The sequence below is a fragment of the Vipera berus genome (genome assembly GCF_964194415.1).
Source record: "Vipera berus genome assembly, chromosome: 1".
Classification (NCBI taxonomy): domain Eukaryota; kingdom Metazoa; phylum Chordata; class Lepidosauria; order Squamata; family Viperidae; genus Vipera; species Vipera berus.
The window spans coordinates 213,639,882-213,702,621 of NC_138202.1; the positions used below are offsets into that span (position 1 = coordinate 213,639,882).

Here is a 62,740-nt window from a genome sequence, read left to right on the forward strand (position 1 = left end):
CTGAAACTAAAACTCAAATACTTTGGCCACCTAATGAGAAGGAAGGACTCACTGGAGAACAGCCTAATGCTGGGAAGGATTGAGGGCAATAGAAGAAGGGGATGACAGAGAATGAGGTGGCTGGATGGAGTCACAGAAGCAGTAGGCGTGAGCTTAAATGGACTACAGAAGATGGTAGAGGAAGGCTTGGAGGAACGTTGTCCATAGGATCGCGATGGGTCGGACACGACTTCGCAGCTAACAACAACAACAGGACCATTAAATAATAGGAAAGATTAAGTAACTGGGACTACTAGTCCCAAAATCAATTTTGCATCTACTCTCAGCCACATGCGGAAGTGTACATAGCAATAAATTTTAGCAAAAGACATTGCATTGGGATTGAAACACCATCCAGCATGGATGCTCAATCCTATCATAATTCAACTGTGTAGAACATGATCGAGTAGCTTCCACAAGTAATATGCCAACAAAGATGTAGGCAAACCAAGGACAACTAATTTGTCTTTTTTAAAAATAAAAATGTGTAAAACTATTATTATGGAAATTTTAATAAACTAATGAAGAACAAAATATCACCAGATATTTTATGGTGTTTTGTGGTTTTATTTTTTTTTTATATAATTTGAGGTTCTACTGTTGTTGTGAGCTACCCAGCGTTGTGTTTTAAAATGGGCAGCCATCCAAATCTTTAAACCTCTTTAACCTCTTTCCACCATTCAATATGAACCTAATGTTTAACAGCTATAACTCTTTCTCAAGAATGATTCTAAAGTCACGAGTAACAATGCATCTCCGTCCCCAAATACTTCAATGGCAATAAAAATATTTACTATCAAGTGGATTCTAACCCAATCAGCAGCAATTTCACCCAAGGAGACCTGCAATACAGTTTCACGCCTATACTGGTAGCAAAGGAAGATTCTCCAGGTTGCAAAATACTACACACAAAATATATATATAAAAAACTAGCTGATTTCTAAGCAATATAAGAAAAAGACATACATCTAACTCCATCAAAGGAACTCTCAGTTATGGAGGATATTCTATCACCAACTGTCGCAGAATCTCCAGCTAGACTGGAGGGAGGTGTTAAGAAGGTACCGAGCTTAGAGACCTTGCATTGCAGAACACGGGACAGGCCTTATCTTCCCCCAGAATCCCTGAAGCCTTATCTGAACATTTCCAAGGGAATTAGTGAATTTGGTGAGATTCCTGTAACATAGGTGACTAACAATAAAGCTTATACTTGAGACTATTCACAAGTGGTGGCTCTTATTGCTATAAAATAAAATAAAATAAATAACTCTAAGGTGGCCATCTTCAGCTAAAGTACTAAATGGACCATTCAAGTTTAAATTGTCTAAATGGATCGTGGAATGGTTGAGTTGGCATTCTTCAAGAGGTTTTCTGCTCTCATCCTGAAGACCATGGCCAAAGATTCTAAAAACACGAAGTTTTAATAACTTGGAGTAATGACTTGGGAGTTAGAATAAAAAGATTACAGCATACTTGCTTAACCCATGTGGCACTTTCCTTACCTTCTTGAAATGTTTCTCTTCCCTCAACCCCACAATCCTGCAAGCTAACCCTAACCCCACCCAACCTCTTTGCCTCACACCTGCCAGCAGGTGTTTTTTTCCTACTGTTTCAACCTCAGAACAACTCTACAGCAGGTTTGTGTGTGAACCAGATGCATGTGTTCTAAATCCATGCATAAACAAGCATGCTGCAATCCATGCTTGGCTGTCCAGTTTGGACATGAGCAGTTCTGGGCACAGTACATTTTGCAAATACCTATTCCTTCCTTTAACCCCCATTTTCTCTGCTCTCATTCTGGATCTCAGGTTGAAACTAACACATTTCCTACTAGCTGTGATCCCGAAGCTATGTTACTTGTTTTCCCTTTCATCTTATTACTTTAGGAGCATTGCTCAGCTATTTAGATGATGGGTCAACATCTTTGCCTCTCTGAAATTCTGGCAGGTGCCATCATCCCTATTTCTGTCAATCAGCCAAATTCTGAAACATCCAGAAGGCCAGACTTCGCAATTCCCACATGTGAGAACATTAGAGTGGAAGAATACAGTACCACTCTAACAAGCATTTACAAGTCACAATCACAAAGCATTGTATTAAAATCAGTTTTAGAGGAAAAAACAAAGCAAAAGGAAGGTGGTTTGGGAAAGTGGCAGTGCCAAAATGAATCCTTGAGTAGACTGATTTCTAGGTTCGCCATTGGTTTAAAAGTATTCTTCTTCCAATTTAGAATTTTTTTCATTGTTACCCAAGAATAACAATTTATTCAGCCCTGTGAGCAAAACGTGCAAAATGTCTCCTTTTCAAATATGAGCATCAATTTTTCTTTTAAAAAGGAAGAAAAACACATTTTACATTTACTTCAACCTGTTTTATTACCCCGTTCTACAAAATCAAACAGAGAACACTGAATGTTATTTGCTTAAGAAATTTCCATATTTATAGCAATACAACAAGGAGATCATTTGTACAGGTTTAATCCTGCCGGGCTGGAGAAAACATTCTTGCAGCTGCAGTTTGGCACAGACCATTGAAATTGCTGAAAAAACATATAGCCAAAGCAAACAAACCCATCTAGGGGGAAGCCTAAACGGTATCAATCCCTCTACACAGTGCTTTTTTTGTAAAAGAAAAAGGTGCCGGAACTCACACGTGTCATACAACCCGCCATGCCTACCCTACCAGGTTCCATCCAAAAAAGGTGCCAGAACTCCGTTCTGAGCGTTCTATGAGGAAAAAAAGCCCTGCCTCTACAGATGCAGTGCAGCCAAAGAGCAATTGAAAATACATGTAAGCTTTGGTAATAGTCCTTTCTAGTCTGGCTACTCAGTGATTTGATATTGGCTGATGGGTGATGTTATGCAGGCAGCTTCATCCAGCCTTTCTGACTCAGTGGAACCCACACGTTACAGGCTGGAGGAAGAGGGGCAATCCTTGGTAGGGGGAAGTCTTTGTCAGAGAAAAGGTAGAATGTCTAAGGCAGCCCTGTTTTCACTTTGGAGTCCTGCGAGGACTTCTTGCAAAGCCATTACTGTATATCATCAGTCACCCAGCTAATCCTCCAGATCACTGCAGTGAGACTCTCTTTGAGCAAAGTGATTCAGCAAAAGCTGAATTGGAGCCAAAAGCTTTCACATGATTACACTTCCCAGGTGACATTGATTTTGGCCATTATGATTTTTTTCACTGCTCTGGGAGATTGTATTAAATAATTAGGATTACCCTGAGGGCCAAATGCCAATTATTCATTCAGCGCCCCTCCCCCCCCATTTTCCTCAACTGGGCCATGCTGGCTTATGTTTCCAAATGTGATTGTGGGAATGTTTCTCTGTTAGAAAGTGGTGTGTCTCAGGGGGGGTCAATATAGGGCAAAAACTGACGTGTCCTCTGTACTTTTGTCTCTCAAGAATTATTCAAATCAGATGTTCCCATCTTTTCTAAAGGTCACCTTCTATTTATAAGAGAAATCCTGGTTTTACAAGCCATTAGCATTCTTGTTATTACTACAGATTTCAAATTGTTATACAGTGAAAAGTACTGTAAATAATACAAGGTCAGAAGGGAATCCTTGAAACATCTCTACCAGTATATTATATATACAGTAGGACTATAGCATTATATTATTTTTCATTTCATTTTAAGAAATAATTCCAGCCTACCATTACAGACACTTTCTGGATGTTGTTAAATCACTTACACATTTTGGGGGATGTTCAATGTCTGGGTTTTTTAAAAAAATAGTAAATGTATACTTAAAGTTGGATACATGTTGTATCCAAACATGTGCATGAAGCAAACCTAAGTATTCAGTCAGAAGGGGCTGAGATTATTCTTGGCTTCTCACTGCTTCTACATACAATGAAATTACACAACAAAAGAACTTGGCATTTGTTTGGGGCCCACTTGTCACCCGTACTCCCCCAGGGGTAGGCAACCTTGGCTCTTTTATGACTCGTGGACTTCAACTCCCAGAATTCCTGAGCCAGCACGAGTCATAAAAGAGCCAAGGTTGCCTACCCCTGCCCTAGACTCTAAAGCAGAGGTCTTCAAACTTGGCCCTTTTATGACTTGTGGACTTCAACTCTCAGAATTCCTCAGCCAGCCTGGTTGAGGAATCCTGGGAGTTGAAGTCCACAAGTCATAAAAGGGCCAAGTTTGAAGACCCCTGCTCTAAAGAAAATACACTTAATTCTGCATACTCTGGAAAGAGCCAATTAAATATTTATTTTCTGAAGTGAAGTATAAGTTTCTTAATTTCAACTGCAGTGTAAGTGAAAATGTTTTCACTTGCATTAAGGTACATTCACACATTTAAATAACAATAGTGCCCCGTAAACCTGCATAAACAACACATCTACATTTCACTCTTTAAACTCATCTACTATTAGACTTAAGCTATGTATGACTGAATCCTGAGTCTTAAATTTATATGTAGTGCTCTAGAAGTAAACCCAAAGGTATACAACTGGAATTACTGAATTCCTTTGTAGAGAATAAAGGACTCAAGTTAGTTCTGGGGTGGGGGGAAGTAGAATAGAATCCTGGTTCAATGTATATCAAAAAATGCATTCTGTAGCCTAATGTAAACAATCCATTTTCAATTTTTTTTACGAAGGTAAAAAGGAATGTCTCATTGCAAAGTTTGGTCATTTCTGGATCCTTGATCCAAAGGTTAGCAGGTTGCATAACTCTGCAGATGAGCTTGCAAAAATTTCTCAGCCTGTCATCACTGGTCACAAAGCAAGTTCAGCAAGACAGCCTGCAATAAGCCATCTTATGCAGCTACCTGTAAAGTCAATTTTCCATGACAAATTCTGCAATAAGGGTAAAGACTTTATGTCACCCACTAAAACTTCAGGCGCATGTTAAAAACTCACAAAAATTACTGCTGGCCATTTGGGAATTTCTAAAAGACCCAAACTTTGACTTTTAGCCTCATACTGGACAGTGAAACCAGTCCCAGATGCTGGGCAAAACTATAACTCAACATCTGTAAAGGAAGAAGGGGGGGGGCGTCCAGCTTGATCTTTCTTATCCAAAAGGAGCCAGCGTATAAGAATGGGCAAGAGCCCAAACTAGGACCACAGTGTGATGAGAACAAATTTTATTTGTCCCTCCTGTGTTCTTTTCCCATAAAATGCCCTTTGATAATGTTTTTGGCTACAATATTGCTTCAGATTCCTCATGAATACATGCACGTCACAACTGCTCTTTTTAAGAACTGGCAAAGCACAACAATATACTACTACTGTAATAAGGCATATGGCCCTTAGAAATCCCTTCCAATTCTACTGCACTTGAGTTCTACCAATAAAGCATATAAGTTGCAGTTTAATTATTCTGCTTTTAAATGGGCATATAAAGCATCTGCAGTAATAAAAACATAAGCTACCCAGGTACAAATCCACAGCAGTCATCAATCCAGCTCTTACCCCCCCCCCCTTGTTCCTTCTCTTGCTAAAATGAATTGGAAATATATTTCTGTACTCTTATAATTAATGACTTTCCACTTTTGCTGACAAACTGGACTAAGATTCAGCACAGCAAGGCAGAAGAAGAGTCAATATTTGCAGAAACAAGATACTGCAATTTCTTACTGATAGAAATATAAATTGTACAGCAAGCTCATCCCATAGTCCATAATTAATGCATCTGAATTTTCCGCCTGCTTTGCTCCTTTGCTTCTGGAAATTTGCTCCCATACTTCTCTTTGCGTGAGACTTTGCCCATTGGCATGTTTATTGCTGATTAACTCTCCTTCCATCTTCTGGGAAGAACTATAAAAAACATTAAATGCTTTCAAACACACTTTTAAAATTCAAGTAAGATGTTCTAAAAAGCAAAGAAATTCTTGATCTGAAAAGGATATTCTGGTTCTAAGGTTCCAATACTGTACTATTACATCCAACAGGCTAAGGAGCAGTGCATGGTTGCAGTTGTAAACAATGCTTTAAAGGAAATCAATCTAAACTCGTATTAAAAATATATTTTGGAAAAACACAATAGATCTCCACAGTGTGACTTCTTCTCTTGGAAATAACAGACCTGTCAGGAGCTATAATAGCAGAAGGAACCACCAGACTCTTGCTGGAAATCCTAAACATTTCTCTCTACAAAGCACAGTCAGAATAGGAACAGTCCAATATGTCAGATATGTCGCTGGCTAGAGCGGTTTCAAGTCAGAAGGTAAATATCTTGCAAGGAACAGGATCGCCACTGTTCAAAGTAAAAGAAACATTTTCTTAGATTGCCTCTACACACACACACACACACACACACACACAAATTTCTTTATTGCCATTCTATCGAGCCTGTACGGTACTTGTCCATCTCAAACTCGCACTCCTCCCCTCCGGCGCCGCCTTTTAATCCTGCTTCAAGATACGAATAACTTAGCTAAAATGCAGCCTTGGGAAGAACCCACGAAGTTTAGAGTACGCTACCCTGCAGCCCGCTCTTTCTCTAGTAAGCCAACGCGCACTTTTCAACGCAAGGGGCTAAGTCCCAACCAAATCCAGGCCGTCAGAGCGAAGCTTTCAGACCCCCAGTCGTAGATGCTCCGTCCTGGCAGGGCTCCGCTCTCTAGCTAGCTAGCACGGTATAAACCCCGCCGGACGCTGCTTTCCTTTCCTCCTCCGTCGGCATAGATGCCGTTTGATGACAGGGTTAAAAAGAAGGATGTCCCAAACCGAGAAAAATCACACCCACACCCACACACCCGGTCTCTACCGCTGGCCGATTGCCGGGAAAACTTGGAAGCACCAGAAGCCGCGAAGAAGGGCGCCGAGCTGCAGCGCGCCGAGCGAAGTTTCCTTTGGCCCGGGACGATAGGAGAGAAGGGATGGGGGGGGGGAGGGAGGGAGGGAGGGGGCGAAGTGGGGAAGAGGGACGATTGAAGCGGCGGTCTGGAAACCTGGGCGTTATCTATCACCTTGGCAATGTTTAGACGGCTGGACTTCATCTCCCAGAATTCCCCAGCCAGCATGGCTGGCTGGGGAATTCTGGGAGTTGAAGTCCAGTTGTCTTAACATTGCCAAGGTTGGGAAACTCTGAATTCTATCTATCGCCTGGGTTGGGCTTGCGGAAAGCCCAGCAGCCAGAGAACGGAAGGCTGGGGGGGGGAGGGAGGGGGAGAGCGAGCGCGCACCTCTCCGGCCGACGTTGGGGGGGAAAGAGAGGGTCGCAAAATACCTGCAGAGCGCCGCGGGATCGAGCGGAGAGCGGGAGGCTCAGCGGGCGCCGCAGCGGATTAGCTTTGCAAGACGTCCCGGTGCAGCACTGGAGGTGGTGGGGGGGGGAGGAGCGCCAGGCAGGGAAAAGGGCCGGGCTTGAGGAACGCGGGGCCTCCTCCCTCCCGCCGTCGTGTGGCGTTCCCCACCACCACCACCACCGTCGTCGTCGTCGTCCCTGCGGGAAGCGCACCCGAGCAGCTCCCGGAGCTCAGGTGAGAAGTCCCTTCCCGGGCGGTGTTTGCAACGCCACGGCGGGAGGGGAGCGCTGCTCGGTGGCGAGCGGGCGGCTGAACAAGTTGGCGGGCCGGGAATGATGGGAGTTGAAGTCCAGCGCGTGGGACTTTTGGTGGGAAGGCTGCTAGATATTAAAATGGTGCCTGGTAACTTACTTTATTTTTTTAAATTCCATTTATATCCCGCCCTTCTCCGAAGACTCAGGGCGGCTTACAAGCTTAGCAGTAGCCTTCATTCTGTGTATATGCCTGCTTATTAGGGCTTTCATACACACACACCCCAAGCGGCATTATTACAAAGTCAGCTTAATTGCCCCCAACAATCTGGGTCCTCATTTTACCTCTTCCCTCCACCCCCGACTCCCAATATAATAAAGGAAATAAAACTAACGGGAAAGGTGAAATAAAAGATGCAAATAACGAGAAAGGTGGAAATGAAAGATGCAACAAAAGGCAGGGCTTGCGAACGATACAAAAAGGAACGCCGTGCTAGGGGAATGCCCATTGGGAGCTCCCACCGTAGTAGCTCAGTGGAAGAAGATGGGGTTGCGCGTAGAATGGGTCAAAGTCCTCCCCAACCATCTGCAAGTAGGGCTGAGAAAGGCTTTTCTCCAACCTGAGGCAACAGTGCCCAACTTTGTAAATGGCTTTGGGTTTAGGGCACATTGGGAGGGACCCAGTGGCCTTTCCCATCATATGGCACCTGTAGAAAAACGCTTTAAGGTGCTGTACTTAGTTTTGTTTTGAACAATAGGAGTATGTGGACTTATGCCTCGGCATTTGTTTTTCACCATCGGATTAAAAATATTAATATTGCTTTAAAAATGTTCAGGTTGCCAAACGAATCAGATTGTACAAGTAGATTCCAACCAGCTTTTCCCCGCACTTCCTGAAATTTGTTCCACTCTTCCTTAACTTGGCAGCCTCCCTCCATGTGCTTCAACTTCTTTCATCTCATTATCCCTAAGCTGTGGAATTGGAAACTTACCCAACAGTTCTGGAGGGCGTGAGGTCAGGAGAGCTGCTTTGTACAGCCGACACTGAAATACGTCGCCCGTCGGAGCTCATTTCTCTTTTGCTTTAGAGCAGGTGTTTCCCCCCCCCCGCCCCACCCTCGGCTCGCGGGACGGGCCGCGCAAGCCAGTAAAGCCCCGTCCGCGCACGCGCGGGATGCAGGCAGCGCGCGAAAAAAGCCCCCCCCCCCCGCTCCCCGGCCCGGTACCGCTCCGCGGAAAAACCGTTCTCCACGGAAGCGGTTCCTGGCGCCAAAAAAGTTGGAGGCTGGTGCTTTAGAGCCAACAGTCTTCAGAAAGACTATTCCGTCTATTGCAATTTTTATGGTGGTTGTGCGGTGCTCCAGGTTCACAACAGCAAGACCCGGACTGAAGTCTGCAGGTTAGAACACTCCCAAGTTTAAGAAGATGAAAGTCTGGGATTCATTTTTCCGCGTTCTACAAAGTAGTGCGGATTGGGGAGAGTCTGAAGTGTTTGGATCCTAGATTACTTAGTGGATTTGCTAGTCTCTAATAAATGACGGAAGTTTCTGTTTCCCCCTATTTTCTTCTTATCTAGGAGAAAGAGGCAGAGAGTGAGCCACACAAGGTCACTCAGTTGTACTATATAGTCTATTTCCCTGGACAGAGATGCAGAAGTTAGACTACTACGTGTTTCTCCTGTTCAGGGTCATGGCATAGGCTGGAGAGTTACAAGCTACTTTGTAGTGTCAGCTGTGTGTATGGATTTATGAAATGAAAAACCAAGCATCAGCTTGCAAGGAGGAACCTTGAAAAAAAAGATAAAACAAAACTTTTAACTCCTAGGAGTAGCTATGGCAGTTCCATATCTGGACAACCAGTAGAGTTCAAGTTGTTTTTTTTAATCCCATTTATATCCCGCCCTTCTCCGAAGACTCAGGGTGGCTTACAATCTAAGCACAAATCAATGTGCTTAGCAATAGCCTTCATTCTATGTACGGTATATGCCTGCTTATTAGGGCTTTCACACACACCCCAAGCGGCATTATTACAAAGTCAGCTTATTGCCCCCAACAATCTGGGTCCTCATTTTACCTACCTCAGAAGGATGGAAGGCTTGATGGAAGTCCCACCTTGAGCCTGGTGGGACTCGAACCTGCACTAATTGCAGTTTTATTATTATTATTTAGTAGTCATTTGGCTATTGCAGACAGAGTAGCCCCAACTGTGGTAAATAGATCCAAATTTATATAGGTAGTCCTTGACTTATGACCACAATTGAGCCCAAAATTTTCTGTTGCTAAGCAAGGTAGTTGTTCTACAACCTTTCTTGCCACAGTTGTTAAGTGTATAATTGCATTTGTTAAATTAGTAACACGGTTGTTAAGTGAATCTGGCTTCCCCATTTCCTTGGCTTGTCAGAAGGTCGCAAAGGATGATCACATGACCTGGGGACACTGCCTAAATATGAAGCAGTTGTCAAGCACTTCTGATGTGAGCACGGGGATGCTGTAATGGTTGTAAGTGTGAAAATTGGTCATAGGTCACTTTTCAGTGCCAAACAGTCACCAGACAAATGGTTGGAACTCGAGGACTATCTGTACTTCAGTGTTTTTTAAAATTTTTATACATATTTTTACTTATATCCAGCCTTTATTGTTATAAACAAGGCAGCAAAGATATCCAATCCTCTTTCCTCCTATTTTCCCCAAAACAACAACCCTGTGAGGTGAGTTGAACTGATAGACCCGCCCAAAGTCAATCAACTGGCATGGCTTTCAATTTCAATTCTGTTCCTATCTCTTCCCAATTTTTTTTTAAAAAAATCTTCCAGGTTCTTCCTTTTGGTTGTTGTTTATCATGGATGTTATCAATATAATGCCTTTATAAGTCTTAATAAGAATGTTTTTAACTGATACAACTCAAATCTGAAACATCTGTTTTTAGAAGAATTAATAGCTTGCACAAATGTGTAGTTGTAGAGGGCAATTTGGATAATGTTATAATAGCTTGCAATTAGAAGTACGTACAGGGTTATTTGGATCACAGTAGGGGAAAAAGAGCCAGCATCCTAGACATCTGAGTCAATTTATTTCTCCTTTATTTCCTGTTTAAAAAGATCCTAAAGATATAGATGATACCCTTTGTAGTTTCATTCTGTACTGAAATAAATTCTGGATGGATTGATACAATTTCTTTAAGTTTTATGGACTAAACTTCAACTGGCTGGGGTCATAGAAGACCCTGAGCCATAAATCATGATTTGCAAACAACACTTGATTCACATAGTACATTCAGCCAAAACCAAACAAACCACATTATGGCTTATGTGCAAACCAAGCTGTTGTGGTAGTAAATTCCAAGTTACGGCTTTGTAACCTGTGAGAACCAGACAATTGAGACTTCTTCAACAAAGATATATATGAAACAAACCATGATTTAGTATTTTATATGAACCAGCCACAGTCACAATTTAGCGTCCCAAACCAATGAGTATAGACCCATGGTGGAGATCTCATCCCATCCATTGAAGGAATTGCTCGTTTGGAAATAATCTTTATTGACAGGTTTTGTGCAGAATATCTCCTGAGCCAACAAGGAGAATGCACAAAAGAAGTGGTACTGAGTTTGCACAGCAACCACACTGATACACTGAAGCATGTAAAAAAAGGAAAAAACTTTACTTTTAGGAGTAGCATAAGTCAAGAATAAACAGTCCAGGTCATACACGGGTACAGAGAAGATATCAACAGTTCAAGAGTTATCCAATACAAAGTCGTCTTACCAGTCCAAAAGTCAAAAACACAGTTCTTCGGGTTTAGCAAACAGTAGTAAAACCACAATCAACAATCATCAGCAAACTAACACAGAGAGAGAAGCTATGTCTCTAGCTCCCTCTTATGGCCGTTGAATGAACACAGCGTTGGCCAATCATTACACATTTGAAGGGATACAATACATTACAAATCATGGCTTATATATTGCCAACCCAACCAGTTAGGCTGTAATCATATAACATTTATTTACATGTTTTTGTATGCTACAATGACACACTAGAAGCTTGACTGTTAACATCAGAAAATGTAATAAAGCAAAAATAGATTTTTAAAAAAAAACGTATAAAAGGCAATAGAAACTGAACTTACCAAAATCAAAAAAGCATCTACTCCATTATTCTCTGAAAACTCCCTGAACATTTCTTCACCAGTTTTCAGAATATACTCAACTACTGGCCATTGAAGGGAGGTTGTCCCATAGAGCAAATGCAGTCACCACAGCTGCATCCTGACATTCAAGGAACACCAAGAATCATTTGCATATTTTGGACTTTCTATCAAATGTCACACTGAGCCAGATTTTCCCTATCTAGTGTCTTGCAGATGTATCTAGATGCTATTCCTGGGCAGTTCTGAGGGTCATGAGGAGAACGAAAATGGCGCCCGCTATATTATATGTGAAAAGAATAAACCCAGTAATCACAGGTTGTCTACTTGGATTTAAATTGCTATCACCCTCATTCTGGAGTAACAGGAATTGTAGTTTAATGCATCTGAACACAAAGGGGATTTTAATCCATATATTAACCTCCAATAAAATCAAACATTTATTTTATGCTTAGTTAGAAAGACACAAACAATAAGTTATAGCATTATAAAGAAGGGTATGAGGCTGCAAAACAACATTCATTCAATCCTAGAAGCAGGAGGCTAGCAACGAAAATCAGGCCAAACCACAAAAGCTTTAATGCTCTGTAATAATTAAAATGAAATGTGCAGAGATTCAGCCCTATTTTGATGCCCTCATTCTGTCTAAAGAGGTTGCAACTGTGGGTAATTAACTCTGTGAACTTGCATACAATCGAGATACATGCCTACATTGGGAATATAAATCATTTATACATTAAAAATGTATAGAATGGGCCATGTTACTCTTTTGTGCGTACAAGATGAACCTTATGCGTGATTTCCTGACTTTGAGACTTTGGTGAGAAGATGGATATGCAATCTATACACACACACACACACACACACACACATGTATGTATGTATATGTGTGTGTGTGTAAATTTTTTTTGGGGGGGATAAGATTTGTCCCGTGTTTGGGGCCTAGCAAGGTATTCTAAATATTTAACATTTAACATATATACATATACTGTATACCATACACACACACACACATATACATGCATGCATACATATATATATATATATATATATATATATATATATATATATATATATATATATATATATATGTGGATCCTTGGTTTTTCGGGTTTTTCCCCGCGTAGAACTAAAGGTGTAGGCGCAACGTTTCGACGGAATCCCATCCGTCATCATCAGGCTGGTGGCTTTAGCTTCCTTCTTCTGGGAGAAGCATGTGGCTGTTTGTTCCACTTTTTAAACTGCCAGAGGGGGTGTGTTCTTTGGATGTGTGCTCTGATTGGGTAGGGGACCAAGTGTGTTCTGATTGGGTGGGAGTGTGTTTTGAACTCCCACCCAATCAGAACACACTTGGTCCCCTACCCAATCAGAGCACACCTCCACAGAACACACCCCCTCTGGCAGTTTAAAAAGAGGAACAAACAGCCACATGCTTCTCCCAGAAGAAGGAAGCTAAAGCCACCAGCCTGATGATGACGGATGGGATTCCGTCGAAACGTTGCGCCTACACCTTTAGTTCTACGCGGGGAAAAACCCGAAAAACCAAGGATCCACATACAGGCACCCGCGAAAACCTCAGAAAACCTATATATATATATATATATATATATATATATATATATATATATATATATATATATATATATATATATATATATATATATATATATAATCAATGAACTAATTAATCCTTATCAGAACCACTTTTTTAATTTGACAGCATGCACTGCTTTGTACAATAGAAGAGAGATGAACCACCCTAACCAGTCTGATGCCCTCAAGAATTATGGAGGATTCTGTTCCATTGCCAGTATGGAATTGAGATTCAGTAGTCAATCTGGTTTGGTGCCACCAAATATGACATTGAGGAAAGCATCTTGCTCTTTGCCTCAAGCAACATTATTATTTACAAAAACTTCTCCATACCTATATACACCCATATGAGTCACATTATTCCCTTTTAAGATAAGTATTATTATGCAAAGGGGAGAAAACATATATTCCAAAGCCAATGGTAAAATAAAACATAATCACAACAATAAACAAACTCAGTACAAAAATAAACACATACTGAAAGTTACACTAAAATAAATCACATTTCCCACTGAAACATTCTGAACAGTAAGACTCATCCAGGAAAAAAGCATATAAGTAAAAGAATGGCTCTTAAAAATTGGCAGTCTTACATTCTTTAATTAAAACTAAACTGCAACTGCATTTAGTATTACATAATTAATTCCCAGCAACATGGTATCATAATACCTTGCACTGTGGTGGTTATAGCTGAAGCTTTATGTTCCTGGTTCCATGTTCCAAGGCTTGATGTGTTACTCTTGTACCAATATTCTAGAAATTTGAAGAAGGGGAGGAACAATTAAGGAATACTAAGTTTATCTTTATGCTTTTAAATAATATCATAAACAGAGGAAAGTAGCAAAGTAGAGCAAAGTAGCAAACCAACACAGAGAAGAAATTGCCAACAGATATTTTGTTTTTTATTCTATCTATCTATCTATCTATCTATCTATCTATCTATCTATCTATCTATCTATCTATCTATATCTTGTATTTATATGACTGCCTATCTCATAAGAGTGACAAATAATGTGCAGGATATATTGTGACTGAATTCAAGATCACAAGCTATAGTGATAGTCACCTGCTGGAATGGTTAAACAGCTTAGTCAACAGCTTTAAAGAGAACTTATTTTTGTTCCACCTTTCTCCTAGAAATTAAAGAAACTTATATGGGACTCTCCTTCAGTATAGCCTTACAACAACAACATTTCTGAAAGGGAGATTGGGCAAAGAGAGTGATTGGTCTGACTAATCAACTGAGTTGCAGAGGATTAATTTGAATTGGCATCTCCCAATCCTACAGTAGTCCAAGATCTCAACCACCGCATCATACAAGCTCTCAAGAACCAGATACTGTTCATAGTAATAGCATTTAGACTTATAGACCGCTTCATAGTACTTTACAGCCCTCTCTAAATAGTTTACAGAGTCAGCATACTGCCCCCAACAATCTGAGTCCTCATTTTACTGACCTCAGAAGGAGGGAAGACTGAGTCAACCTTGAGCCAGTCAGGATCGAACTGCTGGCAAGCGGGCAGAGTTAGTCTGCAATACTTCATTCTAACCACTGAGCCACCATATGCCATGAAGATAAGCCTATCCATGATTACTGCAGTATTCCCAAGTGCTCTACATTAGTTTCAGGCCTGGATTGCCGAGGAGGCTGAAAAATAAGAACTGCAGAAGATGATACCTTATTTAGGATCTTCCCAGAGACACCTGGTTGAGTGCACAGGTTGAATGCTGGACCCTATGACCTTTGATCCAACCCCAGCAGCGCTCTTCTCATGTTTGGCACTCAGTTCCTGTGCTTGCCACAAAACAAAACACTCGGGAGATACCCGGAGATTAACCCCTCCAACACCTGCTAGATTTACTTCTGTTTCAGTCATAATTGTGCACTGATGAACGATGGTTCAGTGAACCTCGGCATGCTGTAGCACGGAATGGAAGGGAGAATGATGAGCTCATGCTGAAGAGAATAGCCTTGAAAGTATAGAAAGGATTCAAGAAGAAAATCAATCTGGTTGCTATCTCTCATCTTTCCCCCAATTCCCTCACCACCACCCCCGCCCCACCCCACCCCAGCCAAAGATATCCCTGCCATAATAAGTTCTAAAAAGACTCCTGCCGAATTGCAAAGAGGGTTCTTTGTAACTGCTGGATTCATGTCATCTCACAACTGTTATTGAGAGCAGCCTGGGACTATTGTGGCAGTGCTCGGCATCAATCTGGAATACACAATGAGCTTTAAGTGCTGTACCCTTAGTTGAGAGACCAATTATGATCTATTGCTATCACTGAGTAAAGCAATCACGAATGAAAACTTGGATTTCTCTCATGTAGCATAGATAGCATTCTTTTAGAAATATGCTACATTTCAGGGTTGCAGGAAAGGATTTTCCTCTTGTATCTTTGCTATAATAGGCACTGCACAGTTCAAGAACTGGATGCTGGGTTGTTGTAAGAGTTCAGAAAAGGCCCTCACTGTGATTTTTTCTGAACTCTTCAAAAACAAAAGAGTATGGAAAATTGAAAAGATTTTCTGGTCAATTTTAGCTGTATTTTCCACATACTATCTATCTTTCAAACTTGACATGCTATTTAGTTTCACACATGTCTTTGGGGGGGATGCAGTCCCATCACTTAATATTGATTCACTATTAAGCCTGCTTTTCCTTTAGAAGCTAAAAGCATTATATGTAGCATTCTGTGCTCCAATTTTTCTTCACAGCAACTTGTGAAGATGGATTGTGCTGAAGGAGAGAATGACTGGCCCAAAATCACCAAATAAAGGCTTTCAGTTTTTGTCTTCTTCTCAATGTCAGTCCACTAGCCAGTTTGGTCTAGTGTAGGGGTAGGCAACCTCGGCTCTTTTATGACTCGTGGACTTCAACTCCCAGAATTCCTGAGCCAGCATGGCTGGCTCAGGAATTCTGGGAGTTGAAGTCCACGAGTCATAAAAGAGCCGAGGTTGCCTACCCCTGGTCTAGTGGTTAAGGCACCACCCAAAAAGCAGGAGACTGTAAGTTCAAGTGCTGTCGTAGCCATGAAAGTGAGCTTTGTGGCTTTTGGCCAATCTCTCTCTCTCTCTCAAGCCAATCTACCTCATAAGGTTGTTGTTGTGGGGAAAATAGGAGGAGGAAAGTGTGCTGGATACGTTTGCTGCTTGTGTTATTTTTTTTAAAAAAAACTAATAGAGGCAGGATACAAATAAATAAATTCAAGCATTATACCACACACTTAATGCCCATTTGAGTCTCCCATAGGAGGTTTACATATTCTCTTGCTTCTTAGAGGATAAGTAAGCAAGCGGTGATAGTAAGCAATCTTTTAGGGATAGGAGCACATTCAAAATGTGGGCATTTAGTGTAAAATGGCTGCCCTGTAAGAGTTATCTGTTAATAAAATTACTGCCTTCCTTGGCTACTGACACAAAGTACTAGTAGGTGAATTAGCCCTCCAAAAATGTTACCTGCTATCCATGAGGTTCAAAAACATTTTTGAAAATAAGATGCTAAGGGACTGTATTTTGCTTTGCTGTGCACTAGCTTCTTGTTTATGTAGTTACCTTTATTAAAGGGAGGTTTAGATGGGACCAGGAACTTGGTGCACATCAGTGTTATATGCATAGCAGTGCCTGGAAGTGGCATATTGTTGATCCTTGACTTAATGTGTAGCCTGAAGCATTGTTGCATTTTGTTGTCATTCTGGAATTAAACTTGGATATGAAGGTGCATCCAAGTATAATGTTAGGAATCCAAATAATAGGAAATGGTAACATTTACTAAGGGTGTTCAAGAAACTTAAAACTCAGGTGTTATAAGTATTATAACACATTATTATGTTATCACCATCCAGATAAAATGTTGATATTTATTTTATCTAGAGAGTGTTGATATTCAAAGCATTGACTTCAGCACATTCTTATATTTTGTTCAGTCATTAAGTACTATACAACATTCTAGTTGGAACCAAAATCTTTTGGTAGCTCATGTCTCCACTGTATAGATCATTGAAGTGGGCATCTTTTAACTATAGAACCACTATCATATCACTTTTTATGTCCATCTTTTGTCAAGTAATATTTTAATATAACCAATTAATACTGTTAACACTGTATAACATAAATATCAATTAATATTGATTGTACAATGTTAATTCACTCATGAATCTGTTACGAATATAGTTATCTTGCCAGTCAGAAGAACTGCAATAAACTGCCAATAAACATCTCCTCTTTCAGACTGCAGACTTTTTATCTTCGTCTTTTGAAAATAAGGTTTGGTCTTGTTTAGTCCTGGTATTGATTGGTTTAGGTTTCAAAGAGGGGGAAATGGGCTGAAATCTTTAATCACTGCTTATAAGCCATGCAGCCAGAGAATGCAATATAAAATTATTTCAACTTCTACAAAGATAAGGTAATGTAACATAGGATAGGATAGGTTAGGATAAACTTTGTCATTTTTTACAGTGGGTACACTGGCACACATTAAAAATGAAACTGTTGCTCTCAAAAGCGTACACATACATAACACACATATAAACATGCTACATACACACATATATATGTGTGTGTGTGTGTGTGTGTGTGTTTTCTGAGGTTTTCGCGGGTGTTTGTATGTGGATCTTTGGTTATTTGGGTTTTTCCCCGCGTGGAACTAAAGGTGTAGGCGCAACGTTTCGACGGAATCCCATCCGTCATCATCAGTGTGGTGGCTTTAGCTTCCTTCTGGGAGAAGCATGTGGCTGTTTGTTCCTCTTTTTTAAACTGCCAGAGGGTGTGTGTTCTGTGGGTGGAGGTGTGCTCTGATTGGGTGGGGGACCAAGTGTGTTCTGATTGGGTGGGAGTGTGTTTTGAATGGTGGGTGTGTTCTGATTGGGTGGGGGTGTGTTCTGAGTGGATGGGCTGGTCTCAGCTGCCAGCCCCAGACCTGAGCTGGTGAGTTGTGCTGCTTTTGTTCGGCTTCGTGTTTGTGGTGGTGCCATGTTTTTATAGTGGGTGTCAGTTTGCTTATTGTGTGGTTTGGAGGGGTTTAAAGTGGCTGATGTTGCAGCTGTAGTTAGGTTTAGGTTTTGTAGTTAGGCACAACCACAAAACAGAAACCTAACTACAGCTGCAACATTTATTGTCATAAAGAACAATATGAGGGAGTCCTACCTCTCACATTCTGGGGTTAGGGAGAAGATGCTGTTGAACTAGGTCAGGGGTGTCAAACACAATTTCACTGAGGGCCGCATCAGCATTGCGGTTGCCCTCAGGGGGCCGGGTGGGTATGGCCAGGGTGGGCGTGGCCTACTGGGTGGGCATGGCCAGAGTGCGTATGGCCTACTGGGTGGGCGTGGCCAGCTCTACATCGTTTGCATCAAGGGTGCCTATGGGGGCCTGGGCAGGAGTGGGACAGATCTGAGGGTCTCTGGCAGGAGGAGGGTCTCTGGGCCAGGGCCAAGGCAGTGGGGGCTGTTCCTTCACTGTTTCCAGGATGGCTTCACGGGCCACATGAAACCACTTCATGGGCCAGATCCGGCCCCCGGGCTTTGTGTTTGACATGTCTGAACTAGGCCTTTAGAAGAGGTAGTGGGAACTATCAAACTGCTACCGCAAAGCAGGAGATGAAGCCAGGGAGTGAAATTCTTGAGAACTTCCTGGCTGCTTGGAGATCTCCAGCCCTCCGCTCCATGGGCTCAGCAGTTTTGCTACAAAACCCATATTTAATTCCTGGGTGTCTGTATACATTTATAATTACAGTATGCTTTGCCTTTCATTTTAAAACTGAGTGACTTCCAAAAAAAGCTGATGATATGCCTATAATTTATAAAAGTATAGTTCATTTCAGTAAAATTAGGTGATGAGAAATGCCACCTTGAGTTTTTGTTCTTTCAGATATTCAAACAAATGGGGGGGGGGGAACCAGCAACACATATGCTGCCTTTAACCTTACCTTAAACTTAACTTAAACTTCTTTTTTCGTTTATTCTTTTCTGATCTATGTTTTGTTCTCCAACTTTCAATTTTTTAATTGTTTCAACTTGTGGGTTTTGTTTTTAATCTGTTGGCTGGCTAGAATCACTGTAACTTTAGAAATTAATTAACAAAAACAGTTTTGAGAAATGAGAGGATTTAGAACTCTGTGCTAAGTTTTAAATTTATATTGTTACATTGTTATTTGTAAATTTTGCAACAGAATCCAATGATGTACGGTAATAAGTCATCATGCATCATTAATAAACATATATAGAGACCCTATTACACTCAGGTTTTGGGGGGGTGGGACAGATTAACATGGGGCCCATTTTTCAAACTTTATCAGTCACTTCACTGATATCTTCCAGGTATGTTGGACTACAATTAGCAACATCTTCCAGCCAGAATATTTTTTTGGATATCAAGCTGGAGAAGGAAGCTGTTTGCAAGAACATCACTATCTTTTCATTCTGTAGTATTACAAAAGGAACCACTATAAATTATCATATCTTCCTTTTTTAATCTGCAGTGTTTCATTCCTGGAAATATTGGCCTAAGTGCTATAAAATTCTCTTTTCTTGCCACTCATTGAAGACTGAAATCTGTATAAAACAATCTATACATGGGGGATATTCTGAAAACAGAGCCATGGAGCACCAGCAGCATCTATCCCCGCAGTGCGTGTCAGTGGACAAACCTACAATTTAGGGATGAGTGGGGGGGGGGGGGAAGTATGGAGAAAATCATCTTATTGATTTTGTCTAATCATCATTGGCTAGGAAGCCTCCATGTGATATTTCATTGAGTCTCATTGGAGGAGATTGTAAACTAATTCAGAGAAAATGAGATAGAATATTTTGGGTGATAAAGAGTTCTTCTGCTTGCACCTTGCAATTAAGCAGACACTTGTAAAAAATCCCAGCTGGCATCATTATTTTCATTGTTGTACAATTGGTCATTATACTGCTACAGATGGTTTCTCAGCCAGAGAAGTTTTGCAACCAGCAGAGCTCCTGATACTGCAGTCAGTGTGCGTGTGTGTGTGTGTCCATGCACATGGATGTATATAAAACCATTCTTCAAATCATTCTTGGTAATTAGACTAGCCCCTGTAACTTTCTTGGCAAAATTTTCAGAAATGGTTTGCCTTCTTCCAAGGGCTGAGACAAAGTGACTGGCCTGAGGTCACCCAGCTGGTTTCATGATTAAGGTAGAAATCGAACTCACAGCCTCCTGGTTTCTAGCCTGGTGCCTTTGCCATTATACCAAATTGGTTTTCATATAATTTATTGCTGAGATTTATATTCTATTCCTTCAAAAAGGCTCTCTATTGTAAGTTCACGTTAGGTATTTGTATCTACAGTTGCCACCGTAACATCTATATCAGTTTCTATCTGTTAATGAATGGAGGAATATTTCAATTATGGCCACTGACCAGAATTGTAAAAAAACATTAAAAAAATAAATAAAAACAAAGCAAGATAAAGTGTTACAACTGATGGTGAGTTCATCAGTGAATAATAAAGTGCTTAATTTTACAGGCAGTATAACAAAATTTAGCTTCAAAATTTAAAGATACTGAATCACACTGATAACTGATAACAGCTGTACATTAAAAAGATTAGAATTTTCCTGATGTTTTACCAGGTAAGGAGATATAGTACTTAAGTCCTTATAGAGGTCCTTGGGTCCTTATAGAGGATACACTTTAAAAGGACATGAGATGCAGTTTAAACAATCCCTTGTCCACAGGGCACAAACTTAACTTATAAGGGACTTTTTTTGTATTGGCTCTCTAAATACAAAAGCTAAAGCTGGTGTTCTTTGGAATTTGGAAACAGTGTGTTAAGTATCTTGCTGGTTTGTAAAAGGGGCTTGACTGGTAAGAAAGACGTTCTTAGATAGAGCATGCTGGTCCTTTTTCGACTTCTGGGTCTTGGATATGTTGTATAAATGTTCATATAACCAGGGTTTTTTTTGTCATAGAATGCCCAGAACGGAGTTCCAGCACCTTTTTTGGATGGAACCTTGTGGGGTAGGCAAGGCGGGTTGTATGACATGTGTGAGTTCCGGCACCTTTTTCTTTTACAAAAAAAGCACTGCATATAACCCGTCATTAGGAACACCTTTCTGGAGATGCCGAGATGTTGCCGTTTGTAACTGTCCTCAACAAGGAAAGAAATCAAACCTGTGGGAACTATCAGTACTGTAACTTTAATCAATGTGCTATGAAGCAGGTTTATGGATCTGCTTCTACTTTAATACCTCAATACTACATTTGGAACACGAATGTAACATAGCCCTTAGGAATTTAAAATAAGTGTAAGGTCCTAGCTGGATAACTGACAAGCAGCTGTGTAGAAAAACAGCATTTTGTAAAAGGAAACATTATTGTCAGACAATCTTAAATGAAAACCATCTTTGGAAATTTGACTTTAAATGTAAGGTGCAAGGAAAAATGAGAGGGAAAGAATAGAAAAAAAGACAGAATACAGTAAAAGAAATACATAAAGAAGTTATTTCCAACTTTCATCACAAGTATTAAAAAGTGTAGTGATTTTTCATTCCTTCAATGATTATGAACGATTATCTCTTCATCCCATATCCTACCTCTTCTTTATAGACAGATCCCTAAAGCATCATTTTAAACTGCCTTCCCCAATTGGGAGGGATATGGGGCTCCCCCTAGAGGGCACCTTCAGTAATTTCAGCCAAAGGTACCAGTGGCTTCCTTTCCCCACTTCCCTTTCTGTGGTTGAGGGAAGGGGGAAGAGATGCCATTTCTGTTTTTCTTTTGAAAGTGTTTTTAAAGGGACAGTTGTTCATTTTAGTACAGTATAGTACAAGGGTAGAAATTCAGATCATTTCACTTTGCCCAGCCTGTGGCCTTCCAGATCTGTTGGACTATACATCCCGTCTTCCCCAGCCAGCCCAAAAACATGTCTGGAAAGCACCAGAGAAGGGAGTGAAAAGATGGGGTTCAAACTGATGGCAAGCCTTCTCTCTGATTACTTTTTCTTATTTGAGCTTTTAGAAAGAAAGAAAAAAATCGGAGAGACAACTTGCCTCTTGAGGGGTCCTTTCAGATAGACAGCCAGGCTCACTTTCAGATTAATCCGACCTTCCCCCCAAAAAAGGGGATACATCACTCCTTCCCACTTTGACTTTTCCATTTCATATGGGATTTTTCCTCAGGGTATTAGTAAGTGTAGGTTATTATGATGTGCCACAAAATAAACTTGAAGGACACTTTTCTAAGGCACACATAACAAAAACTACAAGTAAGGAATTGCATCCGCCAGTGGAACTTCTCTCCATAGAACCCAAATCTGCCTTTTGGGGTGGGGTGTGTGTGTGTTGTGGTTCATGCAGAGGAGCAAAGGGCTAAGCAGGGGGATCAAATCCGCTGTTTTGTCAATTGTCACTCCTCCCCTCCCACCTAGCAACATGGAGCATGCTTCATCCTCCTTGAAATGTTTATTAAATCAAGGAAGTTATCTTGAAGGGTTTTTTTCATTCTTTCTTCATTCCCCTCTTCCCAACTTTGCAGATTTGGGGTGTTTTGTAATATTTTGATACTCACCTGCTGACTTCCAGCAGCCTTTTTGTAGCTATACAGCCACTGTAATGCCATCTGAGCCTCAAAGTTAGTTTAGTTTTAACAAGCGGAAACTTTAACAAATTTGCAGCATGGATTCTTTCTTCTCCTTCCTCCTCCTCCTCCTCTTTTCATCTTCCTCTTTCTCCTTCTCTTCCTCCTCTTCCTTCTCCTCTTCATTTTCTTCTTCTCCTTCTCCTCCTCTTTCTCCTCATGCTCCATCCCTTCCTTCTCCTCCTTCTGGACAATTCTTTTCTCCTTCCATACCTTCCCCCCAGTTCCCTTCCACCCAAAAAGACAGTTTCTCTAGGTTGCCCATCCACTGCCCCCCTCCCCATCCTCCTTGGGCTGTTTTGAGATCCTTGTACCTATTTGTTTTCTTTTGTTGCCTGAACTCATACTCAGTGTGCTACAGTGTAGTTTGGTCATTATTAACCTGTCCTGTTTATTATTATTATTTGTAATTTGATATTAAGTATTGTAGTTTAGGTGTGTGCGTTGTTTTAATTCTTGACATTTGCATTGTTTTATTATTGTATTCTTCCCTACAGAATTACTTTTTAATATATAAAATACAAACTAGAATGTTATAAATAAATCAATATTACTTCCCCCCCCCCTCCTGCAACCTTTGCTGAAATCTGGGCCAAATCCAACATTATTCCAAATACTTAGTACTATAGGACTGGAAGGGACCTTAGAGGTCTTCTAGTCCAACCCTCTGCCCAAAGTAGGACTCCTTATACTATCCCGGACAAATGGTTGTCCAATCTTTTCTTGTAAACCCCCAAAGATGGAGCACCCATAACTTGGTGAGGCAAGCTATTCCATTGACTAATCATTCTTGCTGTCAGGAAATTCCTCCTTATTTCCAGGTTCAATCTTTTTGGATGAGTTTTCACCCATCAGGATGGTGAATAAATCAACTCCCTCTTCCCTGTGACAGTCCTTCAAGTATTGGAAGACTGCTGTCATGTCTCCCTTGAGCCTTCTCTTCATTAGTCTAAACATACCTAGTTCCCTTAACTATTCATCCTATGTTTTAGACTCAAGACCCCCTTTCATTATCTTTGTATCTTTCTTTGCACTTTCTAGGACTGCAGCATCTTTGTGTGTGTGTTTGTTTGTGTGTGTGTGTGTGTGTGTGTGTGTGTATCTCCTGTAGCTCCCCATGCTTAGCCCTTCATTCCTCTGCATGACCCACAATACCCCGCTCAAAAGCAGATTTGGATTCTTTGCAGAGAAGTTCCACTGGTGGATACAGTTCCTTAGTTATAGTCAAAAAAATGTTGTGTGCGCCTTAGAAAAGCATCCTTCAAGTTTATTTCTTGGTACATCATAATAACCTATACTTACTAATATTCTGAGGAAAAAACGCCATATGCAATGAAAAAGTCAGAGTGGGGAAGAATGACTGTAGCTCCCTTTCTTTAAACCCATTTTTTAAAAGATGTTTGTAATTAACATATAAAAGGAGAAAACACATAAATATGCCCATTATACCTATATTTAAAAAAAGTAAAAGGAAAGTGAAATAACCCAAACTGTTGATCATGCCATTGGATGTGCCAGTAGTGTAAATCAGACACTGGAAAACCTATCCCTCTGTATTATTATTTCTAATCATTCTTTTTTCATCTCACATCGTGGACTGTATAATGTGGGACTACTGTTTCTCTGTTCCAGGAAAAGGAAAAGGTGAACTTGCTTTCTTTTATTTTTCAGTTTCCATCTGCATTGCAGCAGCACACCAGTTCTTCTTTCTCCTCTGTTTTGGTTGCTATGAGAAGGTGGAAGGAGAGAAGGGGAGGTCAAATGCAATCTATTTTCAATCAAAATTGATAATGTACATTTTCTTTTTTTCTTTTTCCCTTGTGATGTACAGTATGTAGCCTCTGACACTGATTTCCTGAATGTTATGTTGAGTTAAGACTGTCACTCCGCTCCTAAAGCAGGGAAACGCAACTCTCCCTCCATGAGATGGAACAACACACAGCTTTTCCAAAAAGAAAACAGCCTTTGCTAAGGGCATGATTTTGGAAATGAAAGCTGGCTGTTAGGCTAGAGAGAATTTCTGCATTGTAATGACGGGTTTTAGGCCATGGCAGAGCTTTGCTATCACTTGAAATCATTTATCAAGACTAAGAGATTATATGATGTTTTATTTAAGAAGACAAAACCTTTCTGTTCTTTCTTTTATTCTCTCCAGCTGATTATGCTCGTCCCCAAAGCTCTGAGATGCTTTTGAAATATACATGAATAAAACATGATTTGTGAGTATGCAAATCTACTTTCCTCTCCTTCATTTGTAATACTGTAGAAAACCTGCCAGCATGTTCTCTGGAAAAATAACAATTACATTCAGAGGGGAACCAAAAGACCGGAGTTAGATACACTATACTTTAAATGCAGTAGCACAGATCTCAGCATCTCCTGATATCTACACCAGATGGCTAAGGGGAAAATGGCTTATTTGAATCATGCTGAAAGTTTGTTATCTTTCAAAGTGAGATGTGTGCAATGAACTCCCCTAGGCAATGAGCTGCTGCCAGATCAGCTGGACTGATAACTCTCCATCAAGGGAGTCCTGGTCACTCAGCAATGGCCAGATTGAACTTGAGCAGGACAACCACTGATTGGCATTTAACACGTGCATTTGCAGTCTAACATATCCTCAGGCACACAGAAAATATACTGAATACATGCCTTACAACTAATAAAGCACCAGTCAAATTACCAAGATGGGCTGCTTCAGATTTGATAATGCTCCTGTTCAAAGGGTGTTTTCATCTAAGAACGGTCTGCAATCAATGTGTCAGTGCCCATGAGGTCCAACTGTGCATGGCATATGTAGCCTTGCATAAGGAACCACAATTTGTCTGCACATGAGCTGAAATCACATATATTGATTTGGATTTCACAGTTTCCCCTACAGAAGCATATCAGATGAATTTATATGACTTCTGTCATGCTAAGAAACATCAAGGGTGTTATAACCAGCTATTGGGCAAACACTAACATTTATAGAGAAATGTGTAGGAAAAAAATAAATAGTTGTAGATAATTTCCATTGAAGTCAGTGAATTTTTTTACAGTCATGATTAAGTTCATTGCTTTCATTGGGATTAATCTTAGCTGGACTGTATTCAATTTAGGACACTGAAAGTATATCCCTTATATGGGTTATTTATATTTATTTTAAAAAAAACTCACCCCACCCACAACTTACTTTCCCCTGGTTCTGATAATTGAGAGATTGAGCAACCCCCAATTATCAATTTAAAAATAGTTCTATATTTACAAAAACAGTAAATGCATCTACATTAAAACTGACCTCCACGTTATGAAGACAACTATTTGGGGCCAGATTGATGATGTCCCATACTAAAAAACACAGTGATTATTACTTGACCAAAAATGCAATTTACATCTATGTAAACTCAACTCAATTACGCCAGGCTTGTAACACAAATAGCTCCAATCAGAATCACCTTTTTATACATTTTAGGACTTTCTCATTGAAATTACTGAAAAATACCATAATGTATGTTAAGCATAAACATATTCTTCCTGCTAATATAAAGCGCCTATCAAACAATAGACAAAACCAAAAAAATATGTAGGGATTTGAGAAGTATTTTTCTTTTAAGAAATCCATTGGTTGCCATTTCAAGGCATACCCAATTAGATGAAATTTGGCACATTAACAATAATTGCAGTTTTTTTAAAGAAAGTCTCATCAGCACCTATGTTTGATTCAATGCCTGTCCAACGTGAGCCTTTTGTGCAGCATCCCCAAATACCACAAACCCTTGTCATTTAGCTACCCCTTAGAATAAGGGATTGTCTTTTCAACAATTGTCTTTTGAACAATAATTGTCATACTCTCTGGGCAACTGGTAATAGCTGACCCATCTTGGAAGCTAAGTAGGAATCGCACTTGGAGGGGAGACCATGAGGAAATTCCAGGACTGCAGATCAAAAAGTCCATGAAAAAGACACATCCCAGAACAAAGCAATGGGCAAACCACTTCTGTACCCGCACGACTGCGTCCTCCACTGGAAAGGGGTTTGACCACATTTGTTCGTAAAAATGTCACTTTTAAAAAATAGACCCGAAGCCTGTCAAGTGGAGCGCGGGGTGTGTGTGTGTGTGTGTGTGTGTGGAATCTGATAGATAGGTTGCCTTCCAGAGAGGGCAAAGCTCCCCAAAGCCTTCAAGGCATTTGCCCTTGCTTGACGGTGTTCAGCAAATCCGTGAGTTCGCCGATGTACTTGATAGTGCATTTCAGCGTCTGTATCTTGGTGAGCGGCTGGCCCCGCTGGGTGTACATGGGCGGGAGGTAATTGCGCAGCGTGTGCAAGGCTTCCGCCAGCGTCCTCATCCGCAGCTTCTCCCTTTCGCTGGCCTTTCGCCTGCGCTGCACCGACATCCGCCCTTTGGGCCCCTTCTGACCTTGGCCCTGCCCGGGCCGCGAGAGATAGACGGAGGGAAACTCCTCTAGCGGGTATCCCCTCAGGCTGCTCCCGCCCTCGTTCCCGCCGCCGGCGCCGCAGGGTACGTCCACCAGCAGGGGATAAGGCGAAGAGGCGTACGAGTCGAAGGACGGCGACGGCGACAGGCTTTGCGCGGGCGAGTTCTGGCCCAGCTCCAAAGCCCCAACGCCGCCGCCGCCGCCGCCGCCGCCGGCCTTCCAGTCCCAGGAAGAGGAGGAGGAGGAGGAGGAGAAGAAAGGAGGGGGCTCGGCGTCCATGCTCTCCGTCGGCCCTTCCTGAGGCAGAGGCTTAGGGGACACGGCGTCCTGCCCGCGGCCGCATGCAAGCCACGTCGGGGGTCCTGGCCTCGGGAGAGGCTTTTATGGGAGCGGGAGGGGGGGGGGCTTGGTGACCAAAGGGGACAGCGGGTGCCAAGGGAGTGGCGGGCATTCAAATGAAGAGCGGGGAGACCCAAATGAACTCCCCGGCCGGCGTCTTCTCCGTTTCGCTAGGATAATTAGCGCCCTTCGGCTAAAGGCCATTTCGGCTCAGTGGCGGGCGAGGGCGAAAAAGAGGAGGGGGCGGCCCAGGCTGGGAGCAGGAGCAGCGCCTGGCAAAGGCCATCGGCCTAGGCTGCTTGATATGTTAACCGGGCCACCTGGGGGATTTGGCGGGGGAAACGCATCGCACAAAACATCCCGTGTGGGATTGTTTCAAGTCAGAAAGAAAGAGGGTCTCTCTCCTTTTTCCTAGCGGCCCCTCGCCTAAATGCATCTCACTTTCCTAGCACATGAGAAGCTGACGGTCTTGAATTCGGCACGTTTCGTGAACATTTTTTTTTTTAAAAAAGAGAGCAAAGAATCAAAGCACATGATGAAGCACATAAAAAGGGGGCTTTGGGTATTATTTATTCTACCTGTGCTCTAGTAAAGCACTTTTTAGTTGATATCAAAGTTATTTCATTAAAATGTGTATCGTACTGGTGTCTCATCTTGTTTTTTTTTTCCAGGAGGTCAAGTTTGCATACGTAGGGCTCTCGCCACTCATTTTTCCCCACAAAAGCATCCTGCAGTGTAAGTTGGCCCAAATCTAGAATAGAGTAGAGTAGAGTAGAGTAGAGCTGAAAGGGACCTTGGAGGTCTTCTAGTCCAGCCCCTGCTTGAGCAGAACCTATATCGTATCAGACAGGTGGATGTCCAGTCTCTTCTTAAAAATCTCCAGTGATGAAGCGCCCACAATTTCTGAGGCTAAGCTGTTCCACTGGTTGATTGTCCTCACTGTCAGGAAATTTCTCCTTAGTTCCAGGTTGCTTCTCAAGTGGCTTTCTGTGATGGATTGGGTCCCCTTGCTCCTGGTCAAGACCTTCCCCACTGTAACCACATACTGTTTTACAGGAAAGTTTTGCCTTTTGCCTACAGCCTCTTCAACCTCACACTGATACCAATATCCCATTAAGGAAATTGTCGTGCTGTATCTTCTTGGCCATATCCAACATCACATGTGCTAACCTCATGGGAAGGCAGGCACCCACTCTCCTGGCCTAGAAAGATGTGAAAAATGATTCTGCTGCCTTGCTTGGGGCTCACAGGACAACTCAGCTATGGGGTTGGTTAGCTATGGGGTTGGTTAGCACCCGCCTTTTAATTACCTTTTAATATTGACTTTTTATTCAACCTTGCCTCTTAAATTTTATACACTTTTAAAAAATATTTTACTTGCACACTGCCCAGAGTTCCTCTATGAGGGAGATGGGACATTTCAAAATTTGATAAATAAAACTGAATGAGTTTGCAAGATACACAGTGCACCCCCATACTTTTAAAAGAAAATATTCCAAAAGCCTTATAATTGTGAGGGTGAAAGTTCATTCTCCGAGCTTGTGGGTTGGTTTCTGAACATTTCGTTACCGGGCTAGGTAACATCTTCAGTTTCTAGATGTTACCTACCCTGGTGACGAAAGGTTTCGGAAACCAACCCACAAGCTCAGAGAACGAACTTTCACTCTCATTCTACACCCAAGCTACAGATATTCACCACGACTGCAAATCTTACAATCGTAGCTAAGGCTGTTATTTCTGATATCTCTTGCTGCTCTGATATTTTGCATGGGCATCTCTGATTACACTTTTCCCATTTAATTTGTATATGAAGGAAGTGTTTCTGGAGTGTATAGTGCACAGGTCGGCAACCTGCGGCTCCAGAGCCGCATGTGGCTCTTTAAGCCATCTCCTGCGGCTCCGTCGCCCGGTGTGCACGCACCTCTCCGAACGGGCAGTGGTGCGCACGCACCTCTCTGAACGGGCAGTGGCGCCGCCTTTTTGGAAAGCTGCCGCGGCCTGTTTGCAGAGCTGCCGCCTTCCTCTGAAGGTGGCAGGTCTGCAAACTGGCTGCGGCAGCTTTCCAAACTGGCGGCAGCAGGTCTGCAAATGGGTGGTGCCGCCGCCCGTTCGGGTGGAGGTGCGCGCACAGCTCTCCAAAGGTTTGGAGAGCTGCGCGTGCACCTCTCGAAACGGGCGGTGGCGCCGCCCTTTGGGAAAGCTGCTGCGGCCTGTTTGCAGCAACTCTGAAGGCAACAACTCTGCAAACAGACTACGGCAGCTTGCAGACCTACCGCCGCCCAAACGGGCGGTGGCAGGTCTGCAAAAAGGTGGCGCCGCCGCCTGTTTGGAGAGTGGGAAGGTTTGGAGAGCTGCGCGCGCACCTCTCTGAACGGGCAGCGGTTTGGAGGTCCCGGGGGTGGCTCCAGCAGCGCCTGGGCTGAAGGCGCCCGTCACCAGGGAGACCCGTCGTCGCACAGGTGCCTCCCATTTTGCGCATGCGGAAAATGTTTTGTTTTTTGTGCGTGCGCGTGCATGGACACATGCACATGCATTTTTTGCGGCTCCCACTTTTTTGTGTGTGTGATGGAACCAGTTCCGAGTGGCTCTTTTGCTTTTTCAGGTTGCCGACCCCTGGTATAGTGTGATATCCAACATTGCACAAGTGAAGTTCTGCTTATTCTGTAGACTCCTCTCTCTCTTTCTCCCCCCCCCTCGCCTTCATCTTCAGACTTTGTGTGTAGCATTCTGTGGGCAGTATTCCCTTTACTTTTAATTCACATTAATGTTGAAATCACCACCACCAAATAGAAATATTTGATATGGAACCATCACAGCCCTTTAGTTCAATATTTTATTTTATTTCCATAAAAAGGTCTCAAAGCCATATATAACAATGTAATTGGAATACAATTGAACACAACATTCAATGTCAGAAGAATTAAAAACAAGAGCCATAGCTATGAAAATTAAACATTTTGTTGCACTAAAATCTGATGGTAACAAAAATATTTTAACTATCTGTGTAAAGGCTATGAAAGGCTTACAATCAGCATAATTAGTGCAAATAGAAATCAATGATTTCCAATGGGAATTGGTTTGGGATCAAGAGTGTGCTTTGGGCTGACAATTTTTTTTATTCAAATTAAATACCAGTTTAAACAGCATTAAAAAGTATGTATTCAACTTAATGTGCAGTTTGCTCTTAAGAACAATTTCTTAGTTATTGTAGATATTATAGGATGATGTATTATTTTAATTCCATAGTCTTTTATGTACTTGTTTTCATACATTTTTTGTACAGTGAAAAAAGATTTTCAATCCACATTGCATTGAGCTAAACTCAGTATTTAATTTCTAAGGCATATTCATGGCTCTTGTTTTTTCTCATTCTTCCCTTTGCTTCTTTTATTGTGATCATGAAAAATGACATAGTACTGTATTGAAAGAGGAATAAGGGTATTTCTGTATTGTAGCTGAAGAATGGCTTAAAATGAGTTTCAATATCCTCGCTTCCCCAAGGAACAATATGAAGTGCAATTTTGTGAAAAGACTAATAATTTCCCATTATAGTTGTCTAGTTATTCTCCAAGCGATATTTTCAAGAGTATGGTGAAGGAAATGTTATTTAATTTAGTCTCATATATAAACTGGCTTAAGCAGGAAGTGATGTTCCATAAAGTGGCACTAAAATTTTTGAGCATAATTTACTCCTCCCAAAGGATGTGTCATCAAATTTTAAACACCAGGAGTGTGTCAGGTGAGATGTAGAATTTTACCAGTCTTGATGTGAAGGTCAAAATCCTCATCTCTGCCTTTTCTGTTCCTCTTATTATCTCAGCATGTTTCTCTCCTAGTATATATTCAGTGGTCTAGTTTTCAAATGTTTTGGTAACCTCTCCTTCTAGAATGAAAGGAATCCAGAGAAACATATCCAGAGAGTTCTGATAGGCAAGGAGGAATGCAGTGGTCTCCAAGTCTTGGGAAGGGCAAGTAGAATAGCTTCTTAAACTTGAGACCCCAATTAATGGCTGTTAATACTGTAGTTAAGCTATTTTGTCTTACTCAGTAGTGAAGCTAGGACTGGACTATTGGGCACTCCCAGAATTCCTGAGCCAGCCATGTTGAGGGGAAAGGGAGAGGTTTCCAAGCTGAGCCATGCTGACTCAGGAATTCTGGGAGTTGAAGTCCATGAGTCATAAAAGAGCCAAGGTTGCCTACCCCTGGCCTAGAGGATCACCAGTTCAATGAAATCCTGTCCCACCTGCTGTCAGGCTGTCTCCTCCTCCTCGTCCCCCTCCTCCTCCTCCTGCTCCTGGAAGATAGATGACATTTCAAAAAGAATGCAGAGCAGGGACAGTTTTCTTTTACGACCATAAAGCCCCTGTGCATCCTAAGCACCTCTTTATTCAGCTCTAGTAAGAATAAAATTAATTTTCCATTCCTTTTTCCTCTTGCTTATCAGAGACAGTGGCTTAGTAGAAGTATCTTTTTAGGCAGTTTGTGAATAGAGCTGGTTATTTACCATACCCAAAGGTATTCTATGTCATACAGGTCTCTTTACTAAATAGTGTTATAAATGACTAAGTAATGAGCTGCCTGCAACATCACATCCACAGATAATCCCATTTTTGGATTCCTTTTTGCGCTTTCTGTGCTTCCCACAAAACTGATTTCTCTGGTGGATATTAAGATGGCCATGCAGAGGTTGCAAGAGAGATGGTTCTTCCTAATATAAGTACTGTATTGTTCTCTTGCTGGATGGACAGTTGAGGACACAGGCCAGTTCTTTTAATTAGTGGGAGAAAAAGTAGAAATGGGGTCTCTTTAAAATTATGTCATTTCAAAGTCTGGTATGTAATGAAAATGAATACACAATTTATAACTAATATTACTAAAAATACCTTTGAGATATACTTGGAGCTCCACATTTTTGCTTTTGGAAAGATTACCAGCTAATTCCTGCATTTCATATTTGTGATTGAAACATTTAGGTCTAAGGAATTAAAGGACAATTTACCGGTTACAGCACTCCGGTGGTAGAAAGTGGCTTCCTATATCTGAACTGGTAAACATATATTATTTATGGATTTTAATTTACTGATTAGATTAGTTAAGGCCTATTTGCAAACACGTTTGAAAGGATGTAATATTGACAAGTGTAGAGTTGTGAGGTAAATTGTTGCTGCTTGTATTACAGAAATGAATATTAATTTTTCTCCATGCTGTTAAAGAAGAAATAAGATACAAACCCTACTACTGAAGCTATTTACAGCTTTATCATACATTTATGGTGGGAGTGTCCAATAATGTCCATCTACATTAGTAATATATTAGCATAGTGACAAATGGAGGACACTATTAATTGCTCATATACTGTAGATAGATTCATGGAACTGTTCACTTTTCTGGCCTGTCCAGGAAATGAAATAGCCGAAATGGGTAAGTTGTACATATTGTATTACTTTAGCAAATTTAAAAGCTCAATTTTATATCCCTGACCTCTACTTTTTCCTCCATCCTATACAAATCTGGGCGAGATCATTTTTGTCATATAGTAATCCCATAACACTGAAGGTTATTTGAGTTATGGAGCTAATATTATAGGTCTGTTCAGTGACACTTTGAAAAATGATAAAGGCATTTTCTGCCTGAATGGCAGCTTTATTTTTCACTCCATTAATTTATTCAGCAATCTGAAGGCAGACATTTAATCTTCATTCACTGTTGATAATGAGTTCCTTCGTCCTAATTCCAAATGCATAAGTAGGTTGCTAAAATAAATAATTATCAATAGTAAAATGCTACTAATGAGCAGCATTTTCTTTAAAATGCTACAGGGAAGAAGCAGATGCTTTTCTTAGTAACAGAAAAAATGGATACTTTTGAAATGAAAACAAAGATTTGTTTTATGCATTTCATACATCTCTACTGAATAATTTAAATCTTAAAGAAGGATACCGTTGTGTCAAATTCACTTTTTGGGAGGGGGAATTCCATTGAAAACATGCATCAAACAAGATTGCCCTGATTTTTTCCCCCTGTAATAAAACTATAATTTCTATTCATGATTCCTTTAGTCTATTTAGTCAAATATGATTTTCAGCATAAAATAAGTTTTGACTTGTCCTGGGTACACATATTTAATCATTTCTATTGTTATTTATTTATTTAGAGGCATTCTGAATTGATCCAGAGCAGCCAAAATGGAAATGGGCTGTTAAATAAAAACGAGATAAATTTGATCAGTAAAAGTTAAAATGCAAAACAATATATGAACGGCTTAACAAGCAATCACAGCTCATTTATTTCTACCGTCCCTTTAGAATTAAACCATTTCAACCTGAGAGCTAGCCATCCATATCAGACAGAAACAATATGAATTTTCTTGAGAATGCAATCTACAGTCTTGCTACTAGTGTCCGGATTTGTCATTCATGATCATCTTGACAGCTGAGACAAGGTTTTGAAAGATTGGGGAACTGACGTCTAGCACTTCTGGAGGGTACCAGACTGAGGGAGGTTGAGTTTGAACCATCTGTGAAGCAAGGTCACCATATTTATTGAACTGGAGAATGCCTGCATGTTGAAACTGACAGTCAGCAGAACTGGAAAATACAGGGCCCTAACATACTTCACTCTCCAAGGTGTGTGGATTCTTTCATGAGATTGTTTGATACGAATATTGAGGAAAAAGGCTAGCTATTGTGTAACCACCGGTCTCAAATACATGAATGAATCCCAATTGGTTGTGCATGTTTTGTCTTTCAGGTTGCAGTGAAGCAGGCAAATCTGTATTGACTTTGTTGGCACTTGCCTAAAAGCAGAGTTAAGGCAGTCACCGACTGCATACCCAGAAGCATCAGTATTGTGCTGAGGGGTGTCCTGTGCAAGTGGTATGCTTTGTTCACACACTTGTAAGATCACATGCTCTTCAAAACCCTTCCATGTGAACATTTGATCCTCTGAGAAGTGACAATCTCAACTAGCTGAGACGTGACAGTAACTTCCCAATTCATTAAGACATCTGGCCTCTAATCAACTGGTTCCCTAGATGAAAACCGTCCCATGTGCTGAATTTACACCTCTACTTTTAAGTAGGGTTTTTATGACTTGGTGTTTTCCAGCTGATATTGGGGAAGGCCTTTTTTAATACCCCTGTTAACAGAAGTTGAAAGGATACTATGCTGTGTGGTTGGTCTTTAATGTTTGCTTTTCATTTCAATTAGCGGAAAAGAGAAAGGAATGGCTGAAGAGTTTAGTCTTCCTTATTCTTTATTTAGCTGATCACCAAAACATACATTTTACCAAAATGGGGCTGTCTTCTGTTCTTAGTACCAGAATCCAGAGAATAAATAGAATACCTGTGTTTCAGAAGATTGAATTCATTGCCTTAATACGTTTAATATGAACACTAATCTGTAACATTTACTGATTCACAAAATAATCCAAGTAGGCTACAGTCCAGAATATTTCTCAAAAAATGAGCTGTAAATTGAATGTATTAGGATTTGCTGTTTATGTGTGCAGTGATATAAGTATTTTATTTTATTTTAAAAAGCTAACTCTGGTGGATTCGCTCATTCATTCTCCTTTAACATAACCTGAATACTTGAGTTTATTTTATTTCATTTAGCATATGGCAATATTTGAATGATGTAACATTTTAACCTCTACCAGTCGTAAGCCCGAGCAGTAATCTTTAGGTAAACCAGTTCTTGCTATTCTTATTTAGCAACAATAAGACATAATTTCAGGAACCGCAGGTAGTGTTGGAAACTCAATCTGAATAAGCCTGAATCAGTGGTGGCTTCTATAGTGGCAATATCTGAGGCTGAAAAGCAGAAGTTGGTTCTAGAGATCTTTTCAATGGAGTCACACAATAAGCAATGGCACAGGGATGTATGAGCCAAGTCTTAAAGGCTATTCTACACCTATTTGCAAGAATTAAGGAAGGCACCCCCCAATGTACACAACACATTAGATGTTGGAAAACTGCAGGGGGTAGGAATTGAACAGTATATGTGAATCTGTTTTCATTGCCAGAACCAATAACTTAGCAGACAAGTATCCCATGACTTTGCAATTTCCCTTAATATAAAAATGTTATTTTATGCTGATTATTTCAACAAAGAAACAGTGATTTCTCCATAGGTCTACAACTTCAGTAATTTATTGCCTTTCACACGGCAATAATTTTATTTCTGTATCATTTTAAAATGCATCTGTCATCCATTTATTTTTAACATGACACTTCAAGTTTGGAATAATATTTTTTTCCTTTTATGCATTTCAGAAGCTTTTCTTATCAGCCACAGGAGCTAATTTGATGACTGGGTCAATTTTAAAATATATGTATATATTTTAAAAAGCAGGTTTCCAAAATGTATCTAATGAATCTGATATTTCATGCTGGAAATTGGGATTCCTCCTGGAATCGGATGGCTTCTAAAACTGATTTCTGGCTTGAGTTTCAGAAATGTCTGTAGGGTCCCATTGCAATGACACAACGTGCTATTATTCATCTATCTGGCATGGGCCTTTGTGAATCTGGTTGGTGTTTTTGATTTTCTCCAGATGATTGGTACTATAGCTTACAATTTTTTTAACCAGCACAGTCATTGGCCACAGTGGACAAAGCTGCTGTGGCTCAGGTGTTATTTGTCCTGCTCTTTTTTTCTAGCAGAAACTAAATGTCTGCTCAAAAGTTGGATGGAATAATCAGAAGTTTATAATTAGGCCTAGTGTTTGTACTTGGAAACAATTGGCATAATTACTTTTAAGGTTATGACATCTAGGCTCCAAAAATCCAAATGACCAGTAGGTGGTAGCAAAGAGATGCAGAAAACTACGATGCTTTGCTGCCTTCCTGTGGTCATTCAGGTCTATGCAGCCCTGCTTTAAAAGCTCTAGGTTTTTCTACAAACTTGATTTTCAACCAAATGCAGTTGACTAATATTAATATTGTATTCAGCAAGGGAAAAAATGAGAGAAAAGGAAACCTGAATTTTATTCTTTTTGATCTGATCTCTCAAGCTTTGATGAACTCACACATCAGACTGTGGGCATGTAATCATAACTTCTTTCTTCAAAAACAATTGAAATTGAAATCTCACAGACACATACAGCAGTCTTAGATCAACTATATTAGCAGCTGAAATGTTTCAGAAGCATACTTTGAAAGAAATTCTGCAGAAAAAAAGTGCTACTAGGCTAAATAAGCCAAAAAATAGGGTTAAAAGAATATATAACAGAACTGAGAACATATCCCAGTTTTCCAGGTGTTGGAAAAACTACTTGCAAAATCTTGCAGGACTTTGGAAATATTCATTGAGATTTATAGGAATATTTAGTAGATGATCAGTTAGATGGGTGCATAATAGAGGAAGGAAGAAAACAGAATCAAAAGCATATTTTCCACTAGGTCTTCTGGATTATTCCATGAGGTTGAGGTAGAAATGTTAATCTTTTCATATATAGACACAATGTTCTGCTTTCTACAGGCTCCCAATATATTTTAAAACAAATTTTAAATTGCATATCATTCTAATAATTTCTAAACTGTGAAGAATGTATAATAAAATAATTAATATAAAGCAAATGAAACTAATCAACAAAACTTTATCAGCCAACAGGCAGGCCTGACACAGAGATATATCTTTGAAAGATGCGATTGATTGATTGATTTGATTCAGTCCATTTATATACTGTATACTGATTTAAAACAAGACTTGAAAATTATAATAATGAATAAAATATACAGCAGGTAAGATTTTTAAGAAAGCCAATCAATAACAACACAACCATTAAATGGGCTCAGCTACAAACCAGACTCTGTAACAAACCAGGTCTTACAAAAGGCCAGCAGGTTTGAGGCGTGCTTAATCTCTGGGTTGTGCCAGATAATACTCCCAAAGGACAGAACCCAGAGCATCTCATGATTCTTGATGAAAGTTAGAGTAGATACAATAATAGAAAATGTCCTTTTCTGTACTCTATAGGCCTTCACTGATAATATATAGGATGCATTGGCACTTAGGAAATCCCTGAATTAACATTCCAGTTCAAATCAGACTTAAACTCTGGGTCAATCTCAAAGAAAGCCCCCACCCCCATGCAGAGCATCTCCTCAAAGTGGATATTAAAAATATTAGAAAGGGTATATTGGTACTGGCACTAGATACTTTATGACAGACTAGACTAGACTAGACTAGATTAGACTAGAATAGAATAGAATAGAATAGAATAGAATAGAATAGAATAGAATAGAATAGAATAGAATAGAATAGAATAGAATAGAATAGAATAGAATCATAAAGCTGGAAGGGACCTTGGAGGTCTTCTAATCAGGGCAGGAGACCTTATACCATCCTGCACAAATAATTCTCCAATATTTTCTTGCAAACCTTCAGCAATGAAGTACCCACAATTCCAGGAGACAATCTGTTCCATTGATCAATTCTTCTCTGTTAGGAAATTTCTTGCTAGTTCCAGATTGGATCTCTCTTTGACGAGCTTCCACCCACTGCTTCTTGTCCCTACACTTTGGTGCTTTGGAAAATAAGTTGACCCTCTCTTATCTATGAGAGACCCTCATGGCAGACAGCTATCCTGTCACCCCTAAGTCTTCTCTTTTGTTAGGCTAGAAAGACCTAGTTCTTTTAGCCATTCCTCATACAGTTTAGTTTCCAGACCCCTTATCATCTTTGTTGCTTTTTTCTGCACTCTTTCTAGGGCCTTAGCATTTTATTTTGAATCACGGTGACCTGAATTGGATGCAATATTCCAAGTGTGGCCTCACTAATGCTGTATAAAACTGTAGTATAGCTTCTCGTGATCTTCATGCTATCCCTCTGTTGATGCCAAATATTCTTGCCAAAGAAGCTATTTGGGTTTCTCTATCTAGTCTGGAATTATATAAAAATAGAAATCAAATAAGATCTTGTATTTTGAAACATACCCTCAGTTGTTATTTGAAGAGCAACAATATTTGGAAATGGTTTTAATATTTTGTTTGTGTGGTTTATTCTATCACAATGTATTTTTGGAGAAGGATTTTATTATTTACAATATTGTTCTTTTGTTGGCTATAAATCACCTTAATTTTGCAATGCTATGCATGATAACCTCTTAATCATAAGACTAGACCTATTTATTCAGAAGTAGATCCCTATGGAGTGTAGTAAGATAGGTTTATAATTCCATTTTTATTTCTGCCTAAAAACACATAGAATTGTGATTTGCTACTAATCTGACATTACTGAATGGGAAATAAATGTTGACCCTGATATAATTACCTAATAAATATGGTTGGGGATGCTGAATGCAAATTTGCAGGGTTGCTCTGAAGAGGAACTGATCTTTTCATGGCTGCGAAGCTGGTTAAAAGATCAAAGACTATAAATCTATCAGACTCTAAAATGCAAGTCACCTGCCATCATGTTGAAGAGAACAAACCTTGCATTAACACATTGGTGCCAAAGACTCAAATTAGGTTGAGCAGGCTGAAAAGGAAAGGCCAAAGACAACATGTTTATCATTTATTTAGAGTTGTTGCCTTCCCAATTTAGTCAGACAATAGGATGGGAGTCTATTAGTCAAGAATTATTTCTCCCTAAATTTGTCAAGTCACCTACCAATAACTGTTGGGGACAACTGATGAATAGAATAGAATGCTGAAAATACAATGATTGTAGGTATTAAGCTATAAAGGAAGGCTGTAATTTATACTAAAGTATTATCCATTTCCAAAATGCTATGAAATATAGAGATAGGATTTTTTTTAAAAAAAAGGTTCCTTCTGTATTTTGTTGAATTATTTAATATAGCTAAAAGCAATCTGTGTAACCATGAATATACATCTACTTATATAATTCTTTAAAGATATCTTTACAAGCTGGAAGCATATTTCACTTTTATAGTTAAGACATCTGTATATAGTTTCTCAATTGCCTCCACACAGTATATGATCTTTTAAAGAAAATCTAACTACTATTTCTTTTTATTCCAGCCATGGCTCTGGGATAAGATGCTTTCTAAGGAACTGGAATACATCTGCAGTGTAATCCCCCTCTATGTTAACATGCATGCCAAGAAGAAATCCCAATTCATTCTTACTGGTTTGTTTATACATATCACTATTTAGGACCCAAAGATCAATAATTTTAAAGGTCTGTGTACCACTGAGTGATTTTTTTTCCTCTACCAGCTGAACCTACACCAGGGGTAGGCAACCTTGGCTCTTTTATGACTCATGAGTCATAAAAGAGCTGAGGTTGCCTACCCCTGACCTACACTATACCAAGCAAAGGAGGGGGAGTTTCAGAAGCATCTTCATTGCTTGGAAATCAGGGACCCATCCATTCAGCTCAACTGACTAGAGAGGAGAGCACAATGTTGAGAGGCAATGTTTAAATTTGCTAAGCTAAAGTTGCTTAGCGATTCTTCTGGGAAATATATGTTGATTTTTAAGGGTACATAGGATGCAGAAAACTAGAACCCATGCAGTAGACATGAAAAATACTGTAGTGGCAATGCAAAGTGCATTTTTCTATGATCAATAGTTACTTAGGAATGGAGATAATTTGGCAGTCATTCAACCTCTTCCTTAAATAACCCTGTTTCACTTGTGGATAAGCACCATTTTTATGGTAAACTCTAGATAAATGAAATGAGTATAGTTCTGTACATACTGATATGACCACCTTGGTTAAAACCTCAATATGGTGTTGAGCAGTGTGTTTATGAAGATTCTCAATCATCCAAATCCTGGCTGTTCCAAAAGTGTTTCTCAAAAGGTAACTGGACTTTCTTGCTTTTTCCCCTGAAAAACGTTTTGCTTCTCATCCAAGAAGCAAATGTTTTCAAGGAAAAAAACCAAGAAAGTCCAGTTGCTTTTTGAAAAGCACCTTTGTTGAGCAATATCAGCCTTATCAAATATTTGCAGTTTATTTATAAGAATAGGGTTTCCTGCCTGAGCAGGGGGTTGGACTAGATGACATCCAAGGTCCCTTCCAACATTATTATTACTATTATTACTATTAATAATAATAATAATAATTCATTAGACATGAACCAGTCAACTGAACATTCAAATTGACTGGCGCTGCTGGTTGACGGGTTGCTACCAGCACCCTAGGTATCAACCAGGTACCTCCTTAAAATGTAAGTAGCGCAGTTTTTTGTAGCATTGCTGGAGTTATTGCAGGAAGCTGCAGTTTCTTGATGTACTGTATTTTGCAAAGGTTTTGGACATAGTTCCCAGTGCCCCGATGACAATGGGTATCATTGTTGCACGTTTCATCCATAATCACGCAGTTTCAATGGCCAGGTCATGATTTTTGTAATTTTCCCCAGTTCTTTTTCTTCGACTCTAGCATCTCCTGGTACAGCAATATCAATCAGCTGCATGCTTCAGTTCTCTACAACTGCGATATCTGGCGTGTTATGTTCCAAATGGTGATCTGTATTCAAAAGTCCCACAAGATCTTCACCCTCTCATTCTCGACAACTTTTTCCACCCTATGTTCCCACGACTTTTCAGACACAGGCAAGTCGTATTTTTTACACAATGCCCAGTGGATTTATTATTATTATTATTGGTTATGGGGGCTTCGCCCTTGTCCCCCAAAATCCAGCCTTCAATGCCTAGCTGGGTAGGTTTTTCTCCTGTTTTGCTGGCACTCATACAAAAATCACTAACTTTCAACAGTTGTACCAATATACAAATAAGATGCAAAATTAATTCGTTCTCTTTCATTGTTACCCTTATCCTAACACATCACTGCAGTACTGCTGGCATCATATTTCTCATGATTTTGATCCATTTCCATTCTTTTTATAGTTTAGTTCTAGAATAGAGAAGAAAACCATTTCTGGAAACAGGCATCTTTGCTCTCTACAAACAGTAAACAAATCTGAGAATTACTCTTTTTGAGCAATTGATTCTTTGTTTCCTTCCTATGGAAGGAATTTATGTGTTTATGTCTTTTATTGCTGCACTGGTATAAAAAGAAATCTAACTGCAGTTTTTTTTAGTCATCTGATAAACCATTTTATTCCTAAGTGAACAGGCAACTAGCAAAATATTTACTGTATATCTTTTAGAGGAAATAATTATCCACTTTTTTAAAAAAAACAAGTTGTTCAAATTTGCAAAGGGAAAAACAATCTTGTGACCAATTTCTACTTATAAAGAGGTTATCTTGAAGCCATCGCTGAGAATTTTAGCATTAGCATGGTTGGAATAAAAAGTGGAAGATTAATGGAGGAGCTGTCACAATCAAGGTAAAAATCTTTTCATGTCTAAGGAAGTGTGAAGCCCTGCTATTTTGCATCAACAGATGAAAGGAAACCACAGTTAACAATATTACTAGATCTGTTATAGACTAAGTGCTACTGGTGAACAGTAAAACACAGTGCTAGATTTAGCACTTTGCCCATCAGGAAACAAATACTTTCTATTTCTATCACTATTTAAATGAGGAGGCAGCTATTATCTGTTAGTTTTATTCAAGCTTTCCTTTGTTGTTGAGCACCAAAATTTACAGCTTAAAATCATGGACCTGTACAATAAAACAAAAAAAAAATCATAGGCATTTAACAATTGATATTGTTTTTCCCTAGGTTTATATTTGTATTCAAACAAAACTGAGTTAAACTGGGTAAGAAATTCACTGAGAAGTTTTCTTGGCGTGTTAATAAAATATTTGTTATTTTGCACTCCTGTTTTCCAAGATTAATTCTTCTGCAGGTTTCTGTTTTGGGTAAAAAGGTCACAGCATTTTTTATAATGTATAGAGTTACAAAGAATGATGTGTTATTTAGCATATATTTAACTGTACGTAATATACTTATGCATATTTAAGACAACTGATATAGCTTTGGGTTGAAATATATGTCAAATTCTTTTTTTTTGAAGATATATTTTAATAATTTCAATAGAAGTAACCACTGGAAAATATTCTGCAGTCTAATGTGCACTACAAACACCTTGACAGATTTATGAAATCTACATTTATATTGATATTTGGCTGTTCAAATTTAGCCTATAGAAATGGTTGGGATGACATGGGGTTTACTCATATTAATCTTTCCAATTTAAAAAGAACGTTCTTTTTGGCAAGGGAGTATTGTATTCCTCATGAAATGATTACCTGAACTGGAAACAATATTACACAGCCTTAGGCTAATTGCTTTAATGAAAATTAAAGTCGTATTTATGTTCACACACACTAAAATCCATCCATTTTTATGGGGCTTCATCCCAAAATGATCTTCCAAAATGTTAGCATCCTAAACATACCTAGAACATTGGGCACAATCATCTAACTTTAAATCTTGTATCCTGTATTCTTATTTTTAGTGCCCTGTACACCGCCCTGAGTCCTTCAGGAGAAGGGCGGTATATAAATCAAATAAATAAATAAATATGTTTTCTAACTCCAAGAATCCCATCATAGAAAGAGGTTTCTGGACCACAAAAGTCACACCTTTTTGGTGATTTGCTTGTTATAAGGCTGGCCTGTCTTGAGATTCAAATGATAAGATCAACACTACTTTAACTCTGTTATCTAAACAGGGTCAAAAATGCAATGTGTTTTCTGAGTTGTACTTCCAAGGCATTTGTGGTCCTGTTCTAAAATTTTGGCAATAAAAACACTTTACACACATTAAATTGGATCTTTTGCCAATATGATAAGCTATGAAAAACAAAGCAAAAAAATGAAATGTGATGCTTATATGTCAGTGTTGTGCCTGGCTGGACAAGCTCCTGCAGTTTTCTTGGTAATGTTTGTGGAAGTGGTTTGCCCTTTCCTCCTTCCTAAGGACTGAGAGAGGTGGCTTTGGGCCTAAGGCAGGACTAGAACTCCTGATCTCCTAGCTTCTGGCCTGCTTCTTTAAAAAAATAAATCCCAAGACTTAAGATACAGTCCATCGAAACAACTACACCTTCTAAAAGTGTCAAATAGCACTTGATTTCCAACAGTGTATCACATTTGTAATTTTAAGAGGAAAAACTATATAGTATGGCAAGAATAGATCTGGACACAGAATGTTTTATGAAGGAAAATGAACATTTAGAAGGGGGATATACTGACTCCTGCATTGTTGTATCACTGTAATTTGCAAACCTATGGGATAAGCAGTATTTTATCTCCTTCTTGCCACTTCAGGCTAACACATGTTACAACTAAATAGAAAAAGGTTTCTCTACCGTGGCCATTTTTTCCAGTGGCCTTGTTTCATACAGCAGGAAAGTAGATTCTTGAGTTATGCCATGTCGTATTGCAGGGATACACTTGCATTATTTTAGAAAAATCTTATGAATTTGGCATTAGCTTTGTGAACCTGGGACATAATTCAGCTATACTCTAGTACTTTTTCTTCTCATGCGTTCAGTAAAAAAAAAATTCAGTGAGAATATTTTCAACCATTTATCTAATGAACTGAGTAGAAATTCAAAATGGCACAAATAATTTTGCAGTTGGTTAGGATTGTCATATTTAGCCATGGTTTGTCTTAACCATGATCTATAGAACAGACTTATAGGGACGCGGTGGCTCAGTGGGTTAGGACGCTGAGCTTGTCGATCAGAAGGTCGGCAGTTTGGCAGGTCGAATCCCGAGTGCCGCGTAACAGAGCGCCTGTTACTCGTCCCAGCTTCTGCCAACCTAGCAGTTCGAAAGCACGTCAAAATGCAAGTAGAAAAATAGGGACCACTACAGTGGGAAGGTAACAGCGTTCCGTGCGCCTTTGGCGTCTAGTCCACATGACCACGGAGACGTCCTCGGACAAGCGCTGGCTCTCCGGCTTTGAAACGGAGATGAGCACCGGCCCCTAGAGTTGGCAACGACTAGCACGCATGTGCAGGGGAACCTTTACCTTTTCTAGAACAGACTTACAAAGAGCTACACTCACATGCTAAGCTCAATATAATATTTTAAACAAACCACAGTGGCTGGCTTTATAGATTGCATTAAATCAGACAAATTAGACGACATAGTACAACATGTGAAATCAGATTCTGCATCTTTTTAATAATTTATGTGCTCATATATTGTGAAAAATATGTAGATTAGACTGTCACTTGCATTTACAATTCCACTGCAAGAAACATCAACCCTGTGAATTAACATTTTCACCCTTTTCATGAATCAACAGTTACCAAAGAGATGCATTTCTTCCAATTCTGTGTATGTTAGAAAATTGGTATGATTTGCACCTTGATCTGATCACCATCAATATTAGGCACTGCACTGTGTGCCAAGTCTATTCGCTCAAGTCCCATCTCTTGACCAACAACAGGTCTCTAGAACGGCCATTGGGGGCCATTCCAGCCTGAAGTAAAAGGCCACAATTTGAACTGGGTACTTTTGGCATGGAAAGCATGCATTTTACCAGTAAAAACAGAGCTTATCTACAAAAGATAGAAAGCTGATCTAAGTAAGATTAGAAATAATATAGTACCCAGAATCAGGGAAAATTACTAACATTACAAATACTGTTATTTAAAGAGAAGGCATTCTTAAACACAACTATTTACAGAGACAAACCCCCCTTGACTGGACTAACTCATTAAATAAATATTGTTGCAAAGTATTTGCGTCTAATTAATTCATTTAAACTACTACTATTTAAAAGTACTGCATGTTTTTAAAAAGGCTATATGAAAGTCCATTTAAAAACCAGATTACATACGGTTACAAATGAAAATCTTTATGATTCTAAGACCATGTGATCCCAAGTTAGAAATTTGGGCAAAAGAGAAAGCAAAGAGCAGACAAAGTACTAGGTTGTAGCAGTCCTCTCTTAAGTTAGATTTCAATTCTAAAGGTATCTTACAAGCATAATTCTAAATTGATATTTTGACCCCATTTTACCATTTCGTAATTCTGCTACTTAAAACTCTGTTGCATATGTAGAGATTGATTCCAAGACTGGATCTAGAGTACTATTTAATTTGGACCTGAAAATCTGTAGCAGAATTGTACAAAAACATATATACTAACCAATCTGTATGTGTAAAAATGTCAGCAGCTTTGCCACTGCCGTTGATTAGCAAGTTGTTCCATATTTTATACTCTGCAAAAGAAACCCCAACATGATGATGTATTTATTCTTGAGTTCATGCTATTGTGGTATGACTGATGCAACCACTCGAGCAAATTATTTAGGAAGACTTCAGCCCAACTCACAGCAGGTCGAAATTAGAGCACGTCACTACAGACAAGTTGCTTGAAGAACTTAATTTGCCAGTCATTTCATTTCAGGCACAAGCCCTCTTTCAATCTTCTACCACTCACAATTATGGAACTTATTAATTTAGAGGACATTTAAAGCGTATCAAGACATTTGAGACGTTTGCAGATGAAGACATCAGGGAGGTGGGAGCAGGCAGTTCTCAACTGCTCTTCAATCTTTGCTTTAGCCTTTCAGACAGAGGCAGCGGACTCTCAAGCCACATGTCCAAATCGCTTCTGGTCTCCTGAAGACAAGGATCGAATCCACATTTGGAGAGACTTGGAGAACTGGAAAGAGGGAGAAGCGGACGTTCTTCTGTTGATAAATCAGTGTTGAGTAATTTAAGGGCCTGCTCATCTTGCCCTTCTGCTTCTGGCTGAATTTCAAATGCCAATTTCTTGTTGTCCCTTTTGCCATTGCACTTGTCCTTCAGCTGATCCACAGGAGTCTCTCTTTGCTGTTTTGGGATCCTGTGACCCTTCCACCTGCCTTCCGCATTTTCACTATCGCTGTCCTCAGTGCGATAACTATTTTGGCACACACTCTTCTTAAGGGAGCTTTTCGTGATTCTTGGCACAGATTTTTTCCCAGTCTGACAGTTATCTAGGACTTTATTTGACCTAGATGGCAAAATTTGCCGTTCGTTTTCTAAGCAACTCACTTTTAGCGCTCCAGTGCACAACCTGAAAGAACTTCCTGAATCCAGGACTTTATCTGCTGCACTTTGTGGATTCTCAGAACTTTGGAGATCTTCTTTATAGTTCTCCAGGCTTAGCCCCTGCAGATGTTTTTCTAGTAACATCACATTTTCAATTTCCTGAATGCTGTTAGGAGGAGACGAAAATTCTTCTCCAGGTCTGGAAGTTCTCTTTATTTGTTCTTGCAGTTGTATGGCGTTTAACAAAGGCACATCTTTAGCTTTGGGGAAAGCTTCTAAACTTTCCATAGTGGCTCGATCTTTTAAAGACATATCATTCTTCTCTTTAGGAAAGTCTGTATTTGAAACAGAGTAATCTACACCACTGAACAGACTGGGATCATGTGGTTCAGAATCTGAATGCTGGGTGAGGATATTGGCTGCTTTGCTGTACGGTGGACAGCACAGCTTTAAAGAATTATTGCATAGGCCAGACTCAGATTCTGAATACCAAGGGAGATTAACATTCCTTGGAGAAATGCTGAAGGATGTCCCTTCCCAGTCAATGCCACTCAGCTGCAGATCAATATTTGCAGAGGAAGCCGTAGGCTCCTTAGCAAATAATTTTGTTGGTGAGATTAAAGAATTAGAAGGCTTATGTTCATTTTCTGTATTTTGTGGAGCAAAAAAGAAGTTGCTTGGCTTTCCTAATGCAGTAGAAAAATCTGCAGAGCCTGGTAAACACAGAGATTCACAGCTCTTTTTGGGAAATTTCTGCATTTCAAAAACAAGCCTAAAATCAGATTTTGAACCTTGGCTGGGATTATTTTCACATGCAGGTTGCAAGTTCAGGTCAGAAAAAGTATCTTCTACTTTGCTGTCCCCTGCTAAGCGTTCTTTCTCTTTAGTTTTTTTCTTACCTAAAGCAGCAGCAGCAAAAACAAAAACAAACTTGTTAAAAACCATTTTTCAAAATTCGAGATGAAGTTAAAGAAGCAGCGTGGTTTTGATTTTGTAATCAGGCTATTGTAAGCTAAATGGTTTCATTTAAATCTTATCAGGGTGCAGAAAGTTCTATAGAACAACTGGCAATTTGACAAGCACACAATGACTATTTAAGATAGAACACAGTAAAACCAAACATGCAATGTTTTCAGCTTACTTTTCTTTTTTTCTCTGCCAATTTTCAACTTCTCCATTTGATACAAAGCAACCACTTCAGGATAGGCAGCCTCAAAGAGAGTTGACTCTTCTATTGTTATTAGAAAGGGATCTGCAGGCTGATCCTCAGTTGCAGCAGCGTAATGATCTGGAACAATGAAGCAGAGGAACATACTTTTACTAGATAATTACAGATTATTCCCTCAGTTATTCAGATATTTAGGACTGAACCTGGGGTTAATAGGCTACAGAAACCTTGTACCAAGAAAGGGGCAAAGCCAGAAAGCCTGCATGAATTATTTTATGGAGAACAGTTTCCCAAGTTTGATATTATTCTGTTTTTTTTATTTTTATTATAGTTTCAATTATTATTTACACATTGTTAAGCAAATCTTGTGTGTTTGCTTATTTCTAACCCACCTCTCTTATTTTGACAAAGAACTCAAAGCGGCAAGCATATTAAAAATACACTTTCCTCCTCCTCATTTCTCCACAATTTACCCTGTGAGGTGAGTTATGCTGACGGTGTGACTGGCCCAAAGTCACCTAGCTGCCTTTCATGGCTAAGGCAGGTACTTGAATTCACGGGCTCCTGCTTGGTGCCTTAACCACTAGATCAAATTGGCTCTCATGTATACAGGTAGTCCTCAACTTACGACCACAATTAAGCCCAAAATTTATGCTGCTAAGTGAGACATTTGTTAAGTGAGTTTTGCCCCATTTTATGACTTTTCTTGCCACGTTTGTTAAGTGAATCACTGCAGTTGTTAAGTCAGTGACACAGTTGTTAAGTGAATCTGGCTTCCCCATTGACTTTGTCAGGTCGCAAAAGGGGGTCACATGACCCCGGGACATTGCAATATGCACCAGATGGCAAGCAGCCAAATTTTGATCACCTGACCGTGGGGATGCTAAAACAGTTGTAAGCGTGAAAAATGGCTATGTCACTTTCTTCAGTGATGTTGTAACTTCAAATGGTCACTAAACAAACGGCTGTAAGTCGAGGACTACCGGTACTATACATGGAGAAGTATTATATCTCTACTTCTCAACATGCCCATCTCTTAAGAGATTGCCCAGTAATTACTAACCTGGCTTTTGCCATATAATTTCAAAACAGGGAATTCCATTTCTAATCCGTGTCTTGATTATCCTGTAGAAACAAAAGTTAAGAAAATGGTAGTATTTTAAACACAATGTGGAAAAGTGAAGTCAGACATTTAAGAACTAAGAGGCCACCGTGTTTGACCATCCTGCAGACAAGGGCTGTTTCCATGGTTCTTTAACATTTTCTGGCCATTCCCATGAGCTGGAGTACTGTACAATTGTGTGGGTTAAAACATGTACCATTTCTCTTTGCCTCCTGATCAACCCTCTCTCATAATCATGATGACTATGTGGTTGTAGCAAGGTGTGTCACCATGAATGAGAGAGCATCATAGAGAAAAGGTTCCCACATGCCTGGTTTGCGTAGGATGTCTTTAGAAACAGGGCAGCAATGCAATTATTACCTTTGCATTATTCAGTGTTGATAACTTAAAACGTGACTACCACTAACTCGCCCTTCCTTCCACTGCTAAGTGTCACTTCAGAGTACCTCAGATCAGAGTTCCACAGGCCATGGATGACAGCCACAACCCACACATTCAAGATGATTATCTATGTTAGTTAACATGGCCAAGCAAGATAAATATGAGTTGCGCTCTATGTTTCCTTACATAGATAGAGCCGTGGTGGCGCAGTGGGTTAGAATGCAGTAGTACAGGCTGACTCTGCCAACTGCCAGTAGTTCAAGGCTGACTCAGCTCTCCATGCTTCTGAAGTCTATGAAGACCCAGACTGTTGGGGGTAATATGCTGCTCAAAGAGGGCTGTAAAGCACCGTGAAGTGGTGTGTAAGTCTAAGTGCTATTGCTAAATCTGCCTTCTTCAGCTTTCCATCCTCCTGACGTTGTATGAGGACCCAGATTGTTGGGGTAATGTGCTGACTCTGTAAACCGCTTAGAGAGGGCTGTAAAGCACTGTGAAGCGGTATATAAGTCTAAGTGCTATTGCTATTGCTATCTGAAGAGCTTCTTTGAGGTCCCCCTAGACAAACTTTCCAGCTCAGTCTATCTCGCTGTTGGGATCACTGCGGACATCAACCTTTATCTTGCTGTTCTTTAGCAGTCTTTGGAAAATGGGCCAGAATCCAGAAACTCATGTTGATACTCTAGAATTTCTAATCTTTGAACTGTGTACTATAATCCTTAATGGTTTCAAATGTTGTTTTGAATTGTGGAATATTTTTTTCTCTTGAATCTATGTAATGTATTTCAACAGACTTAAAACAGACACACTGGGGACTCTTAGCTATATCAATAGCATGTTAACTCCACAGGTGGCATTCTTGGACTAAGGCAGCAACCAACACCAAAGGGAGAGATGGCTTTAAGAACTAATTATAGAACTAATTACCTCACTAGCTGTGTTCAAAGCACAATTAAACAGACAAACAGTTTCATTTGGACTCCTGCCCGGATCAGCAGGTTGATGGTCTACATAATTCTTTCTAATGTTCAATGTTTGTTACTGAAAATACCATGCGGTATGCAGGTCATTTTATTCAAAAATGAAAAATGCAGAATCAGGAGGCACAGAACAAAAATGTTTTCCACTTCCAGGGACAGATATAAAGCAAAACAAAGGGTGAAATCTAATTAAATTATAAATTGGGTTACCGCAGGGCCTGCAGATGCTTTGGATCAGTATAACCAGACTTCTTTCTGTTCATGTCATAGTAAGTCAGAAGGCTACACAATTTCTCACAGGCATACTGCTCGGTCCAGTTCATTTTCTTGACAGCGAACCTCTATTTGAAACATGTTGGGAAATTACAAATACAACACAGATGAAAATATCTACTGAACAGCAGCAGCACTGATTCTCCCTGAAGAGTTGACGCATTTAGTTTGAAATGTCACGAACTTTTAAAAAATGCCATAAGGACAGAACAGTCACCTTAAAGTAATTTCTAGGCCAGGTAGACACAGAATACAAAGCAGGGGAAAACAAGAGGGCTGTCTGAAGACAACCAGGCTGTAAAATCCACTGAAATGCTTTTCCCAAACTCGTGTCCTTTATATTGATCACAACAGTCAATGAAGGTAGGAATGTTAGCAGCCCAACATCAGGAAATCTCAGTTGGGGGAAAGCTATTATCTGCACTGGAGCGCTTTCAGGCTGGCTGAAAACTTTGTCTTCTAACCTTCGTTCTATTCAGGTTAGGCTATATATCTATATCTATAATCTATATCTATCTATCTACCTAGATATAGATATATAGGTAATATATAGATATAGACAGACACACCGACAGACACACACATACACACATGGCTAAAAAGTGGTGGTATCCAGACCTGCAAATGTCGTATCTGGTTATTTAATTGAAACTGAGGATAATGACATACACCAGTATAATTCCATCAGCACAAAGCATAGCAGTTACATCTCTGCTTCTTTATGCAGTAGAACACCATGCAATTCTACACTGAAAGCAATTTCCAAGAAAGGGAACAGCTGCCCTTCAATGCATGTTTTAAAGCAGAGGCTGTACAATCATCTCTTGGGGATGTTTTAATTTGGTTTCCTTTACCAAGAGAAGGTTGGGCTTAATGGACTAAACTGTGTTCAATATTGAGAACATTTGCAAGGTCTTAATACATACTTGAAAAGATAATAAATTTGGCCTTTGGCACCCATTTAATTTCACTGGTTTGTCTTTGCTGATGAGATACTCTTGGATAACCTTAGCAAAGAAAAGGAAAAATAAGGCATTCATTATCTGTTTCATTTATAGAATAAGATACTTGAGGGAGATAGCTATAGGATAAGCGTGTGCATGACTTGCAAAATTACCTCAGGAAAGGGAAAACCTTCACATGCCATGGCTTTTCTGAAAATAAAATGCACACATCTCAGATCTGTGAATGGCAAAGAAGCCTTCTTTAAGCAATTCAGAGCAAATTATATGAAAACACACCTACTTTTTAATACCTTCCTCCACTAAGCTTGATTGCTGCTTTGACTCAGACGAGTGCCTGTCACAGGGGCAGCAGTAGTCAGCATCCTGGGGCTCACAATATCCTACACTGCCACAGATATGACATCCTGTGTCCTCATGATCTTTATAAGAACCTACAAGAAAAGAGGAATACAGGCTAAACATTTTTCTTAAGAGACAAACCTGTCCCATTTTTGTGCATAATGTATATATAATTTACATGATGTATGTATAATGGCAGAACTGGCAAAAAATGGAGTGCCACTTTTCTTGTGCAAGCAAAAGAAATTAAGACATATGTATTTATTTGACCTATAATCCAGTTTGATTTAGGGTGGGCTACATAGTGCTTTCTCCTCCTTCCCCCCACTCAATAACTTTTTGATGGGGTAGGTGAGATTGAGGGAAAATAATTGGCCAAAAGCACTCAGTGACCTTCCCTGACTGAGGGTAGCCTAGCCATTGATCACCTACTCTTAGTCTAATAACTCTAGCATTACACTATACTACACTGTTTAAGGGAGCAAAATATTACCAGTCAAGCCAAAACTTTTCAGTTCAATGTTCAAGTGGGTTCACATAATGGCTTGCTTGATTTGGGCCTAGATGTTGTTGAACTCAGCCACTGTAAATCATGCTTTAGGCTAAGGCATTTATTCTCCCAGACTTTTTGAAACAGTTACTAATGAACAGTGATCTTTCTGATGTGCACACGGATTATACGACTAAATACAATAATTGTATTAACAAGTATATTTAAAATAAAAGGGTTGTATTGGTTGTTCCGAGTTCCTTTGCTTTCTGAAAAAGTAAAAGTCTTGCCATACTTATCAAAGTATTCAAATAAATAAACATGTGCTTCATTCAAATATATGGTTTAGCAATGAGTTATTTCATACATGAGATTCAACAAATTATGATTAAGCAGATCATGGTTCAGAGTAGTGTGAAAATCCAAGTAATAATTCAGATACAATGTTGAAAGAGAAAATTTAGTTTTTCTGCCAAAGTATCTGAATATTATCAATTAAAGACTCAGGAAACTTTTTTGTAACATAATTTAACCTACAGTTTTGTACTATTTGAAGTCCCTGCAATGCAGCATCTGGATGATATATTATTTCTTTTTCTAGTCTGAGGGAAATGGTTTATTCTTTTACCTGAAACTGATTTGTGCTCGCTCTTACTTATCCAAACTAGATGTTTGTCTTTGTAGTTTCATGCCATTTTAGCATTTACAAGTCTTGCTAATTCATAATTCTACTGTATGGCTACAGTAGGCATGAAACTATAGCTTATTGTTGATTATGCAGGAGCCCAATAGTTTGTTGTAGCATCTGACAGAATATAAAGTCCAAATCAATTCTACCACACGGAACTGCTTTGACCATAGGCTGTAATTTTTCTTTTCAGAAGACAGGATATAGTGATCACAGCTCATCCTAATGATAACCTATCAGTCTTTACACACCAGGGTACCTAATTGAAAAGAAGACTTCAATGCACGGAATCTTTTTTTCTGAAGGTTGGAACTGACTCACCTGGATGACGGCACACAGAACAGTGAAGTGGTTTTTTAGCTGTTGATACTGGGACATCACCAGATTGCAAATGGTCTTTCCAGGACTCAAATCTAAGAGAGTATTGAAATGGTGATGAATGTACAGCGTTGAAAAATAATGCTATCTGTACACATGATGCACATACACGCACACATTATAAATCTGAATCATGCAAAGGATTTGCTTCCTGGAAGAAAACGTAAAGGAGAAAATAGGAGAGACGATTTAAAAATAACATAAAACATACCTTTGCAGTAAACTCTCTCCTTTTAAAGTTTTGATCAACTTTAAAACCTGTTCTTTTCCTACTCCAGGAACTCCCTTTGAGAACCAAGAGAACAAGCATTTTGACAGAGTTTAGATAAATGTATAAAATATACACTATAGTTTCAAAACTGCCATGGGTTTCAATCAAGCTATGAAATAAGTAATTGGGCAAACATTATTAAGACATATGGTGGTTTTGGTGAATACTTTCTATAGTAATCAAAAGTAAAATATCACTTCATGAATGGGTGGCCACGTAAGTCATATATATAAATGAATTGCCAAATATTTATGCTACATTATCCATAGCTGTATCGTGCTGAGAAAATGGTCACCTCTTAACAGGACAACTGATTTTTTTAAAAGTTGGTTTACAGGTACGTGGACTGTGAAAATTTGTAAGTAAGCCTTTTTTCTGAAAATTTGAAATGCAGGAGTCAAAATGACATAAAAACAAAGACAAACCGCTTCAGCAGACCAGACAAGCAGAAGTAAGTCTGGGACTAGAATGGTCAGGTTATATAGATAATGTGAGGATCGTTTATACGTATCTGAAAGTAAAAGTGCTAAATTCAGAGGAAAATGATGGCCTGCTATATCCCCCAACTGTAATCAGTGTTATGCAAATAATTTAAAGCATTTCTTTGCCCTTAAACGCGAGGACCACCTGTGATTTTAAGCAGTAGAGGGGGAAAAAAGCAACTATAGTATGGGAAGACAGAGGGATAAGCAATGCCTGAGGAAAAATTCTCCATGAGAATTTTGTGTGAGAAGGGAGGGGAGGACACGGGGAGTTTGCTGGGAAGCTTGTAGGGATAAAGTCAATGAAGAATGGTGGACCCTATGCTAATCCCTTTGCATTCCCTCCCACACCTGGCTGAAGCCACTTATGTGCCTGCGGGGAGGGGCAGGGGGAGGGGAAGGAAGGAAGGGAGGGAAGGAGGGAGGGAGGGAGGAAGGAAGGAAGGAAGGAAGATTTCTGATGCTCATGGCCAACTTCCCACAAGGAAACTCATTCAGAAAACAGACAGAAGTTAGGCTGTGCTCCTGCTTCCACTGATTTTTCGCCCACCATTCTGTTTCTCTGTTAAGATGAGGAAATATCTCTGAAATAATGACCCAAGAAGTCACGTTGTATTTCTCACTAAATCCAGAGAACAAACCCAGTGTCTGCAGTGTGTGCACAAGTCAGTTATAACCCACTGAATGTCCTTAGAAGATTCAATAGCAGGCAAATGCAACAACAAACAAGAAAACCCCACCACCAAATAAATAAAACATGGACTAACTAAAAAATTATATTGCTTCACACCAAAGGAAATAATTGCAGCCGAGTTTGACTGCAAGCTACCAGTACCATAGGAGAGCGTTTTTGGAAATATGGGGTACCTTATTTCTTTAAGGTACTTTTAAGGTGGCTCACATCAAAAGCATGTGACAAATGGCTCTCCTTTACACACTGCTGAAATAATATTTTATAGTCAGCATGACTAATGCTGTGGTATAATAGAAGTTGCAGCCCAACAATCTTGTAAGGGCTCACCTCTGGCTTAGATGGTTTACCTTTCATTTTATGTTCACAAAAAACTCTGTAAAGCAGGCCAGTTTGAAAGACAGTGAGTCCTAGCTGTAGAGAAACTTAAAAGAACAAAGGGCAAACACGCAAAAATAACACAGACATTCAAGGGGAAAGCAAATACTGTCCCACAAAAGCATGCTGATATAAGAATGATATATTGCCACAACCCCAGTGCCATCAGTTACACTGTGACAAGGTCAAGGTAAGATGCCTTTTAAAAAAGAATGTGCAAAGAGTGATTATAGCAAGAAATTTTCTTATGTAACCAGTTGATTGTGTTGCTGAAACAGTTTTAAACTGGGGAGCTCTTCTGGGATTGCTAAGAAACCTAAACCAAATTGGCCTAGGCCCTAGGGCAGGGGTAGGCAACCTCGGCTCTTTTATGACTCATGGACCTCAACTGCCAAAATTCCTCAGTCAGCTGACTGAGGAATTCTGGGAGTTGAAGTCCATGAGTCATAAAAGAGCCGAGGTTGCCTACCCCTGCCCTAGGGTAAAGGGAAGGACAAAGATATTTTGAAATGAACATCTAGCACAGGGGTGTCAAACTGCCGGCCCGTGGGCCGGAGCGTCACAGAGAAACCACACCCATCCCATTTTTGGCAATGGGAAAAAGTTCCGATACGTCGCACGACGTCACGTGACGTCGTGGGTTTGACATGCCTGATCTAGCAGCTAAGCCCTAAAAAAATGTAATTGAAGCAGATGTGTCAACTTAACAAGAACACATACTGGGAGGGCTGCTTTTATCAACTCCTTCTTTCATTTGGAAAAAACAGTCAGAAAGATCAGGGTTAAACGATCCCTTCGCATGGAAGAAAACCCAGACAGAATCCAGCAGGAAGCTTTGCCAAAAACCTAATTTCTTCCACAAAGAAACTGAGATTCTTGATTTGTGGTTAACAGAAGGTTTCAGATCCAGTCAGTCTCCCTTCTGAAAGTATGGAATCACTTTCAAGCAAGTGTCCTTGGCAGGAAAAAAAACATGGTGGCTGGAAAAATAAATCTATTGTACAGGAAACCCGCATAAGAAAACATTTAATGTAGTAGAGTAAAACGATTCTAGAACCTCTTCTCCTTCATGATTTTTGGTTTATATTTATGGCTTTAAGAGATGTATGTGCTATGTTGTTTTACTGGTTGTTTTACTTGTTGGTTGGGAGCTGCCCAGAGAATGCCTGCCTGCCTGCCTATCTATCTATCTGTCTGTCTGTCTGCCTGCCTACCTAAATTAGCAATATAAACATTAATGTGATTGTTTATGTGATTGTTTAGTTACCTTAGGAAGATAATCACAGCCAAGCAGAATTGCTAATCCGATCAGAGATTCTCTGCTGCAGCCTAGTTTCTCTTCAATATCAGATATCAAGTAGCAGTCAACATGTGGGTCCTGTACGGAATAGAGTAGGATAGTGATACTCCCTCTTAAATGTTTCATTTTTCATATGTTTACTAGCGATACCGCAACCATTACTGAATAAGTTTGAAAATACTTGTTCTAAGGAAAACTGCATCTTGGCAAACTATGGTTTGCAGACATTATGGTGCCTTTAAAGAGGAGCTGAACATGGAAATTTTTTCAGGATACATTCAAGCAATATTTCACAATCCTGAGAAAAGGCATACAAAGTAATCACAAATATGTCTATTCAAAATTCAGCCCCACTGATCTGAAAACATATATCCAAGAGTATTTAATATTATAGTTACAAAGAGTAAACAGCAGTGGTATGGGGAGTGAGGTCAAAATATTTTTCTGAGTAAGACAAAGGCTATCAGAGACTCAGGTGTAGCAAAATTGACTTGTTAGATTACAGAAAGGATAATAACTACATTTATTAATGACTGGAAACCCCTTATAGGACATTTTGCTGTAAAAAGAAAAAAAATGATCTTGTATGATTCATGGGTTTGATTAGAACGTGTAGACTTTGGAAAGAAATTATGCTGTAATTTTAGAGTGGATAAAATATAAATGTAGTTGTAACATCTATTAAGAAGAATGGAAGCCACTTCTTTATAACTATTTGTTTTCCTTTCCTTTTCTCCCCTTTTCCTTCCTTCTCTCTATTCTGCTTTGTACTTTCGCCCCACTTACTTATCACTTTCTTTTCCTTGCTCTTCTCTTTCAAAATGCGTATTGCTTATTCTTTAAAAAAAATATTTAATCAAAAAATACACTTCAAAAAAAAAAGTAGCATGCATCAAAAAATGCCCAGTAAATTACCTTGATGTTCATGGTAAAATTTCGATAAACTGTTTGAGCGCCATAAAGGAAGATGTCTCCATCATTGGTGATGCACCCATCCACATAGCCATTTGCATTCAGATAGGCACACATGGCCTCCGCTTCTCCAGCTGCTTGAATCCATGGTATTCCCAAGCACTCCAGCAGTTCAAGGCACTGAAATGGGAAAAAATCCCATTGGAAGAAGCAATGAGAAATACCATTGGGATGAACAATTCGTGGCTGCTCTTTTCTGCTCCCTTTCTAATAATGTTTGAGGTAGCCAGGGCCACATTGGTATGGTTTCTTGACAAATTTCAATGGCCAAATGCATTAAGATTGGGACAGCCTATACAGGTAGTCCTCAGCTTACGGCCACAAATGAGCCCAGCATTTAGGTTGCTAAGAGAGAAATTTGTTTTACGGCTTTTCTGGCCACGTTTGTTACGTGAATCATTGTTAAATTAGAAACATGGCTGTTAAGCGAATCTGGCTTCCCTATTGAATTCAAATGTAAATCATGTGACCATGGGGATGCTGCAATGGTTGTAAGTGTGAAAAATGTTCATAAGACACTTTTCTCAGTTCCGTTTTAACTTTGGTCACTAAGCAAACTGTTGTAAGTCGAGGACTACCTGTATTCCACTTATAAGGTATAGAGTCACTTATGCAGTAAGAAGGTGGTGTATAACTTTTAAGGTGGCTCACATCAAAAGCATGTGACAAATGGTTCTCCTTTACACACTGAATAAATAAATAAATCTAAAATGTGAAGATATACTCCCCCAAAACCCGCTGAGGTAAAACCCGCTGAGGTAATCTTTTGAACATTCTTCTTACATACTACCATAACATAAAATAGGCAACCCCTGCAGCCAAAGAAAATCCCTGACCGGCAAAGGACTTCAGGTTTCGAAACCTACTGAAACATAAGCCACCAGCCTTGATGAAGCAGGCAGGAGAGCAGCATGTGTCCAATTAATCCCACCGGATTGCTCTCAGGCAACACAAAGTCTGCAAAAACTAGCATTGGTTCAATAAAACATACTAAATATTGATGCCTTCTCCTGTATGAACCCGATAACTGGCCCTATTCAGCATCCTGTAAACGTAACCCACTGTGATAGCTTGCCTCTTTCAAAATAGATTTGAAACGGGATCTCCCTTTTTTTGCAATGTCAGGCTTTTTCGATGGTCCAAAGCGAGCTTCTATTCTCTTCTTCACTGTGCTGGTTTTTAGTTTTGGGAGATCTCCCTCCGTGACAAACACCAGATGGATCCCCATCAGTGTTAAAGAAGAGACACGACAATAAAGATTCCTGCGGTAAGAGAGTGAAGTTAAATAGTATACTTTATACCCCTCATCTTACATCTCAATAATCAACTGATTTATTCCCATGCCTAAAATATTGACATTTTCTCCAAAACTATCAATACAAGGAAAATGTATATTCTTGGCTTCCATTGTATCTCCCTCAAAATCATTCTTTTAATTAGAAAACAATTTAAAAGATAAAGGTATCAATGACACGTGCCTGACAAATTCTCAAAGATGGTATGAGATAGCTCATGGCTCTTATTTAATCCACATTGTAAATCCTAACAGCATTTGCAGAGAATGCCCAAGTCCATGCAAAATGAGCATTACCATATGCAGAATTCTTTCTATGAGCACTCAATCATCTTCTTTGGGGCCTCTTACAGTGAAATTAATTCATTATTCCCCAGATTGAAATTATACTACACCTTATATCTTATATTTTGTAAAGCACCCAAGAGAAGTAATATATCTTATATATCAGTACCTTGTTATCACCAGCACTGTACCTACCTAAGATGCGGGTTTGTGACTATTCCCACCATCTTCTTAACTGCCTGTGCTTCACACACCCAGAGACTTAAATCAACAGCTAATGTTTTTCCTTTAAGACTGTAGAGAGGGACATGTTGCTTGACAGGTTCCAGGATCTGCCACAGGCTAGTTACTCCCATGGTTCCAAATATTCAGATGCACTGCCTGCAAAGATCAAGATGGAGGGATGCCACTGAAATGATTTAAGATAACTAAACCAACCACAAACTCTCCAAACAATAAACAATATTGACCCTCCAATTCATCCCAATCTGACACATGCTTGTTATAACATTATAGGCATACTCCTTATGTCAGGGGTCTTCAAACGTGGCCCTTTTATGACTTGTGGAGTTCAACTCCCAGAATTCCTCAGCCAGCCAATGCCTTTATTCTGTCCCTATCCCACAAAAGGACGGCGGCAAAGATTGGGGAAAAGCATAAGGCTGAAAATATGAAACCTGGGCTACTGATAATGCATATTCTCAAAGGGTAAAAAACCAATCTGATTGCAAAGAAAATCTCTCTTCAGTTCCATAGGATTGAAAGACCGTCTCTCATAAGACATTATTATTAATCCCTCTAAGATTTTTTTTAGCAATTACTTGGCAACTGCTACTAACTTAAAAAAATAAACTTAGTAGATCAAAATGGAAGAAGTTATTGCAATCATCTTTCTACACCAGACATGTCAAACACAAGGCCCGGGGGCCAGATCCGGCCCGTGAAGTGGTTTCATGCGGCCCGTGAAGCCATCCTGGAAACTGTGAGGGAACGGACCCCACTGCCTTGGCCCTGGCCCAGAGACCCTCCTTCTGCCAGAGACCCTCAGATCTGTCCCACTCCTGCCCAGGCCCCCATAGGCACCCTTGATGCGAACGATGTAGAGCTGGCCATGCCCACCCAGTAGGCCATACGCACTTTAGCCACGCCCACCCAGTAGGCCATGCCCACCCGGCCCCCTGAGGGCAACCGCAATGCTGATGCAGCCCTCAATGAAATTGAGTTTGACACCCCTGCTTTACACTATCTAAAACTGTATTCCAGAAATTGCTATTTCCTGCCTGCATTAGTTTTTTATTCATAATTCTAATTTTACAACTGCATTGTTATTTTAAAATCTAGACTAGAGCATGCCAATTTTGATCTAGGCTAGTTTGGTCTAGTGGTTAAGGAGCTGGCCTGGAAACCAGGAGATTGTGAGATCTAATTCCCTCCCTTAAAAATGAAAGCCAACTGGGTGACTTTGGGCCAGTCACTCCCTCAGCCCACCCCACCCCACAGGTTTGTTGTTGGTAGGAGGAAAAAAAAAGGAGGAAGGAAAGTTATGTATTTTTTACCAGCCTGAGTTACTTATAAAGTAAAACTGCTGGGATAAAATCAAATACATAAAAATACATGCTATTTTTACTCTTTAAATTAGTTTCTCTGTGTGATTGTGATTTTTAAACACAACCCAGTGCATGTCTACTTAGAAGAAATGTACTGTTTTCAAAAGAGATTTGTATGCGGAGCAAAATTACCTACAGATTACCACCCTGCCCTGGAATATTTCCTTCTATAAGCCCCTTAGAAAGGGCTGTAAAGCACTGCCAAGTGGTATATAAGTCTAAATGCTATCGCTATTCTCACTGCTTTTTTTGTAAAAGAAAAAGGTGCTGGAACTCACACATCATACCCTACAAGGTTCCATCCAAAAAAGGTGCCGGAACTCCGTTCTGAGCGTTCTATGACAAAAAAAAGCCTTGGCTATTCTGCAGGTTTTTATTTCTGACTCTTTATTCCCTTCTTCATTTTTTTCCCTTTAATCATGATTCATCCTTCCTTTAATTTTTTAAATTTTATTCCTAATTTAATTCAACAGCATCTTTTTTCTTAACTATATATATATATATATATATATATATATATATATATATATAGAGAGAGAGAGAGAGAGAGAGAGAGAGACCTACACCCTTACTTATAAGTAACATATAAATATTCACTAACCATCTTGAATATATAACGGAAAGAGGAAGCTTTAGAGTTCACAAAATTAATACTGTATGGAATAAAACTGAGACTGAATCTGGCTGTTCGGCTTCGGATAACACGGAGCCTCTTCCCAGAAGGTAACAAGGAAAACAGATCGTGAAGTGAAGAGGAAGTGTACTGTTGCAGACAATCTTGCAGAACCTTCTCAAGCAACACTTCTGTGCTATGTCCTGGAGGAAGGGAACTGCCAATGATCTTTTCAGCCATCCTCACCACTCTGCACCGCCTTCCTGTCTGAAGCAGTGATGCTTCCAAACCAGACTGTGATGCTGTATGACAGGATGCTCTTGATCATCCCCCTGTAGAAAGTGGTCAGGACAGGGGAAGGAAGATGTGCTTTTCTTATGCAATGCAGAAAATGCAGGCACTGCTGTGCCCGCTTCACCAGTTTCTCCCTGTTGAGCGAGCACTCGTTAGCTGCACACCCAGGAATTTGATGCTGGTAATCATCTCCACAGGTGACTCATTGATCCACAGAGAAGTGTGGCTGTGCCTGCCTTTTCTGAAATCGACAATCATCTCTTTGGTTTTTCCAGTATTTAAAACTAGGCTGTTTTCCTTACACCAGTTCACCAAACCCTCAACCTCCTTGTGGTAAGCACCCTCACTGTCATCATGTTGTATCATCTGCGAATTTCACAATATGGTTGGTGGCAAACCTAGCACTACAGTCCTGGGTCAACAGGGTAAACAGCAGCGGACTTAGGACGCAGCCCTGAGGAGAACCTGTGCTCAAGAAAATGGTGTTAGAAATTTTTGTTCCAGCTTGCACATGTTGGGGCCTGTTAGTAAGAAAATTAATTCATGTACTGTTTCTTCTTCAATTCTCCCTAGAGAAGACAGTTGGAAGTGCAATTTATAGGACTGAAATGTACATTGGATTTAGTTTCCAAAAGATGCTTTAAGGGTGTTGCAGACAAGTGTCATATGCTCCTGAGCACAGTCAATCTAAAGAATCGTAAAATCCTAACATTTTTTAAAAAATGCAAATATGGGAGCAGTGCCATCTAATGGACACCTACATGTACAGCATTATACCTACAAAAGGAAATATATCTATGCTATAATGGTTGGGCTACTGGAGTCCTGGGAGTCACAGTACTATAGCCTAATATTTTTGAATGATACTAGGCTGCATTATAGCAAGGAAGAAATAGATTGACCATAATTCCAAAGAGTCTGTTTAGAATCATCATCATAACAACATCATGAACAACATCAACCTTTACCTGGTTTACCAAATTACATAATTTCACAATAACTATTCAGGATTTTTCACTGTTAAGCCATACTAATTTTATTAACTGATTGCATTACTGTTGTCTTATAATTAAGCACATTTTACTTAATAATGGGGGTTCTTTTCAGAATTAACCAGAGTCCACTTGGTCCAGTAATGAGTAAAAAACAAGTGCTCATTTTTTCTGAATATTTCTAGCAACTCAACCATACATATCCACTAGTGAGAGAGATGATGGGAGATGCAATTATACCATATTCATCCCTACTTTAATCAGTCAGAGATCCAACAGTGGATTCCTACATTATCCTGTCC

At 39.7% G+C, this 62,740-nt stretch overlaps 2 protein-coding genes across 2 annotated transcripts; both read right to left on the minus strand.

Moving 5' to 3' along the window:
- Positions 1-27,000: 27,000 nt before the first annotated feature.
- MSGN1 (mesogenin 1) lies at positions 27,001-27,537 on the minus strand (the record flags this gene model as incomplete). Its single annotated transcript, XM_081345205.1, has 1 exon — positions 27,001-27,537. The coding sequence occupies one exon, from the start codon at positions 27,535-27,537 to the stop codon at positions 27,001-27,003; it is 537 nt and encodes a 178-aa protein (XP_081201331.1).
- A 17,082-nt stretch (positions 27,538-44,619) lies between these two features.
- GEN1 (GEN1 Holliday junction 5' flap endonuclease) lies at positions 44,620-59,288 on the minus strand (the record flags this gene model as incomplete). Its single annotated transcript, XM_081319184.1, has 13 exons — positions 44,620-47,376; positions 47,619-47,765; positions 48,709-48,770; positions 50,337-50,467; positions 51,326-51,406; positions 51,517-51,553; positions 51,645-51,795; positions 53,203-53,294; positions 53,471-53,544; positions 56,349-56,459; positions 57,297-57,473; positions 58,429-58,615; positions 59,128-59,288. 13 exons carry the CDS (start codon positions 59,286-59,288, stop codon positions 45,980-45,982), a joined length of 2,808 nt encoding a protein of 935 aa, XP_081175310.1. The 3' UTR covers positions 44,620-45,979.
- Positions 59,289-62,740: the final 3,452 nt, after the last annotated feature.